Raw genomic sequence first — 53,387 nt, 5'->3', positions numbered from 1 at the left:
TTATGAAGAAATTCTTTCCTGTGAGGATGGTGATGTGCATTAAAACTCTGTATTAATGCGTGTGAGGACACAGCGGGTTCATCAAAATAGTCAAAGAATCATGGAATGGCTGGGGTTGGAAGGGTCCTTAAAGCCCATCCAGTTCCACTCCCCAGCCATGGCCAGGGACCCCTTCCACTATCCCAGGTTGCTCAGAGCCTCATCCAGCCTGGCCCTGGACACTGCCAGGGATGGGGCAACCACAGCTTCTCTGGGCACCCTGTGCCTCACCACCCTCACAGGGATAGTGACTCCACCACCTTCCTGTGCTGCCCATTCCAATGTCCAATCACCCTTTCTGTGAAGAAATTCTTCCTGAAAACTGGTCAATTGCTGCATATTTTCAATATAGAGAAGCACCATAGCATTCTAAGTTCTTGGGGAGTTCCCTTTCTGCCTCTGTCTTCTGGGGTCTCTGTAGCTCTCCTAACTTTGTTGTCCTGAATGCATCCTTTTTCCTCACTTAGATATGCTGTGGAAGATCAAGGAATCCCAGAAAAAAACATAAGGCTGGAAGGAACCAGTGAGTCATCTTGACCCACCTCCCTGCTCCAGCAGGGCCATGCCAGAGCACAGGGCACAGGATTGTGTCCAGATGGTTCTGGAATATCCCCAGTGAGGAGACTCCACACTCTCTCTGGACAATCTGTTCAGTGCTCAGTCACTGCCCAGGACAGAAGTTCTGCCTCGTGCCCAGGTGGAACCTCCTGGGCTCAGTCCCTGCCCGTTCCTCTGGTGCCATTGCTGGGCCCTGGGGCAGAGCCTGGGCCCTGCTCGGAGCCCTCCCTGCACACAGGGACACCCAGGGCTGAGGGCCCCTCTCAGCTGGGACTCCTCTCCAGGCTGGACAGCCCCAGCTCCCTCAGCCTTTCCCTGCCACAGATGCTCCAGGCCCTGAATCATCTCTGCAGCTCCACTGGCCCCAATCCAGGAGCTCCCTGTCCCTGCTGTGCTGAGGAGCCCAGGACTGGACACAGCACTGCAGATGTGCCTCCCAGGGCTGGGTAAGACTTGCCCATTCTTACATTTTTGACTTACAGGCAGCTCTGCTCCTTATGAAATCATGACAGAGACTTAGAGGCAGCTGTGAACCCCACTCACAAATTGCATCAACATGACTTTAACCCAGGGAAGGGCTAATTTATGCTCAAGGAAAAATATAACAAACATCTGGAGAAGAACTGTATGTTAAGCTTATAACTGAATTAAATAATGCAAGAAATACCTAACATTATAAGTCACTGATCTGTGAAAATGCATCAGAGTGAGGCTGTGTTGTTGATAATACTTGACAAGTTAAGATGGTTAAGGCTTATTAAATTCCTAAATTTGTTTTTCTGTTCTTGATATTTTGCTCACTTGTCATCTGACCCTCTGACATGCAAACACTGCAAATACAAGTGATAGTCACATAGCTCCACTGCACTGGAATGATAACTTGATGTTATTATGCCCTCTAATGTTGAGTTCCTACATAGTTACAGACTTTGAACATTCTAAAAAATATGCACCTATCTACTAACCTTTATGCTGGGATGGGGTTCACAAGGTATTTCTGAAAGAACTGCCTGATTATAACCCTTTAGAATCTTCAGCTTAATGAATCCTGCAAATATAATAAAATGAAAGCAAGACTTACACAGACTTACTGGAAGTAAAAAATGTGTAACATATCTCTCATCTGTTCAAGGAGGAAAACAGAAAGAGAATCTGTCATATTTGGCTCTACAAGATGGTCTATCACCAAGCAGATAAATATCATCTGGGTTTCAATCAGTTCTATTTCTTGTGATTTCTTTGTACATAGGAGTATTGTAAATGTCTCCAAGGGCTGTCAGTATGAAAAAGAATTTGGTGAAGGAATTGAAATACCTGAGCATTAAACAGAGCTTTAATACACTAAGGACCATGTAGATTCTTTTACACTTGAGGCCAGTTAAGTCCTTCCATGCTCTTATTCAGCTGAGGTTGGGAAAAATTAACCTTTAAATTCTGAGTTACATTCAAAAACAATTTCAAAAAAAACAAACAACGGGGGAAAATACAAAAGGCAAGAAAATGAAATTTCAGTTTGTTAATATCCAAAATGTACAAGAAAAACTCATGGTCCAAGTCTTCATTTAAATGTACACAAGTGTTATAAATATTGGGGGTGTGAAGACAGATTCAGCAGAGCAGAAACAGCCTCAACCCAAAAAAGTTCTTTTTTTTTCATCACATCTTTTTGGATTCTTCTCAAGAGAATACTGTCACACCTGAGTGGAGACAGAACAGAAATTCTTTGTAAGCAGCAGGACAGAGTGTTTTAAATGCAAAGAGCAGGGTTTTGTTCAGAGGGTCACCAGAAGTGGTTACATCCTGTTTTCATCTTTGTGGTTTGCACTGAAACGCTTCGAGTCTGTTGAGTTAACGAAAGTTGGACCAACAAAAGTGATTTGACATGAAAGGCAGAATAAATTTATCTGCTCAGAGCAAATGACACCAAATCCCTCTGCTAAAAATTAAAGAGCAGTTTATGGAATTCCTGATGCACTTGATCTCAGGAAATGGCATTTGGGCAATTTTGTTTCTATAAGGAAAATAATGGGAAAAGATTTGTTTCCCTAATTAAATCCCATGTCTCTGAATGAGGATTAAGATATATCTCTATTATTTAACCACTTTAAAGATACAGGTTTTCATATTAACAGACTATCTGAGAACAACCAATACAGACCTGGGAAATTAAAGTTTTGGATCTTTTTAATTACAGAAGGTAATAGTCACACACTTAAGAGGTTCTGAATCAAAACAAAATTCTGGTTTTTTTCAGAAATAATGAAAGCTGGAACGGTGATCTTTGCCTTACAATAACCTGATTCATAATGCATCAGGAGCAGACAAGCAATCTGCAAGGAATCACTGAAACCATTAGCAGAAGGCTTTGCAAAGGCATGGATTACACCTGAAGGATGAGATGTGGTCCCCAGGTACCTGGACACTGCAGAAGTGGCCCGTGGGAATCTCATGGGGCTAAACAGGACCAAGTGCTGGTGCTGTACTGGGGATCAATCCAGGCTGGGGATGAGCAGAGGGAGCAGCCCTGGCAGAAGGACCTGGGGGCTGTGGGTGAGAGCTGGCCCTGCCCCAACCCAGAGCCCCCCTGTGCTGGGCTGCACCCAGAGCCCCAGGGCAGCAGGGCAGGGGGGATTCTGCCCCTGTGCCCCTCTCTGCTGAACCCCCCTGCAGGGCTGCATCCAGCCCTCGGCCCAGCACAGCAAGGACAGGGAGCTGCTGGAGCCAGGCCAGAGCAGGGACACCAAGGGGAGCAGAGGGATGGAGCAGCTCTGCTGGGAGGAAAGGCTGAGGGAATTGGGATTGTTCAGCCTGGAGAGGAGAAGGCTTTGGGGTGACCTCACTGTGGCCTTGCAGTGCCTGAAGGAAGCCCACAGGAAAGATGGAGAGAGACTCTGGACAAGGGCCTGGAGTGACAGGACAAGGGGGAATGGCTTCACACTGACACAGGGTAGGTTTAGATTGGGTATTGAGGAAAAATTGTTCCCTGCAAGGGTGGTGAGGCCCTGGCATAGGTTGCCCAGAGAAGCTGTGGCTGCCCATCCCTGGAAGTGTCCAAGGCCAGGCTGGATGAGGCTTGGAGCAACCTGGGATAGTGGAAGGTGGCCCTGCCCATGGTGGGGTTTGGAACTGGATGATCTTTAAGGTCCCTTCCAACTCAAGCCATTCCATGACTCTATTATATTCCTTTGGTAATGCAATTCCCTGAGTCACAAGTAATACATGGAGAAATGGATCTGCTGCCATGAATGCAATTTTACATAGGAGAGAATTAAGGTGCTGTGTTGGTAAGGATGTAATTGCCAGAACCTTTTGAGATAATTCCCAACATCTGAGTAAGTGTCCTTGACTGAATTCAAATAGAATTTGTGGACATGGGAAACATCCACTGTAATCCATAGGCTTACATAGGAAATTACTGACACTGTGGATTAGTAAAAGCTCAGTTTCATTAATCAGTAGCAATCACTTCACTGCTTTACAAAACCCCTACCTTAGCAAGGTATCATGATCCTCAATGAAACCCCAGGAGCTCCAAGGAAATTCCTCATTGTCTGAGCCTGACTAATGCTGCTGACTTCCAGTAAGAGCATACACAGGCAAAAATATCTGCCAGACTGCAACCAACATTTAAAGTGACCTTCAAAATTAATACATTCAAGGAATACAGTTAGACATTATAAAATATTTTATTTTAGTTTTTTTTAAAAATACAACATTCTAAAAAACATTTCCCTATCATCATACTGCCATAGTGCTGTCTAGACTACATTAATGCCAAGACTTTAGGTACTAAAGAATTAAAATTATCACAAACCAACATCTCTGAATATAATACATCAAAAAGCTGGTGGCCAGATATCATTTTGATTAAACATTATTATTCAGTAGCACTTAAAAGATGCCTAGCAATTTGCAGAATAAAAACTCATCTTAACATGAGACACATCTGTAATAAGAGTCCTCCAAAATGGATGATTCCAGGATGCTGCCCACCCTGTGCTTATCAGCAAAACCCCTTCCACAGTCTTTTCCTCTGTGTGGCACTTTGTCACTGACCATTAACTGCTGGTAGCACTGGGATGGAGAGGTTTGACTCTTGCCAGTCTGGAGAGGCCAAGTCTTAGGCAGTGAGTAGGTGACTTAACAGGAACACATTTCACAGAGGCATTACTGCTTCCTGAGGGAGCTGGAGATGATTTTGAAACAAAAAGAAGGTATTAGAGGTTTAAAGGAGGAAAAAAGTATCATATGACTGCTATCTTTTAATTGTTTTCCTAGCAGGACAAAAGAAGCATTCTGAAAAGGGTGCAAAAAGGTCCAAACCACAGAGGCACATGGAAATCACTCACCAGGGATTCCTCCCTCTGGGAGCCAGTGCAGCAGGAATGGTGCACAGGTTAATTACCCAGCCACACACCGCAGCAACACTGGGCAACTGCTCCCAGTGTCCTGGGCATTTTCAGGCACTCCAGAGAAATACTGAACACAACTCCATGGGGAAACGAGGACTTGAGAGAAAGGAGCCAAACAGAAAGAACCATGTACAGAAAAGAAGAGCAAATATGAAGAAAAATCAAAGAATCAGGAGTCAGCAGTAGCATGCTCAAACACCTTGAGAATATAAAGCTTTTAAGCATTTGCTTTATTACTGCAGCTAAAATACTCCAGTATTTTTAAAATATTCTTTGTTTAGAACAGATAATAATTTAGCACATGCCAGAAATAAAGAAAGCTCTAAATAAGAGAGAAATGGACATGAAAGGATCTTTTGATTAAGGTCTGATCCACAGTTTGGAAAACATTTTGTAAATCCCATGCAGATAAAGCAGTAAAGGATAATGCTGCAAATGAAACATAGATATAGCTTTTCTTCCTTTCTCTCTTCTTTGTTTTAAAGAAAATCTCTATAAAATGTATACAGAGGGCAGGCATTTTCCTGGAATAGCTTTTTTTTTGTCTTATTTTTTTTAGGAGAGATTGCCAAAAGCTAAAGTCAACTCATGTACATGTCTATAGCTGCAGCCTCACCCATACCTGGTGGTGTCCATTTAGGCTTTTTGTCTGTGACAGGACTTGATGCATGTAGAGGCCTCCCAGCTGCTTCCAAGGGACTGGACATCACCTTCTGCCTTAGCTCAGAGTTGTGCTCCATTATCCAGGAAGGAGAAAGTATAGGTGATGCTGGGATGGAAAAGAATTACTTTAGAAAGATGCTTTTTAGCAGAGAAATCATCACTTAAGATGACAGACCACTGCACAGCAGAAATAATGAGGATGGTACTAGACTGTCCCATCCTGAAGCAGTAAATATTAACACAGACACCTTGCCTGTTAGGGAATGACACAGACATGGATGCAGCTTGCTCTTCCAAAAGATGACAGTCACAGGAAGGAAAGAAGGGAGGCTATCTGCTTTTTAAAATAAGCTTAAACAAACCCAACAGTGAAAGCTCCAACACCCGATACTACCCCAGAATCACTGTTTTGACACAAACTCCAGAAAACAACTGCAAAAATGAACAGAGGATCTTTAAAGAGATGAAACTTTCCTGGACAAGGAGGGCAGAAGGAATTTCTCCTGACATAAAAATGCAGAGAAGCAGTGACATTTTGCTGGTCTGGGAGTGAATAAGCTCCAGTGAGTAAATTTAGTGTGAAAGTGCAAATGAGATGTCAGGAGTATGAGGGATGATGCTTCAGTAAGGAGGGAGTAAGGAAAAATGCAGTCAAAACAGCATGAATTTCACTAAAAATCCAAACTAAATGTAATGCATCACAACCAAAGCACATGTAAGGAGAGGATTTGGTGGAGAAGAACTTACTGGGTACAGACTCTGGGTCAGAATCATCAGGATCATGGGCTCTGTCATCACTGTCAACCACCAGTGACTTGTGATGTGCTGGAACTTTGGTTGCTGCTGTCCTTTGCCTCCCATCACCCTCAGGTGCATCCTCATCCATAACCCGATTGAGACCTACAAACCAGAAAGTGATTCAATCAGCTTAAATTCACAATAAATTTATTTTCTTCCCCTACAATAATTTGGTATCTGAGCCCAGAATTTATTTTGGTGATATGAAGCTATACTGTTCAGAAACATATCACTGACACCTGTTTTCATGTGCTTCTCATTTTATTTTCTCATTGTCAAATTTATCAACATTTATCTGTAATCAGGCAAACAAAACAAAGACCAAAATTTCACCAGTCCACAGGTTTGCTCATTTTAAGACTGGGGCCAAATTTTTAATGAAAGAATTGACACATCCTTCAACTTTTATTTAAGATAAAGACCCTTTTTTCCACATCAACAACAACAACAACAACAAAATAAACCAATGGAAACAAAGAAGACATAAGGTATTTAAATGTTTTTTGTGAAAAGAGTGTGAGAACAACTTACCTAAAAGTTCACTGTCTACACTGCAATTGGAAAAAGGGGGTCTCCTCTGTGTATTTTCTGTTTCAATATTTTTACCTGTTTTAAGATCCAGGGGAAAAAAATTCAAACACTGTACAAAAACACATTATAAAAAGTAAAATGAGCAAGAAATTAAAATAGCTGAAGTTTTTATCTGTCTCTAATCCAAGTATATATTAGGAAAACCTTATAGAAGAGTTACTTCTTCTCACTGAAAAAAAAATCTCAAGAACATAAGAAAACAGACAATACCTAGAAACTCTCTCTTGTCACGACATCATGAAATAAAATATAATTTTCAATCTATTTCAGTGTAAAATAAATTCCCATGTTCAAATTCACTGCATATAAATAAAGAGTGTTGCATGGAACTACAAAATAACCTTGCTCTTCTGAATTTTGCACTTCGTGGGGATATGAAGATTTTTCTTTGACAGATAAGGCTAAGGCAACTTCCAAATCTCTTTTATAAAGTTTCTCATCCAAGGATAACCTAGGGAAAGAATGACAACATGTTAAATAATAAAACAATTACATGAGTGTTATAAAACTATTTTTGCTCAGTGAACTCTTTAAATTCAGATACTTGTGAAGAGATTCATATTTCAATACATTTTATAGCATGTTTTGTTTTGTTCCAAATATCACGTTTTAAAATTATTTAGACAAAATACACACTAACTTTTAAAGCACTCTATACTTTAAAGCATTATGACTGTAAAACAGTGTATGTGTGCATATATATACATATATATAAATATATGAACTATTAACTGGCATTACTACAGAAAAAAAAAGTGATTGCCTTTGTTTGAAATGCCACATCAAAATGTAATATTTAAACATAACTCTACTAACAAAAATTAGATTTCTCTTTTTCATTGACACAGACTTTGAATCTTCCTTTAAATATGTTCTTTTAGAAGAAATCAAATTTGTCTTTATATTTCTCTGGTTTAGGAGCCCCTAAGAAACTCAGAATTTTTAGAGTTATCTGAAGGTGCATTAATACAGCAAAAATATTTATTACAGTGATGTATTACTTGTTTGTTCTCAGCTGTTTAAAACTCTAGGGAAAAGAAACCAAACCCAAATATTCTTATTAAAATCCAATTTTACATAGAGTTGACCACATTTCTTACCTCTTAGTAAGTGTCTGTGTCTGTGATGGAGTCACTTCTTTGGGCTTTTTTGACTTCTCTTTTTTCTCCTTCTTTGATTCCTTGAGCTGTGTTCTGGACTTTTTGCTTGAAGGTGCAAAGTCTTCATCTGTTGGAAAACAGCAACAAGCTCTCATGAGTTTTCCTATATTTTTAAATTTCATCATTTTCATTGCACACTGAAAATATGTCAAGATAACTTTATCTGGAAATTAATCCTATTTTAAAAGAACACCATTACTATAACTGCACTATCCTTGAGTATTTAAAATGAAAATTCAACAGACTCTCTCTTACATGTGCTTTCATGTAAGAGGCAATTTCAAATTCTTGCTGTACAAGAACATCTCACTTACCATCATCTTCCAAATCCCCAAACTGAGAATAATCAACAACTTTCTTGTTCCTGTGGCCAAAAAAAAAAAAAAAAAAAAAAAAAAAAAAAAAAAAAAAAAGTTATCAATCCTTTTTGACTGAGCATCTTGATTTTTTAACACTATTAACACTATTGGGTAGATCATGTTTTACAAAGTAAAAAAAGCAATACATGTTCAGAGAACAGAATCACAGAATCATGGATGATCCATGAGTTGGAAGGGACTCACATGGATCATCCAGTCCAGCTCCTGGCCCTGCTCAGGACACCCCAGCAGTTCTACCCTGTGCATCCCTGAGTGCTGTCCAAACACTCCTGGAGCTCTGGCAGCCTTGGGGCCGTGACCATTCCATGTTGCAGTGCTCCACCAGCACCCTCTGGGGAAAGAACATTTTCCTGATATCCACCCAAACCCTCTCCTGGCAAAGCTCCAGCTGTTCCCTGGGCAGAGAGAGCAGAGATAAATCTACAACCAATGCAACTGTACACAATGGTTCATTAGGAATAGCTTGTAGATGTTTTTAAAATACTCCACACCTTCTCCGGACAATCTGCTCAGCACAGGACAGAAGTTCTGCCTCGTGCCCAGGTGGAACCTCCTGGGCTCAGTCCCTGCCCGTTCCTCTGGTGCCATTGCTGGGCCCTGGGGCAGAGCCTGGGCCCTGCTCGGAGCCCTCCCTGCACACAGGGACACCCAGGGCTGAGGGCCCCTCTCAGCTGGGGCTCCTCTCCAGGCTGGACAGCCCCAGCTCCCTCAGCCTTTCCCTGCCACAGATGCTCCAGGCCCTGAATCATCTCTGCAGCTCCACTGGCCCCACTCCAGGAGCTCCCTGTCCCTGCTGTGCTGAGGAGCCCAGGACTGGACACAGCACTGCAGATTTGCCTCCCAGGGCTGGGCAGAGGGGCAGGATCACTCCCTGAGCTGCTGGCACTGCTCTTCCCAGTGCACCCCAGGATTCCATTGGCCTTCTTGTCCCCCTGGCTCGTGGACAGCCTGTTGTCCACCAGGACCCCCAGGTCCTTCTCAGCAGAGCTGCTGGCCAGCAGGTCACCCCCAGCCTGTGCTGGTGCATGGAGCTGTTTCTCCTCAGGTGCAGAATCCTGCAGTTGCCTTTGTTGAATTTTAGACGCTTCTCTGCAACCTGTCCAGGTCCCTCTCAAGGCCTGCACAGCACTCTGGGGTATCACCCACTCCTCTCAGCTTTGTGTCCTCTGTGAACTGCTGAGGGGACATCAAACCCTTCTTCCAAATCATGGATGAGCAATTTAAACAATTCTGAGCCCAGTACTATCCCCCCTGCAGGGCTGCATCCAGCCCTGGGCCCAGCACAGCAAGGACAGGGAGCTGCTGGAGCCAGGCCAGAGCAGGGACACCAAGGGGAGCAGAGGGATGGAGCAGCTCTGCTGGGAGGAAAGGCTGAGGGAATTGGGATTGTTCAGCCTGGAGAGGAGAAGGCTTTGGGGTGACCTCACTGTGGCCCTGCAGTGCCTGAAGGGAGCCCACAGAAAGATGGAGAGAAACTCTTGACAAGGGCCTGGCGTGACAGGACAAGGGGCAATGGCTTTACACTGACAGAGAGGAGATTTAGATAGGGTACATGGAAAAATTTTTTCCTGTGAGAGCTGGTGAGGCCCTGGCACAGGTTGCCCAGAGCAGCTGTGGCTGCCCCATCCCTGGCAGTGTCCAAGGCCAGGCTGGATGAGGTTTGGAGGAACCTGGGATAGTGGAGGCTGTCCCTGCCATGGCGGGGGATTAGAACTGGATGGTTGTTAAGGTCCCTTCCAACCCAAACCATTCTACGAGAGAACCGAGGGGGACATCACTAATACCAGGCCTTCAACACGACCCTGTGCCACTGATCCCGACCGCTCCGCTGGAAGAGAAAGGTGCCACCCTGGAATCCCGCAGAGGCCCCGAGGGGATCGGGCGAGCCCCCGGTCCCTCAGCCCGGCACACGCACCTCCTGGCCGGCCGCGCCATCCCCGCCGCCGCCGGCGCCGCTTGGCGCCTTCGCCACAGGCGCAGCGCCGAAAGTGCCGCTGCGGACGCGCAGCTGCGATGACGGGAGCGGGGAGGCGGAACATCCCGGCTCGCCCTTCCCCGCGGCCCGGTTAACCCGCGACTGGCCGCCCGGAGCCAGGTGAGCCGGGACGGGACGGACCGGGCACGGCCGCGAGGCTCCCGGTGCCCGCGGGCGCTGCCGCTTGCAGCGGAGGGAATGCGGGCACCGGGAGCTGCCGCGGCGGGGAGGGCGCGGAGGGGCTCCCGCAGGCCGTGTCCTGCCGGCTTGGAGCCTGCGATTTCCGATCCTCTTCGGAACACTCCCTGTGTAACAGCTCCCTCCCCACCTCCTCGCTGCATCGGGGAGCAGCAGAAGAGCGTGGTCGGGTTTGTGTTTCCCAGGATTTCCCTTTGAATCCGCTCCCAGACAGGCCGGGACACCGCCTCGCATCAATACTGGTTGCCCTGAGATGTTTTTGAAACTGGTTTGTTTCGTCTGTGTCTAGCACATAGGTTTGTTCACTAAAAAACCCACCCCCCCAAAAAAAAAACAAAACAAACAACCGAACCCTAAACCCGTGAATTCTGCTGTGGAATTTTTTATTTTTATTGGTTTTTTTCTTTTCCTCGGGGTGTGGTTTTTAGCACTGGGGAGGGTTCATCTGAATCAATGTGTCCAGCTTTGTAGGGGATGTTAAATACGGAGGCATGTGAATGAGCAGAGGAACCCTGTGGAGGGTAAAAATACCAGCACGCTTATCTCAGCCTGTATTTTCACTCTACACAGCCCCCTTTGCATCTCTTTTGGCTTATTTTTAATGCAGGTTATAGAAAGACAAAATCAGCTCTTTCTAAAAATCGTTGCAAACATCCGCTCCCCCACTCCCCCGGCCTTGCACCTGCAGAAAGGAGGAAATAAAATCTCAGTGCACTCTGCAGGATTTCAGCTTTTGAGGCATCCATGACAGAAGTTTAGGTGTTTTCTTTATTTTTCTATTTATCAGGATTCCCATCTGCCTTGCTTCTGCTTTTAAGTCAGGAAATTTTGCAGTGTAATTTTTAAGAGCAATTACCCAAGTTTATATATTGACACACTCAAATACATTTTAGAAGCATTTGATATTTTGGAAACTGGTATTTATGCTTCAGTTCCAGATGCATGTATTTGGAAGTCAAAAGTGAGTATCTATGAAAATTTGGGGAGTTAAGTATTTTTGGCAGTTAATTATTAGCAAAGCCATGGCTTTTCATTACCATTTTTTACTTATGAGTTTACGAAAATGTAATTCTTGTTAATTCCATTTTTGTTGCAGGAAACAAACTCAAGAGGATGAAACCTAATAAAGGAAAGACTATAACTAGAGAGAGAGACTATGTGTACGAATTCAGTGCTGGAAATGAACATTTTGTGCTTACTGTGCCTCTCAAATTCCCTGTGCAAGAGAATATCAGTCATTTGCATGGACGGCTGATGGTTCTGCACAACCTGCCTTGCTTTATAGAAAATGGTATGAATTGGTTTCTTAAATTAATCTCATGTATCCTTGTCCACAAGCATCTTACAGCTTGCTCTAAGAAACCAAAAGAACAGTGTTTTACTAGAACAGTGTTTACAAAATTGGTTTTTAAACAGCAGAACATCAGAGAAAATTACTGTCAGTGCTAGCAAGGAAAAGGTTTTCAGGTGAAAAACTGTTCTTACAGGTTTCCTGGGTGATTGTTGATGTGTTCTGTTGATGGACCATTTTCTTCTTGTAACAGACCTGAAGCAATCTCTTAGTAAATTTGTAGAAGAGGAAACCATAAAAGATTATGACAGAGAAGCTGAAGTGGCTCTGGAAGCAGTGAAATCAGGAAAAGTAGACATCAACCAGCTGGCAGATACCTGGGCTAAAGCTTATAAAGAGGTAAGATTAAGGCTGGAAAGTTAGTATTCAAGGCTTGCTTTGTGAGAGTATGTGTGTGTGTGCAATCACAGTTGTGAGGATTAATTATTACACTAAAATTCACTGCAATTCTTGCAGTTTTTTCTCTTTTTCTGAAAGTGAGCATCAAGTCTTCATCCTACAAGTTCTTCTTAAATTTAATAGAGTAGAAAGATAGAAAATGGAGAGCCAAAAAATGGTGGTTTGTTCATTCAACAGTTGATACTCAAACAAATATAGGCACAAGGCTCATAGTGGCTTAGAATTAAAGCAAGAGGTAATGAAGTGACACTCCTATCCTAAAACTCAGTAACAGTAATTAAGGTTAGAAGGAGAAAGTGTATAGTTGAGAGAGACTTTTCAGTTCATTTTTTGGGTTCATATTATTTAGGAAGGATTATTTAGGAGGCTTTAGTTGGAATAATGTCTCCAGTTTCACATGGGATCTTAAAAATAGTGGAATGTAAAAGAACTGGAGGAGTCCTAGTGAAAAGAAAAAATTTATGACAAGCCTGCAGTGTTTAAAGAGAAGTTTATAGGAATTGAATTTGCTTCTCATGAAATATAGAAAAAGGTGAAAAATCCCATTAAAAGCTTGCAAAACTGGCATTCTTGGGCTGTTCTTTGTTCAATAAAAATAACTTTTCTTGAATCAGTGTTGTTGATGGAATTCTTAGTGACATCAGCAGTTAGTCATCCTCACTAGCAAAGCATTTTTGTTTGCACAGCTGGTGTTCTGGGCCTTATCTAAAATTCACCAGGTGCAAATATTATTGTGGATATTGCTGTTCTTTCCAAGCTGGTGTTGTGTGAAAATTGGTAATTCCTTACTGTAGTCCAAGCCTTAATGATTCTGCCTTTAGTTGCTTTGAAAGATAAAGAATGGGAGAGGAGAAAATTGAAATCTAAAGTAGAATGCCAGGAAGCTTAAATTAGGGAAGATAATTTAAGTATGGTACAGGCTGTGTGTGGGCCCCCATGGTTTTGCCCCACCATTATGAGGGATCTTTATATGTCCTAAGAGGAATCTTATCCATTAAAATCTCTTACCTTTTCTTTAGACAACATTAGAACATGCCAAACCTGAAGAAACCAGCTGGGATGAAGATTTTGCAGATGTTTATCATGATCTGATCCATTCTCCAGCTTCTGAAATGCTGTTAAACCTGGAACACAATTATTTTGTTAGCATTTCAGAATTAATAAGTGAAAGGGACGTGGAGCTGAAAAAGCTACGTGAAAGGTATTACTTTTTTTATTATTTAGGTTTTCCTTTCTTTTATTAGATAGGGGTACATGCCACTGGGTGTGTAAAGTCATAGGACAATGTGTGTAGCTGGTATTTGTCTGTGCAAACCCCGAGTCAGACAACACTTGGCTGGCACAAGAGTATTTAGAGCAAGGGGGAATGGCTTCAAACTGAAAGAGTGAAAATTTACATTGGGTATTAGGAAAAACTTCTTTACTTGGGGTGTGGTGAGGCCCTGGCACAGGTTGCCCAGAGAAGCTGTGGTTGCCTCATCCCTAGAGGTATCCAAGGCCAGGTTGGATGGGGCTCTGAGCAACCTGGTCAGGCAGAAGGTGTCCCTGCCCATGGCAGGAGTTGGCATGAAATGAGCATTCATGTCCTTTCCAGCCCAAACCATTCCATGATTCCATGATGTCATTAGGGTCAGCTACCTTATATTACTTTGGTGACCTTCTGTTATTTTCAGTGACTGAAGAGAATGTAAGTTTTGATTTCCAGAAAGTGTTGAGTCTGTGTGGTAATTGGGAATGGGGCTGTGGCTGAGCCTCATCCCCGATGGCTGCAGGGGATGTGCAGGACAGGGCAACAGCAGTGAAGGCAGCGAGCCATGGAGTGCCCAGGTGTGCTGATCACCAAAGGGAACAGAGGGCACACAGGTGCAGTGCATGTAAGGTGAGGGGTGTCAAAGGTTAGGCTGAAGGCCAAGATGAGCTGATGTTTGTAGATTTCTGAAGTGATGTTACTCTGTATGGGTAGAAGCTTTCTGAAATGGCATGGTGGCACTCTGTGTGTCATGGTCCTCTCGACAGCAATGTATTCCATGACAAGTTTGAGGCTGGAGTTCTGGAATAAGCTTCCACAGCTGCAAGCTGCAAGTGACTCCTTTATCCACAAGAGGGAACACGTTGAGTGTGGATTATTCAAAGTAATTCCAGTAGGTCTGGTTTAGCATTCTGAGTAGCAATATTCCTCTTGAGCTGTGTGTGTTTGAGCTCACACTAGACAGTGCAAAATCACTTCATGCTATGGTTACTAATGGACTGAACTGTATGTATTTCTGGTTTGAGGGTCAATGTTGCCAGTAGGGTGTTAGCAAATCTTTTTGCTGCTATTGTCTCTTCTCAAGCATGCATACAGAAGAAACAGCAGTATTGTTGTAGAGCTCAGGTGTAATGTAGCTGTGAATTGACTCTGTTGGAATTTATCACATCCCTATGTTGGTGGCAGCTGAGACTGTCCCAAATGAGGGTAAATGATGTTCTGTTTACACAGGGGCTGACTGACCTGACCCTTAAGGCCAGTTTGTTTTGTGGATTTATATTGCTAAATCTGTGACTGTTCATTCTGTCAGTAACAAACAACCAAGTTTGTTGTTTTATCACAGCAAAAGGTGTTCTGCTGCCAGTCTTCTGAATTCTGTGTTTGCTTCCCTTTCAGGCAAGGAGCTGAAATGGATAAGGTGATGCAGGAGCTTGGGAAGTCACTGACTGACCAGGATGTGAATTCCTTAGCAGCTCAGCATTTTGAGTCTCAGCAGGTAACTAGAATATGCCATGCACATAATCTCCTTAAAAAGAACACTCACATCACTCAAACTATCACTGCTCTCCTGTCAGGATTTGGAGAACAAATGGACCAATGAATTAAAACAGACTACTGCTATCCAGAAGCAGGAATATCAGGAGTGGGTGATAAAGCTTCATCAAGACCTAAAGAATCCCAACAACAGCTCAGTCAGGTATTTAATTCCTCTGTGATGCTGAATTTCAGCTGAAATAGTTCAAAGTATTTGTGTTTGCATAATCTCCTAAATAGAGTACTATAGTCCTATTTATTATGATATGATAATATCTATAAATAATTTGCTTAGGATAATCAAAGGCAAATAGACCATCATAAAGAAATATGTATAATTTCAGGAGTTTCTTCATTGTGTGATGTTACAACATCTCTGTACCAGAAAGTGTTGTAATGCACTAAAGTGCAGCTTAACATGAGTGGAATTTCCTCCTGTTTCGCCTTCCTCTCCTATATCTGTCTTTAACACTGTTTCACAAAGCTTTCTGTTACCACCTAAGCATGTTCTGGAGAATAATGGTACTTTAAAAAAATGGTAACAGTGGTTTGAATTAACAATCCTCTTTTTTCTTTCTGTATGTATGCCACTGGACAGCTAAAAATGGAATTTTTTAGCGTGAACACTTGTGGAGAGAGTTGAATGAGAAGCTTTCCTCTGTTTAAGGAAATGGCAGAGAAATTAGAATTTGTAAATTGGGTGGGATCCTTATTCTTTATCACTAGGACACTGCTGCTTGGCGTTTGAAATCAGTAGAATTGCTTGCAAGTTTATAAGAGATCTTTGGAAGTGAGGCACTTTGAAAACAGAAACTTCTCACTAATGCAGTGACAAATTGAATGCTGTTCTTTCATGTATTAGGAACAGTATTTGTTGTATCACTACCAGACAGTTGAATTTAGGGAAAATATTAAAACTGATATCTGAAATGTTTCCTGGGAGTTTGAACACTGTGGAACATTTGAGAAGGTGGTTTTTAATTTCCCGTTTTGTGTGGAAAGAAGAAAAGAAATGCTTTATTAAATAACTTCATAAATAAGGTTTTGGCTGCTGTGAATAGGTTGAAGAGAATTCTTTTTGTTTTCCTTTTATTCCTGCATTCTTATACTATGTTATAACTAGGTATTGTGACTTATTTTTAATTCTTAGTCTTGGAATGCTTTACAAATGGGCTAAATAATGTAATCTAACAGTGAAGTTTCCTCCTTCTGCTGCCAGGAAGGCAAAGGTGAAACCTCATGAATGGAGCTCATGCTCATAGGTTTGATCTCCTGGTTTCCACAGGTCAGCTGAGAAAACTTGGGATAACTTTCCCAATGTTGTTGGTCTTGAATCAAAATTAGGATTAACTTTTTGGTACTTCTCTGATTATTTCAGTGATGAAATTAAAGTTCAGCCCAGCCAGCTGAGGGAATCTGTGGAAGGAAATGGGAGAATCTATGAAGAGCAAAGGCTGTTGGAAGAAAGCTTTACTATTCATTTAGGTAAGTGGAGTAAACCCAAGTAAAGCTGGTAATTAATAATGTATCCAAAGCAAGTATTATTTACACTATTTAACTCTCAATGTGCATTATCCATAGTTTGGAGTTGTTTTGTGTTTGTTCTTTACATGTGTAAGAGAACAGCATAAACTGTATCAAGCAATGTCTGAAATAGGTGGAAATCTTAATGGAAAATATTCTAGAAGTAAATTTTTGTCTGTTTTGGTTGGGTGACTCATGTGAAAAAGCACAGCAACAGCAAAGTATATTGCCTAAAAGTGATGCTTTGACTTTTCTTACTTGTGGTAGAAAAATGTGTTTACGAAATTCACTTCCTGAGATCAGTTGACAGTAGAATAGATACTTGCAATTTGTATTTTTGTTTGTGCAGTAAAGTCTTCTTGAGCTGTTTTCACCATGTTATGTTGTGCAGGAGTGGTTTAGGTCACTTAAAAAATCATCAGCAAAGGCATCAGACTGAGGAAGTTTGATACAAATTTGCAAAAGAGCAAAAAGGTTCAAAGTCAAGGTTCACTCTATTACTATGTAGGTAAAACACAGAGAGGAAAACTGGATTATAACAAAATCTAAAATGATTTAGGCAGAGATGGGCAGCAACAATCCTTCCCAGTATCACAAACTTGGGAATTTGCAAGCTCTGAGAGGCATGTCTGTCAGAGGGAGATGCTGGTGTGCCTGCTGTGGTGCAGGAAAGCTCCAAGGACATCCCTTAGGACCATGGTCCATAGGGTTGTGAGATGATTGCCTTGAGTCATTTGGAAAATGTTCATCCTCAGGTTGAATTGCTGGAGTTTCCAGAGCTCCAGCAGCAGTGGTGCTGTTCCCCTTGGGCCATGATCAGGTAGGGGATGTTTCCAGGCTGTCAGGGGCTGACTGATGATCTCTTCCCCTCCAAGCAGCTCCCACTTCAGCCACACAGCAGTTCCTGGGATGGCCCAGGGATGCCTCAGCACCCAGCTCATTGCACAAATGCTAAGGCCTAGCAGGAGTTCCTGAGCTTGTGGAGTGGTTCTGGGAAGGGTGGAAGGATACACCACCACATATCAGTATTTCATCCCCAGCCCTGCAGTACTCCTCAGGAGGAATTTCTTCACAGATAGGGTTGGAAGGGTCTGCCCAGGGAGGTTTGGAGTCCTCATCCCTGGAAGTGTCCAAGGAATGCCTGGACATGGTACTCAGTGGGCTGGTGACAGGGCGGGGATTGGGCACAGGTTGGACTTGGTTTTGAAAGTCTGTTCCAAGCTTAATAATTCTGTGATTCTGCAGTGGGAACAAGGCTCTTTTCAGGCATGGGCAAGCCTCACTTTGTGAGAACACCGCGTCTTTATTGCTGCTTTGTGAATTGCTGATGTGTCTGTAAAACTGCAAACTGAATGAGTGGCTGAGAACTTCCTCTGGGTGTTACTGGTTACAGCTCCCTTCCAGATTTTAGGGAAGCACTTTGTGCCCTTCTATTTCAATCTGAGTCCTGAGTTTATGTTGTACTGCACTAAGTTAGTCTTCCACTGGGATTGGGCCACATGTGCTCTGTGCAGGAGCTCAGCTGAAGACCATGCACAACCTGAGGCTGCTGAGAGCTGATATGTTGGATTTCTGCAAACACAAGCGCAATCAGCGCAGTGGGGTGAAGCTGCACAGGCTTCAGACTGCCATGTCCCTCTACTCAACTTCCCTCTGTGGCCTGGTGTTGCTGGTGGACAACAGGATCAGCTCATACAGTGGAATCAAAAGAGGTGAGTCTTCTAATGAGAGGCACTGTCAACAATGAGTAAAATAATAAATTAGAATAAAATAATAAATTAGAATAAAATCTGGCTGTCTTTTCTCACAGAAAAATATTCTTTGTAAAATTAAAATTCAGTGGAGGGCACTCATGTTTTGCATATGGTATGGAAAAAGGGCAACAAATGCAAAAAGAGATATGGATGAGGATGGAGGATAGTGTTGTGCTGTTATCTCTCATCTCTTCCCTACATTTTGTGTCTGAGTAACAGGCAATATTGAAGAGGACTCCTCAATATTGATTTAGACAAATTTATTATAGGAGTTTCTAACTCTTTCAATACCAGATTATCACAATGAAACCTATTTGCAAAAATGAAAAAGAAATATGCCCAGATTTTAAAGTGATAGGTAAATATATAAAAATACCATGTCCTTTTTATACTGTGAATTTTGTTAAAAATGAACAGTAGGAACATGACTTCCCTACTCCTGGAAAGTTTGATTAATTTGAGTGAGTGTCTTTTGAGTAAGTGGGCACTATGATGGTGTTTTCTATCAAGATGAACCAAAGGAACTTCTGTTTATTCCTGGTTGACTCTCCCACTTCTGTCTTGAAGTTTAATACCAAAATTGGGAGTGGGGCTGTGGAGCCTCATCCCCAGTGGGTTACAGGGGATGTGCAGGACAGGGAACAGCATTGAAGGCAGTGAGCCATGGAGTGCCAGGTGTGCTGACCAGTCACCAAAGGGAGCAGAGGGCACACAGGTGCAGTGCATGAACGTGAGGGGTGTGAAAGGCTGGGCTAAAGAGCAAGAAGGGAGGATGCTTGCAGCCCTCTGAAGTGATCTGATGTTACTCTCTATGGGCTGATGCTTAAAGCCTTGGGAAATTGTATGGTGGTACTCTGTGTATGGTGGCTGTCTCAGCTGTGACATCAGCTGCTACAAATACACTTGGAATGTCTTTTTTTGACTATTACTTGTCATTATTCTTGCATGATGTAAAAAAAATGCACAATGGTGCTTGATATTTCCTGGAAACAGTTGGAATCAGGCTTGTAGCAAGAAGGAGAGGGAAGTGAACCAGGAAAACCTACAGTTGCATTTGTTGGTTGCTATTGATGGTTTCCAAGTAGTTTAATTGTAACAATATTATTTTGTACTTGTTTTGCAGGTACTGTAACTGTTTAAGTATTTAAATGAATAACAAAAGGAGAGTATCTGGTTTTATGCTATATTTTAGGCAATGAGAGAAGACAGAAATTTAAATAATGCCATTAAACACAAAATTGCATCTTGTAGCCACCAACTAGATCCTGTAGCCACAGTAGAGGGGAAAGTATTGAGACCATGTCACAATCTGTCAAATAAAATCCTCAATAAATTTTGGAAGAGGAGTCCAGTAGGGCTTTATCTGCTTTTGGAGAGTTTGCCTTTATAGCTGCATTTACTTGATCAGTAGAGTAGAATTACATAAGGTTACTGAGCACCACCTCAGGACATGCATTTCAATCTTATTTTTTTCCTAGATTTCGCAACTGTTTGCCAAGAATGCACGGATTTCCATTTTCCTGGAATCCAAGAACAACTTGAAATTGTCCAGAAGGTTGTACTTAAGGCTAGAGCACAGCGTAGCAGCAAGACAAAAAGACACCACGGTCAGTGACAACCAAAATTACCCTCCTTGAAATAGAACAGTGGTCAGAGGGATGTTTGTGGGCAGGGCAGAGTCCCTGCCACTCTTCTGCAGTTATTTCATCTGTAAAATGGAATGTTTGGGTTCCTCAAGAAACTGTGTGAAATTCACAGAGAATGTGGTGTTCGGGTGTTGTCTTTGCTGCTCCTTTAAAATGAATCAACTTATAAAAGTTACATTTTAGCAGCATGGGAAGTACATCAGGCCATTCTGCTTTCCTGAACTTCCTGTAGCAGCACAAACTTTATCTGTCTTTATCTTTTTTTGCCACTTACATTTAAATCTCTGAAAATTGCAGAAAAAGAAGTTTATTACCTTTCCCCCCTTATTTTAAAGTGAATGCTGAAAACCAAATAAGAAATAGACTAAATGTGTATTTAGCTCTCTTGTGCTGGCCAAAGTTTTGGGAATGGTTTTCCTTACATTTGTGTTTGCAAGTGGCTGGGAAATGCTCTGACCACATGGTGTTTAGGCAGTGCAGTTGTACATCATGTAACTTTGGTTTCCCTCCAGAGAGCTACTTATGTGATCTAAATGCATCTAGAACATGAACAAATATGAGTACACAGAAAAACAAGTTCCCTTGAGAACCTGCATATTGCTGCATCTCAAGGGAAATGGTGAAAGCTGGTTTTATGCTGCTGATTTATGTAAATCTCTTAGGACCAATTTTGTTTTAATTTGTTGAAATTAAAAGAAAGCAATAGCAAGATAATATGTGATTGTGGGGGCAGCTTCCAAAGGTTCTTGTTATGTCTGAGAATACTGTTTGCTGTTGTCCAAATGAAGAAATATCATGGGATGGTAAGTAAGAAAGGCAGGGATTTGAGGTAGGATTCAGTTTGGGATGTGTTGAAGACAGCAAAAACTCTTCTACCCATCCCCCTTGCATTTTGAGGACTTCATGGTCAAAATTCAAGCCAGATATCAGTACATGAACCTTTTCATGCCCAAGTGTAATTAACAGAGGATATGATTAATACTTGTTCCATGTGTTCATGCGCAGAAAACAAAATCAGTGGGAATGAAGATAAATTAAAGAATATCGAACGAAACCAGTCGAACATTTTGCCAGGTGAGTTGTGTGGCATTGACCCCCTCTTCCTGAAGCAAATTGTTTTATACCATCCACATTTTTAGCTCTAAAGTCAGAACATAAATTATAAACTGAACCCAAGCTGACCTCAATCAGAGGAGAAGGATGTTCCTGTGGCTGAGGCAGAGAACTGGGTGTCAGGACATCTGGTTTCTATTCCCAGCTTTGCCACTGCATCACATGGCATGGGGCAAATCACTTCTCTTTGCCTAAAATTTCCTTTTGGAATTTGAGGGTGAAAAAAAATAAACCTCTGAGCATCTTGTAGGAAAGGTAAAACTTCAATACTATCAGCTAATTTTATTTTTGAAAATGGCTATATGTATATTACTGCTGTGGTACAGAAAAGCAGTTTTGAGTGGATTTTTTAACTTTCAGAAATCCCTCTCTCAGGGGAAGTATCTTCAATGTATATTGTGATGTTTAGTAAGGAAAGCTGCTGTTGAATTTAAGATGCAGGGGAAGGAGTTAAGTCTGTACAACCCATGGTTGAGTGAGGGCTTATTAAAATTGATTTCATGACTGTCATAAATATTTTTAGTGGGAGTGTATTGTAAATCAACTTGCACCAGATAAATCCAGGTGTCTTGTTGCAGTGGCCTGTGTTACTGCTCGTAGATGGTCACTGCTGGGGATTCCTGCCTGCTTTGCAGTCATCCAGAAGGAGTACAGACCCATTCTGCAGCTGTTCCAGTTCAAAGAAAAGATTTTAACTTCAGTGGCCAGTGGGAATAGGTTTGAAGGAAGATGTTTATTTGTTGACTGAAAAAGTGGGGGCATTGCACACCTGCTTTTCCCTTGACTGTACTGTAGACTTTGGATCTCCAGTGCAAAGGACCAGTGGAGAGACCTGGATTTCACTGCCTCTCACCTTTGATAAATGAATACTAAATCTAAAAATACCCCCAACAAGATGTCTTGGTTCCTTTTTTCAAGCAACTCTGTAACTCACCTTCCCACTACTCTGAATTATTTTAAATTCTAATGGTCACTGATCCCCTTGTGTTCCAGTGCCATATCTCAGTTGTTACATAACCCACTATCTTTTTCCACAGGCTCTGTGCATCCTCTATTTGAACCCATCCTTTTTTGGCCTTTCCGCCTCCCACATCTGTCTGCAATTCCGTGCTTGCATTGTGTATTTTGAGTATTGCACCTCCTCTGGGTTTGTTTTTCTGTTTTGTGCTATATAGAGATCATATCCTGTGCTGGCACTGTTATGGTTCATTACACCATGTGGCCATGATGCCAGTGGAACCCATCAAAGCAGGGGAGAGAGTGTGGGATGGATGTAAAACAGTGACAGTCCAAGAGATTTTTAGATCTCCTGTGTATGTCCTCATCTCTGCTGTATATTTGTATTTGCCTTTTATCTTTCTTACACTTCCAAACAATTGGATTTCAGTACACATCACTACTATGATTTCTTCCCTTCCTGCTTTGCCTTATTGTGCAGGAGAGTTCTACATCACAAGGCACTCAAACCTCTCAGAAATCCACGTTGCCTTTCACCTGTGCGTGGATGACAACGTCAGGTCTGTGAACGTGACCGCCCGAGACCCGGCCATCATGGGGCTCAGGAACATCCTCAAGGTGTGCTGCACACACGACATCACCACCATCAGCATTCCCCTCCTGCTAGTGCATGAAATGTCAGAAGTAAGTAAATGGAAATGTTTGGGCTGGTTTTATATCCTTGGATTTTTGCAAATGGTGTGTTTTGTGCTGATTTAGGCCAAATGGGATGGTTTCCTCACTCACAGGCCTCTGCCACACCACATGGTAGTTGTATATACATGGTGACCCAAATTAAGGAGCCATGTTTTTAATAGACCAATTAAAAACATCTCAGCCAGCTGAATGACTCAAAGTTTTTATTCCAACCCCTCCTTTTGTACAATTCACTTCCTAGATCCATCTCACTGCAGTGGTACAAGTATTAATAGAAGATGGGACTACACAACTGGTAGTTCTTGCTTAGAAACTGCACCTTCAGAGTTGCTGATGCAGTAGTGATACCAGATCCCTTCTTTTAATTATCTTTAGCTGCAAACATTAAAACTAACTTTTGGAAGCAGCAGAACTGGCAAAGCTTGGCTTAGAGTTCTGTAAATCTAAACACTACCTTCTGTAAATCTTCTACCACCTCAGCCCTACACAGGAGCAACCAAATTTCACCTTCACTTTGACCTGTCTCCTTTGCTGCCTAATTTCTGTCCCTGTTTCCTCTCTAAGTCCCCTCAAATACTGGTTGGGCAAGAGGTAGCATATTGCTGATGCTCTTTGTGTTCTTACTTACTGTGCTGAGTTTTGTATTTTCTTCTGTAGTGGGACTCTGGTGTAGGGCTTGTCTCTCAATCAGCTGTAACATTTCTCAGTGCACAGCAATTTAAAACTATTGGCAGCCTCTTTTCTCTGTCACACCTGGCTCACAGGGAAGAAAAGGGGTGGGAAGGCAGGGAAAGAAGTGATGGGCAGGGAGTACAGCCATATGCCTCCTATCCTGAAGAGCTGTAAACCTAAAGAAATGAGAAAAAGAAGATAATTCTGTCATCCATGCAAGGATATCAGTAATAATTTCAGTCTGTTGGAGAGGTTTCTATTTTAAATAACCCTTTGATTTTTCACTGTTAGACTCAATGTTGCCTTTCCTTTGTGGAAAGTGGCTGACTCAGAAAGATAAATGTTCACCAGTGGATTACCTTTAACAGTGACAGGTTTTATAATAGAATTTACTGGAACACAGAGTGAAAGTCGTCCTTTTTTCAGGATCAGGGTCTATCATAATGAAAAGGTAAAAAGACAATAATGAAGCTCCTAAAGGATGTGTTTCCCTACATAAAAGTAGGCTTTCAGGAACAGATTAGATTATTTATGAAATTTTTCATCTTTTGTACTGAGATCTTTCTTTGGGTGCAAATACAAGTAATCAACATGCAGGACAGCAGCCTGGGTCACTCATGGGACCCAGTTGCTGTGTTTCAGACATTTATTAAATATATCAACCTTTTTCTTAATCAAGGTGCCACCTGATTATGTTCTTCTGGTTTTTGTTTCCTTTAAACCTGGCTAGTTTTAGCTTCTGCTTGCATATCTGTATTTTAAACTATAAATAAAGCACCACGACCAAGTGTTCAACATGCCTTGAGATGTGTGAAACTGAAGAAACTGTCTTGTCTAGTGCTGGATTCTTAAAAGATCCTGGTAAAACGATTTACCTTTTGTATTAAGATTTTAAGTCTTAGCAGAGTAAGCAGAAGGTGAGCTGGATGGTAACTGTGTGTTTAGGCACAAGTGCTTTGTATGACTTGCATTAGCAGCTTGCTTATTACAGTGCTTGGCAGCTGGCTGACCTGCTTTGAAACACACAAATCTGTAACTCCTTGTTGAGTGAGAAGTGAGTAATGACAGATTTCTGAAAGTTGCCCTGAACTCGGTGCCTTTGGCAGCCGCAGTTCTGACTCTGCATTTACCACCCACAGAAGAACATTTTTGTGAGGTGGTTAACCAGGAGCCCAGCTGCAGAGATGTTTCCATGCCTCCCTGGGACAGGCATTCATTAGCAGTGTTCTCTGTGCTTTTTCCAAAGGTTTTCTCCTAATGTAGATGGATGAGTGGTGTTTATAGCCTCACAAAAGTAATTACGGTATCACAGACTGCTTTGGGTTGGAAGAGACCTTAAGCTCATCTGTCCCATCACCTACCATGAGTAGGGACACCTTCCACTCTCCCAGGTTGCTCCAAACTCCATCCAAGCTTTCCTGGAACCTGTGCCAGGACCTCACCACCCTCCAATCTAAACCTGCTCTCTGTCAGTTTGACTGTATTGATCTCAAAGAAGCTGTTAGATTTCATTATTTCTATGAAAAAAAAAATATCAAGAGTTCTGTTTTCCTTTGTTTTTCTTATGGCAAGAACAACCAAAACAGATCTCTCTTAAATTAAATGAAGGAAGGAAACTGGATTTGATACCTGAGAAAGGCAAAAGCAGGCAAGTTTGATTTCAGGCCAAGTGAGGTGTTACTGATCACTGGAATCTGCTATAAACTGGAAAATGAAGTGGCTCTAACAGCAAGGCATAGCTAAAAATGCCAGAGCTGGCACCCTCCCTTGGTAGCTTCAACATTGCTGTTGTCCACACAGCAGCAGTGACAAAAATGTGACTCTTCAGTGACCTCAGTGCAGTTGTCTCTATTACCATAAATTAAGACAACTTTTTTTTAAAGTAGAAATGAAAGAAGTGTAAGCTGTGTAACAAATATTTATGAACATGGTTTATGTCCATAGAGAGGTTATGATGGGTGTATTGATCTCAGATTTCTCATCTGAGTTTCATGGCTTTAAATTTTTATCTGCTCATCCAGTGTTTAGGATTTGCACAGATGCACCAAGTTAAACACCTTGCTAATTCTAACTGAAATTGCCCACTGAAGTTCAGTTTGAAATATTTTTCCACATGATGTATGTGGACTTTACTGTTTTACTTACTTGATTACAGCATGGTTCTGCAAAGACCCAAGCCCTAAGCAGCCCTATGTAGTGAGCCTATAATAAATTAAATTAAAATAAAATCAAAAGGATTGTATCTTTCTCACTTTGAAAAATATGTGAAAGACCAGTGAAGCTGGTCTCTCCTCCCCCTCTTCTTTTGGTTTTTTTTTTTTGTTAATGAGTCAAAGAAATCCTAATTGGACAAAATGATTGCATCTTAAAAAGGGTTGAAGTGTCTCTGCTAGTGAAAAACACCCAAAGTTCCAGGTGTTTTTTTTTTAACTTTCTTGAAAGCTGTTATCCAAAACTCCCTCTAAGAGGTTGGCTGTTTGCTTTTTTGCTTCTGATGTCCTTCTCTGTATTTTGCATTGTTGCTTAGCTGATTCTTCATTTCCACACCAGAGAAAACTCATGGTGATGTGGTGAATTCATGAGAACTTTGGTGTATGAAGATGGATTAGAATTGAATCACTGCTATGTCATTTTCAGTTCTTTTGGCTTGCATGGAGCAACATTCTGTTATCTCCCTGGATGCCCACAAACCTTAATCTCTGTTCCTCTCAAATAGTCCAAGGAATGGTGTCATATCCTGCTGTGTTGATCAGTCTGTTTAAGGCTCAGTTCCCATCACTGATTGCTCGAAGTGCTCCTGAGAGAGACTGTTCTTCTTAGTTACTTGTTTTTTACTAAGCCAAAGCAGTGATCAAAACCAGCTATAAAACTTACTTGTGACAGAAAGCACACAGGAGCAGATGAGTTATAATAAACACCAAGTGTTGCTTCCAGAATCCTTAAAAATTAAAAAAGTCAAAAGGCAACCACAACAAAAGTACAAATCCAAACTTGTCCATCACTGTTCTGATTACTGTGGTGTATACCCTAAAAGCAGCATGTGATTATATAATGAAAGATTTATGAAAATATATTTCAAACTTACCCAGTTTTTAACATACAATGTATTTTGGGGGATTGCCGGAGATCTTCCCACCTGAGGAGGAACTTTGGCTTTCAGTAGTTGTTTAATGAAGCCACACATCCAGTTTATCAGTTGTGTTATCATTGAGCATTCTTAGATAACCTTGCCTCTCAAATAACTTTGTTTAATCCTAAAATTAAGCTTTCTGATAACAACAGATTGCACTGTGTGTTTGACATTGCAAAATAGAGACTGGCTTTAGTGAAAAAATGTAAAGCTTAAGTGAAAAATTTGTAAAGCTTAAGTTTGAAAAGTTTCTTGGAATGATAAATCAGTTTCCACATCTGTATTCCTGTATTCAGAGTAGGAAGTGCTCATCTTCATGTTGAAGAGTACAGCAGAAACAAACAGCTATTGTTTTCTTCTTCCTGAGCAGTGTTTGCAGTGAGTCATTCTGTCTCTGATGGAATTACATCATCATGGTGTAATTTGCTTTCTAGCATACAGCCAAAAAATGTTTCATGAACTTTAATCTTAAATAATTTTACCCCAGGGCTTGTAGCCCTATCTTAAACCACTGTGGTTTTCATGTCATGTTTTGCTATTTAAGTTTAGGTAAGGATTTGCTGGCTGTTGCTATCTGAAACTCCTTCATCAGATGCAGATGATTTGTTTGTTCTCACTCTTACCATAAATGCATCTTAAGGAGGAAGGGCTTCTTCCAGTTCCAGTATTAGAGAGAAGGTTTTACTGAAGGTTGTGGGTATGCCAAGAAATATTAAACAAAATCAAGAACAGTTAGAAGTTATCATTGTGCTTTTAAGATGTAGTCAGGAGCCTGCCTTTGATTTGCTGAAGCATGAACCTGTCAATTATCAGTTGAACATTAGACTTTTTCTGGAGCTCCACAGGGGAATGGAACAGCACAGTTTCCAGTGGGTTTGGCAGCATTTTTATTCAACACCTCAGTTTAAAAATGTTTAATATTGTTCTGACACTGGCTGTCCTAGCAGTAAGGAGTGGTGGTGCTTTTATGGTCATCTGTAAGGTGTGTACACCTGCCTAGAATGTTCTGAAAACTAGGTCCCAAATCCTGCTTCAAAATTATGTTCTAGGGAAAAAAATGTATCGCTTTCAATAATTTCCCTGCTATTCTTGCTGTTAAGATTTGTGGGGCATTGAGGTTTTTCATTTCTTCATTTAGGAGATGACCATTCCATGGTGCCTGAAGAGGGCAGAGCTCGTGTTCAAGTGCGTCAAAGGTAGGGGAGTGGAGCCCCAGTGGGATCTGGGGAGCCAGGCCAGAGCAGGGACATGAACTCATTAAAGGGCTGGAGCAGCTCTGCTGGGAGGAAAGGCTGAGGGAATTGGGATTGTGCAGCCTGGAGAAGAGAAGGCTTTGGGGTGACCTCACTGTGGCCTTGCAGTGCCTGAAGGGAGCCCACAGGAAAGATGGAGAGAGACTCTGGGCAAGGGCCTGGAGTGACAGGACAAGGGGCAGTGGCTTCACACTGACAGAGAGCAGGTTTAGATTAGATATTAGGAAAAAATAGTCCTCATGACCCAGTATGGTTTTCTCTCTTTCCAAGTGTTGTTTTTACTTTCTGCATTTTTAGAGCTGCACTTAAATAGTTGAACCAGTCACTTTATTTCAACAACCTGCTTGAGGAACCTCTTCCTGTAGTAACTGACCTTTAGTAGTTCACAATGGATATATTATCTATACCATCCACTTCTATTAAACAAGTGTTTTTCTGAGTGTCTTTACGTGCCATGAGAGGATTCCTGTGGCCTTTGGTAGTTCATTACTTGAGCAATAAATTAGTGTGGAGCTTTTTCCCTATAGAATCATCAAAGAATCATAGAATTGTTTGGGTTGGAAGGCACCTTAAAGATTTCAACCCTCTGCCAAGGGCAGGGACTCCTGTCACTATCCCAGGTTGGTCAGAGCCCCATCCAGCCTGGCCTTGGACACTGCCAGGGATCCAGGGGCAGCCACAGCTGCTCTGGGCACCCTGTGCCAGGGCCTCAGCACCCTCACAGGGAAGAATTTCTTCCTCTTATCTAATCTGAACCTTCTCTGTCAGTGTGAAGCCACTGCCCCTTGTCCTGTCACTGCAGGCCCTTGTCCAGAGTCTCTCTCCATCTTTCCTGTGGGCTCCCTTCAGGCACTGCAAGGCCACAATGAGGTCACCCCTGTTTCTCAGTGAAAGGAAGCCATGGCACACTGTTTGGAGAAACCCTCACTTCTGTGCATCACTGTGCTGCACAGGAGGACTGATAATTGTGTCCTCAGTGTAGGTATTCTGCAGAACTCATCATTAGATTTTTCTACGTTTCATTCAGATTGCCCAGGTCTGATTTAAAGGTAGTTGAGGACATCCCTAATTAAGGCAGTTCCCACCCTACTTGTGTGTGAAAGCTCCCTCACTGCCTGCTCATGCTGTAACTGCTGGGAAGTATTGCACAGGTTACCCAGACTCTGTCACTGCTGGTGTTTTAGGTTTCATGATGGAAATGGCCTCGTGGGATGGAGGAATTTCTCGGACTGTACAATTCCTGGTACCACAGGTAGGTGAAACCAAAGTCATATCCAACCCAAGAGCCTGCTGGTAACAAGTCACATGTCAGCAGATCTAGTTGTAATTTTTTTGCTTTTGCCTGCCTTTTTTGAGTGAGTTTAATTTAATCTGTCTGGTTTTGTTTCCTTGCCTTTATAGGCAAGGAGTAAGTAAGAGGAGTAAGGGTGAGTTTATAGTTTTGAATACCCAGTAATATTTTCTGAGATTATGCTAAAATTTCAAACTTTCAAACAAAATTCACCTTTACAAGTAGTGAATGCATCACCTTTGAAAAAGGTACTTTTTTCTGTTAATTACTTAATTATATTTTTCTGTTAATTACTCCAATGGTCTAACCTTGTGTTACATAACTTGAGTTGTTTATTAGTCATATTGTCTAACAGCATAGAAAGCTGCAATGCAGAAAGTTCAGTCATGCTTTCACAAAAAAAAGAAATTACTCCAGGTATTTGAAGTTAGTTCTGATTTAGATTCTGAAATTATTTAATTTGGAGTTCTAGCTGATCTTCAGAAACAGGAAGATATCCAAAGATGCCCAGCATGAGGTTTGTTCTAAAAAGCAGTAAAAGTAGAGTTAATGTTAGGAAAGGAGTAACATGTATTTCTTGACAAATTAAAAGCTGCTGAGCAAGGAAGAAGCCACAAATAAATTCCAAATTTGAAGCTAGTCTTGAAATGCAGAGAGCAGGAGTCCTGTAGATAACAAGCAGCACTGTCCTGCTTATGTTTGGCAGAAGTAATCAATCCCTGGAACAAGAAATCTACTGGAAATGGTTATGTGGGTGTCACATAAATATACACCCAGTTTTTTTAGGTCAGTCTTTTAACTGAATTCAGTCTGATTGTAACACAGTTTGAAAATTATTTTTGTTGTCTTCTGAATAGCAGCGATTCTCTTAAATACCAAGAAACAAAATTGAGAGAGACTTAATTCTTCCAAACTACAAAAAGACAAAGCTTACCTGCTTGTTTTTTTTTTTTTTTCCAGACAATTTCAGAGGAAATGTTTTACCAGCTGAGTAACATGCTGCCACAGATCTTCAGAGTGTCCTCCACACTGACTCTGACCTCCAAGCACTGATTTCTGTGAGGCACTAACCTGTATCCTGTTGGCAGAGGAAGAGATTTAGGAAATTCTGGACTAGGATGTCTCTTTCCTATGGACTCATGACCCCAAAGTGGCATTTGTTGCAATTTCAAGAATTGTGTTGTAATAAAAGATAAATGTTGTCTGTTCTTGGCTGTTAGCAGCTGATTTTGGCCTCTTGTTTTGTTTCAGCACAGGATTGATGATAAATTTCTCACCTTTTCTGAAAGACATTCATTATAACTTGTAAGAAATCTACAGAAATATATAGGTGATTCTCAAAAATAGGTACTAGCAATAAGAGCTTATGCTAGGACTGGGGTCTTCTGCCTTCTACAAACATTTGCTGAATTTTCTTAGTGACTTTTAAAAGAATATGGAGCACGTCACAATAACCTTTGGAATTTGTCATAGTGACCATGGAATAAAGTTTATTACTGCCTCATTTTACTGCTGCAAAATGAAAGACTTGAATCAAACATTTACCCTGTTGCATTTTGTAGATGGTGGAAGTGTTTAAAAACTTAATATATACTTGTGACAACAATTAGAAATTTTGAAGTTTAGGTCTTCCTTTTTTTACACTTTTTGCTTTATTTCCAGACTTTGCATTCAAAAGTTTATCATATGAACAACTTTATAGAAACACTAAAGTGTTCTGGACACTGTTATACAGATAAAATTTGCTGCTTATTCATTAACATTTTATGACTAATCAAAAATGCCAGGGAGACAGCTCAAGATGCAGGTATGAAATTTCTTGGGACAAACTTGAATCCAATCAAAAAAAACCCAATCAGACACCCCCTGCATCCCACTGATGGGGGATAAGGGGGACCCTGGAGCTGCTTTTCCCCCATCATGGACAATCTTGGCACTCAGCTGTGCCAGGAGCTGGAAGCAGTTTTTCCATGGACACAGGGATTGGGATTCTTGGGATTGCCAGAAGCACTGGGAATTCTGAATTCTGTCAGGAATTGGGATTCTTGGGATTGCCAGAAGCACTGGGCTCTCAGCACAGCAGCTGTGGGTGAGGGTTCCATGTGGTGGGATTTCCAAATCCACAGTCCTGCTCTGTGGGAATCATGGGAATCCTGGCAGACCCTACTTTGAATCAGAAATTTCTTCCTATGTACTGCTGAAATTCTGCACTAGAAACTAGAGAATCTGGAAGCCAATTACTACCCAAATAATTTTCTGTCTTCACAGTTTGTTTTTTTAATGTTATTTAGCTTAATAAAGGCAAATATTGAAAAGCTCTGTTTTGGGGAAGCTGCATTTAAATTTAAAATTCTCACAGAGTACCAAAGGAATATTCACCATTTCATGATGATTGTAAAGTCACTGTGTAATTAACAGACTCAGCTTAGTATTTTTATCAAGTCTTGCATGCTGCAGGAAGCCATGTAAGTGACCCAGCAAACATCTCTTGCTGAACTGTCAAATACTTTCTTTTCCTCTGCCAGCAGCTTCTAAAGAAGAATCATGCAAGTAACGTGACCTAATTTGGTGTTCTAGAAAAGAAGGATGTAAATTCCTCTAGAAGGAGCTGGATTAATCCTGTTACAGCTCATTTTACATTGCTGGCCTTAAACTGAAATCAAACTCTGGTCTCAGAAAAGCAAGTGCTCTAACACTATTCTGTCTGGGAAAGGTGTGGTGGCAGAGCTATTCCTTTTTAGAAGTTGTAATGCTTATCTGTGTGTGAAAAAAAAAATCTGTGTTACCTACCTATACTAGTTTTATATTTTCCTTTAGTCAAGTAAATCTACCAACAAGGAACACCAACAGTTCTTGAGCAAGCATTTTGCATATACTTTGAGATTTTTTGGTGATAAAAATTATGCCTTGTATTTTTGCCAAAGCATGAAGACTCCATTTAATATAGTAGCACTTGGGTGAAACTGCCACTAATTTCTAGGAAAATAACTCAGCTTTTTGCTTTTTATTTTTGAAATGTTTGTTTTCAGTCTTCAGAGGATTGCATCTAAACTTGTCATCAGAAGAACCAATTTTCTTTGATACTGAAATGAACCAACAAGCTCTAGTGATGAGGTTTTGGAAAGCCAAAATGGAAGGAATGTATGGGAAAACTATTAATTCTGCTTGCTGAAGTGTGACCCTTGTAAATGTTGAATAAGAGAATCTTTGGAGGATCTGTGACAGAGCATTTGATATTCCCATTTTTCTTAATCTGTTCTCAAGGAAGTGGTGCTAAGAGCAGAATTTTAGCTGTCTTTGGAGAAAAGCAGAATATAGAGATGGGCTGACCTAAGCTGTACCTTCTCTTTGGTCTGTGCCTGGCCGCTGTAGAATACAGGCTGCAGTTTATGGTGAAAAGCCACCCTATAAATTCTGTTTCAGTCATGAAAAGCTATTCAAGATTAAGAGGAAAATGACTTAATAGGCATGAGGTTTTCTATTTGTATATGCAGTGCAGATTCCTTGGAAGGGTGGCAGTATTGAATGCCTTGAAAATGTGTAAAATTATACTCGTGGCTTGAACTGAATAAAGTATTCTTGCTATGGGGAGAGGTGAGGAGCAAATGCCATTGTTCAGCTTCTTTACCTTGCTCATGGTGACCACTGTAAACTGCAGGTGCCCTTTACAGAGTCTGAACTGAGGTTATTGCAAGAAAAAAATGCCAAGAGTGTGGATCTGTCAAGGATATCACTTAGTGCCCTTTGCTTCTTGTCACCAGCTCTGCAGCCTGTGTCTGTTTGCTTCAGTGGGAGCTGCTGACAAACAGGAGGAGAATGCAGGCAGTCACACACATGCACAGGCCTTGCCCTGGCCAGGTGCTTCTCCTCTGCTGCAATGCCAGAAATGTCACTGTTAGAAGGTGGCACTGCCCAGACAGGTGGGAGTCCTACCTGAGATCCTTTCTTCTGCAATAATTCACTCTGGACAGTGAAATCTTAATGATGAAGGAGTTGTTTTATAATTTTTCCTGTTGTATGAGAGGTGATTGAAGCCACAGAAGGTGATTATGCAGAGGGGATATAATGTAAGGGAGGAAATTATCATGGAATGGTTTGGGTTGAAAGGGGCTTTGAAGAACAACCAGTTCCATCTGAGACGATTGAGATTGCCCATTCTAACCCCATTCTGGTATTTCTGTGAGCTTAAAAATTAATCAGTTTGTTGTATCTGTACCTCATTTTCCCCTCATTAGAGGAAAGTTTAATTTATACTTGTGTAGTATTTTGAGCATTAGTCTTTCATGCCTCATTTACTGGGGTTTTTTTGCCAGTGCTATACCCAAAAATACAGAGCTATCCCCTGGTATTCACACCAGGTCAGCTGAGTAAAGAGATGCCTGTCCTCTTCTTGTATCTTTGCCTCATGGAGCTCTCAGGACACACCATCAGTGCTGCATAAAAATAAATTTATTACTTCATGCTATATACTGGATGTGATAGAGGTCAGTAGCAATCACAGGACTGTTGTCCTATGGGACCACAGAATTAGAAGAATATGTTGTTGTTATTATTATATTTAAGGACAAACAGTTTTATTTCAAGTTGCATAAGCTGAAGAGCTTGATTTTATGATATAACAGCAATTAAACACTAAGGTGTAATCTTACCCCAATATTTAGAAGCAAGTTGTTTTGAAGGATATTCCTTGGAGGTTAGGCCAGATTCTGGGTAAAGAATGGTGGTTCATAGTTCTCTATTTCCTTTCCCACTTCTGTCAGAATAACCTGCAAAGGGAGAAAAACAACATTCACCCTTTATAATAAAGGCTGCAAAAGAGAAAAGCCATGGAAATGAGTCAACTGAGGATGTGAAGTTAGTGTTGCAAGCTCTGCCAAGTGCAGCTTGGAGAAGATGAGACAGCTTGAGCAAATACTTCCTCTGGGCATGCACTTTCCCAATTAAAAAAATATGACATATTTTTTTAATTGGGAAATGGACTGTGGACTTCAGTTTGTGATTCTCAGTTCTGGTCTCATTGGCCAGTTTCTCCACTTTCAGAACAGATATAGAACAGTATTTTCAACCAGCCCTATGAAGGGCTGAGAAAAGGTGGAGAAATGTTCTCTGCTGGAGTAATTATCAGTACCCATAGGGAAAAAAGTCACTGAACAAAACAAGGTTCTTGTGTCATGCTTTTTAACATAGAGAGAAATATGAAGTATCTAGTATCAAATATTCTATGTAACATAGAAAACCTCTTATAAAATCAATGTTAAATCATGCAAGCACTCTGCATGGACCAGCACACAATTATGTGCTGTATCTCACTGCTCAGAGGAACCATGGTAGGTGCTGGCATCTCCCTCATGGCCATTGCAGTTCACACCAGCTTTTAAATCTTCACTCTAGTCACTGAGAATGCAGCAAAAAATGCCATGATAGAAAAGGCACCAACCTTGTGCAGTCTGTGGCCTATAGGATGTGATGTTAGCTTTGATTGACATCCTGTTTTATATTTTGGCATTCACCTTCTGCTCTGTGTGTTGCTTGTGTCAATTCAATGTCTATCAAGTTTGCTGAGTTACTCCAAAATTACAGAGATGTAACTGAGAGCAGGATTTGGCCTTGTGTGCCCTTCCCAGGGTGCTGAGTTTGAAGAGACACACACAGAGCAACACTGGCTAAATGGCAACTGAAGGGGAATATGAAAACCATCTGTAAATATTTAAAGGATGCAAAGACTAAAGAAGAGGCGGGTTTGGACTGCATGTTCCAGTAAGAGTTTCAACTCAACTAACAGCGATAAAACTAATAAAGGAAAATAGGGAAGTTTTAGAGAAGCAATATGTCTGGAAACTTAGAAATCAGTGTCATACTGTACACATATTTCTCTGAGAATGGAATGATAGCCACTGTGTCATTTCCAAGAAAACAGGAGGATACAGCTATACCTTTTTGATATAAAGTACTCTTAAGTTGTCTGGGAGATGGCAAGACAAGACTTCATGTCTGCCTTTCTGTTTGGTCAGCAGAAAAGGATTGATTTCTCCCTCTCTCTGTTCCATCTTTAGGAAGCACGTGGATGATGATCAGGGTCCAGACACATGTGCTTCATCTCCAGTTGGCTTAATAAGGTGATTGATTTTAAATCTGCAGAAAGGAGGATCCCATGGAGAAAAGCTCTACATTCCTCCAAAAGGTACCTTCCATGAAAGACAAAGCCTTGGGGGGAGAAATCCTTAAATTAAATTAATTCAGGTTTAGATGAAGGGTAAAGAGAATCATATGCTCCAAGGCACTATCAGCTCTTTCCTAATGGGCATTGGCTCACTCAACAGTGCCAAATATCATCAGAGCATCTTTGAGATCCAGTGTTTTCAACAGGAGTTCAAAGCCCTTGGCCCCAGGCAGGAACAGACCCTGTACATATCAATTTAGGAGTATCTTGAACTGAGGAGTTACCAGAGTTGAAGCTGGTTTGGTTGTCTCCCAAAAGTCTTATTTTAAGCTCCTTAAACTGAACCATAACAGCTTCTGCCTGGCATAAATTATAATCCTCCAAAATGGTCTGTACTCTTTCATGCAAGTCATTTATAGTGACTGTTTCAGCCCTGTTCCAAGGAGCAGTTTCAAATCCCAGCAGAAATAGCCTGACCCCACAAACAGGGGCTGCTTCCTTCCGTCCCTCCTGGTGTGTGCAGCACCCAAGTTATCAGCGTGCTCCGTGCCTATTCCCACAGCGGAAATCCCACCAGCACAGGCCAGCCAAGCCTCCCTTTCTGAGAAGCGAATCTCTCTCCCTGCTCATCAATCAAAGATGGAAATTGCAGTGGGTCACTGGCAGGAGCTTGGCCCCAGGCTTGACCAGCTACACAAGAGGATGTGAGTGCTTCTGTTGAGTAGTTGTTTGGAAACCACTGCCTGACCACCAGTTGTTATCTTGGATGTGTTTTTAGCCATTTTGGGCACTTCTCCCTGCCCATTGGAAGTGGTTCTTCCTTTCAAGCAGTCCATCAATTATGAGCAAGGCATGCCAACTGATGTTGCTACATGCAAAATGGCACACACCACATTTATATCCTACTTTTGCTTACAGTGGGAAATCTTTTGCTGCAAGAGGGCAACAGCATTTTCTAATTTTTCTTCTCCTGATGATTATTTTACAGCATGTAGGTATTTATGGATGAGGAGAGTCAGCCCCTTTGCCTGGGTGTGGGACCCAGCAGGTGAGTCAGCCCCTCCTGATGGCTGAGAAGTGATGTCCCCCAGGGGCCTGTAATGGGACTGAGTAATTTTTGATGTCTTCATCTATGACATGGACATTGGGATTGATTGCACACTCAGCAAGTTTGCAGATGGCACCAAGCTGAGGGTGCAGTGTCACACCTGAAGGACAGCGTGCCATCCAGAGGGACCTGGACAAGCTGGAGTAGTGGCCCAGCTCTGGGGGCCCAGCAGAGGAAGGACATGGAGCTGCTGGAGGCAGTGCAGAGGAGGGACACCAAGGTGATCAGAGGTTGCCCAGAGAGGTGGAGGATGCCCCATCTCTGGAGACAGTCAAGGTCAGGCTAGACAGGGCTCTGAGCAACCTGATCTGTTGAAGCTCTCCCTGCTCATTGCAGGGGGGTTGGGCTATGTGGCCTTTAAAGGTCACTTCTAGCCCAAATGATTTTATGATTCCATGAAAAAGGCATCAAATATTTGGAAGGGCAGGCTCTGTACAATACATGGTGCAGTCAAGTCTTTTTTGTATTTTCTTCTTTTTACTGATGCTGTCATGAGTAGCTCTTTAGAGAAACATTGTGCCCACTAATAACTGGCCTGCTGGATCACCTACTTCTGCCTAATCCATCTTCATTTTTATTGTGGAGTCATACAGAGTCAGACCTGCCAGACACTTAGAGAAACAAACGGTGGAAAACATAAAGCAGTCAAAGAGAAGTAAGGATGGGCCAAGCTGGAGTGGTGTAAGAGCCTTTAACTTCCTGTTTGTGTCAGGAAGACTTTAATATAAAGTACAGCAACCCAGGAACTATTAATGTGCACTTCTGTGGCCAGTCCTTAAACTGACTCTTCAAGGTGGAGATTATTGTGTCATGAGCACCATTAATTTTCACAACATTATTTCCATGAGAGGCTATTACACATTGAATTACAACATTCCCATGCATCCAGGCTTCTTGTAACAGTAGGAGAAATGGTGGGCTGGAGAAGACAGCTGGGTTTGCACGTGGTCTATGTCAGTTTACTTAAGCAGAACCATTTTACTGCTGCTGGAGGAATGCAGCAAAAGGTCAGTGCTGAAACTCCACTAAAGTAAGCTGAGCACACATTCCATCTGCCAACATATGCTCACTCCTTGCTTGATCAAAAAGGAAATTTCAGAGCTCTGCTGCATGCTTGCCTTGACCCTGCTCCACACCTCCTGTCCAGTGGGCATCAGACAATCCATTCTCTAATCCTGCGTGGAATACACATTCTGCTGGAAGGATGCTTGGAATTGCTGCACAGCAGCAGCAGCATCCTAAACTGGGCCTGTGCACAGGGAGAAGTGCAGGACAGCCTGGAGAAGGATGTCAGGAGAAGAGTTACATGAATGCATGAAATGTATGGGTTTATTTCCCAGTCCTGTGCACCCATCACAACCTGACCCTGTCCAAATGAGACTCAGGGGAAAAATAAACGCAAATTGTCATTCAGCTCTTGTATTTTCTTTGCCTGTCTTCTTCAAATGTTTCACCTTCTGAAGATCTGGTCAGTGTCAGAGGAGGAATTCTGTACTAACAACATGCACAAGGAGCTGCACCAACTTAACTGGGCTGTTAAAAATTGCAGAAGTGAAGCTCTTGTAGCTACAAGAGCTTTTGGCTGATTTAGAACATGCCCTCATAACATCACTTGATAAAAATAAGACTTGAGCTTTTTAATAGAACAAATTACTTAGGTTTTATATTTAACCACGGTCACTGTTAAAGCTATAACTGGTTTTCAGAATATTTTAGGAATCTGATCTTGATCTTCCATATGTTAAAAACCATCACAACAAATACCTCACACTGTGGTTCTTGATGAAGAAATGACAAGGTGGCTGCAGCCTTAAACACAAAAAGTTTCCTTTGGACTCAGATTTGCTACTCTTCAGAGTGACTACTGGAAATTACCATTTCAAGGCAAAGAAGAAGACAGCCTTGAACCAGAGAAACTTACAAACCTGCATGATTTTTGTAGAGAGGGTAGTGATGTTCTGGTTACTCACAGCTCTTCAACAGATCCCAGACTCCAGTGGGGAAAATGGCACCAATATTGAGGTCTCCTTGATGCACTGAAAACAGAGGATATTTGGACAAAGAGAGACAGGCTCCCTTCTGAAAACAGGACTTACAGTCTTCAAAAATAATATTGAGTGACCACTGTAATCAACCAGATTAGAACTGCATTTACTCATCTCACATTGTCTTTAGGCTGTGCCTTGGGGATTCAAGTCCATTTAAGTGTATTGTATAGTCATGGATTATGAGGAGAACATCTAAAATCACACACAGAAAAACATGAATGTAAAAAAATTAAGCTAAAGAATGAGGTCTTTGCTGGCAGAAACCAAATTAATTTTTTTAATGTTGTATTTTTCTATGTGTGATGACCACATAGGACCAAATCACAATGAACAATAATTTGGAGAGTGGAAAAAACATCCTGCATGAATGTGGCAGGCATTTGAGGAAGAATCCATCACTACTCCCAGATAAGTTTATTTCCCTAACCTGCAAGTCTGCAGTTGGCAACAATAAATTGTAGGAAAAGAATATATAATGAGGGTAGGGCTGGCATCCAGCTGGCCCCTGAAAAGCTGGAACAATGGATTGACAGGATTCTTGTGCAGCCTGGCATTAAGAAATGCAGAGCCTTGACCCTGGGAATACATTATTCCTGGCAATAGTCCAGGCTGGGCACTGATTGACTGGGGAGCAGCTTTGCTTTGAGAAGAAGCTGGGGATTGTAGTGCAGAGAGCTGAACCCAAATCCATAGTTGTGGTGAGGCAGGACAGCCACAGACTGGGCTGGTTTAGCCCAAAGGTGGCCAGGAGGCCAAGGGGTGAGGGAAGGGATTATTTCCCATCCCTGGCACATCTGGCGTGCTATGGTCAGTTTAGGGCATCCTAGCACAGGAGAGAAGTCAACAGATTGGAGGAAGTTCAGTAGACAGCCCCAGGGATGCACAGGAAGCATGCTAAAGGTGTTCAAAGGAGAGGCTGAAGGTGTTCAAAGGAGAGGCTGAAGGTGATCTCAGCAGCTTCTGAGGGATCAAGAGACTGCTAAGCTGTTTGGAGCATTTTTGACCGAAGGGAAAAAAGCTTCTGTTTGCCTTGGAAAGATGCCTTATGAATAAGGTTCTGGCTATCATCAGGGATGTAATTCTGTCATCCTTCTTTGGAGAATTCAGAACATTGTGCCATAAATGCATCCCTTCTTCAAGCACAGAAGATGCCAGCAGTGTGCAACCCTAACAGCTCTCTGCAGAACTGTGCAGGTAGAATGAGCAGAGTGCAGTGGGAATGGGAGCAGGGTGGCAGAAGAGGAAAGGAGGAGATGTCAAAACCAGGATCCTTTCTATGGAAATTAAACAATGAATCACAGCTGTTAGAATAATGAATTATAAGTTTTAGACCTTCAGGTGTTGCCTCACATGCAGGGAAAAAAAACAACGCAAACACTTGAAAAACCCAGGAAAAAATTCAGATGACTACACAAAAGGTTTCAGAATTCTCCTCTGAAATATTAGAGAGGATCCAGACCAATGGACGAAGAATAGGCATGCAAGAGAAAGTCCTCAACTGAGCTAATGGTGCACAACACAAGGAAGACATGATAACCTGGCAAATGACAGAAATTGCCTTTAACCTTCTATGATCATTACATAATTTATTCTGAATAGTTCTGTGGTCAGGAATCACACAGAGGTTAGCTGGGCTACTAGACAGAATCTCATCACCAACAACAATAAAAACCAAGGAGCTTTTTTGCTTTCCTACTCAAAATGTAACTTAAATGTGGCATTTATCATCCCTGTTCCTGCAGCGTCCCTGTTCCTGCTGCAATGAGCAAACTGTGCACAAAGCAAACAAACCAAATTAACTATGTCTCTTGTCATTCATCTCTTCTAATAAATAACTCCAGGCTGATCCCTCTGGGGGTGGTGGCTGTCGCTTCTGTTTTCTTCAGCTCGGCCTTTTACCCTTGGACTGCCTGTCCTTGTGGGGTGGGAACAGCTGAGAGGTGATGAGAGAAGCAGTGTGGGCTGGTGGGCACAGCACCAGGTGGGAAGCCACAGGTCCACTGTAGAGTCACTGCTCTCTTTTCTCACAGCCATTCCCATTTCTGTGGGACATGGAGAGGGACACCTGGCCAGCTCAGGAGAACAAAGCTGGGCATATCTGACTGTCCCTGTGCTTGACATACCCTCTGCAGAGAATGAGTTCAGCATGAATAAACCGAGATCTTTTTCCAAGCAAGCTAGCATCCACCTAGTCCTAAATCCTCCAGAGTTTCTTGTGGGAGTAGATAATTTTTCCCATTTCCCTCCAAAAAGAAAACAGAAGGAAGCTGGTTTGTGATTTGGGCTTGCCTGTAAGAAATTGGCATGTGAAACTTCAGTGAGAGATTTCCCTGCAGAGAAATGGGAAGATAATTATTTGAGCTGACTCTAAGTTGTTAAATTTGCACACTCTCCTGCCCAGGTGTGTCTGAGTGTCCTCACCAGGACCTCTATGTGTGTGACAAAATGGAGGGTCCCTGTTAATATCTTGGCTTCCTCGTGACTGGTGATGACAAACCATGTTTGAGTAGGTCTTGTACATGCTTTGGGAGTCAGCAGCTGCAATGAGGGGATAGTTTTGGGTCAGAAGTTTGCTCACTTCAGCCTCCAAGAGTTCATCAGCTGCCAAGGCTCTTAGGCAAGGTTGCTGTCTGTTATCCGGCTTATTCATTTTGGGGATCAGTGTGACAACAAATCTGCCTCTCTGTTGGGTAGTGGGAGGAGAAATAACAAATACAGTGTGCTACAACCCTTTCTGTTATCGTCCTGCTACCATAGCTCAGGTCTTCTGCTGATTAATCATCTCTTCTGTGGTCCTATCCAAATCAGCCTTGAAGCCAACAACATCAGTGTTCCCTGATCAAGGGAACAACACCCAATTCAGTGTTACCAGTTCTACAGTTTTTGGGGTCTTTGGTTGTCAATACAGCTCTGCAACCCTTGCTCTGTTATTTTTTTATGCTGCTTTCAGATTGTGATTAATATGTAATTCATAACATTCCTGGTATGTGTATTACAAATCTCTCCACACTGGTCAGCAAACCCCATTAACCTAAAGATCATCAGATGGGGCTCCATGGTCATACTCGGGCTTACAGATTTTTATGCAACTTATCCAGAGTCTGCAACACCTGCCCTGCCACAACAGGCAGATTTGTCACCTGGAAATCTCCCTTCTCCACTGTCCACCATCAGCTTGGATCTTCGCAGGCAAGGTGAGCAATTTTAGTCCATCCTTCTGTGCTTGAATGAGGGATTGCTCTTTCCAGGCCTTAAAATAGGGAGAGAATTTTAACAGATTTGAAAATGGAACTTAGGACCCTAAGTCATCACACATTTTTTGAAAGACGTGCTCTGCATCCATATCATGTTACTGCTCAGCTGCAGGACTTTTCTTAGACTATCTGAAAGTGGATCTGAACTGCTGTGCTCCAAAGAGGGGTTATTTTAATGTTGTGCTGAAATACTGACAATGAAAACTTGTTGCTTTAGTTAGGCAGTGAGCACTCTCACCCCAGGTCTTAAGAGTTCAAGTAAGCAGAGTTTGATTGCTGAAGTAAATTTTTACTATTTTGGAGTTCACAGGGTTTATTTTACTGCAAATGCTACTGGTGTCTCCCTCCCAAATTTCACTGGGCACATGAAGCCAGGACAACATGCTACCCGAAAGTCAGAAGGTTACAGTGTATTTTCTGGAAACAGTCACTTCATGGGCCAAGAGGACAAGTTTAAGCAGAATGAGACATTTTTTAGAGCAAACAAGGCTTGCCTAATTGAATCAGAAACTCAAGACTTTACATGGCAGTTCAAATGCTAATACACAGAAACTCAGCAACCTGCTGGCCACAGATCCAGCTGGAGAATGGTTCAAGACTCATTTCAGCTCTGATGCAGAATTGCTGAGCAGTACAAGACTGCAGAATGCACTTCATCTCCCAGCTGCACACACTTGGGGCCAGACACCAGGACTCCTGGTCTTAAGAGGACCAGGTGTCCCAGTGAAATCACAAATTTTAGCTCTTTGGTTTGGTTTACAGACCAGGCAAGAGAAGTCTGGAATTTTTGCAAGCAAGTAATCTGTGCACCCTTTCCATACAGAACACTGTCAGATTGCTCAGCTGGAAACCGCTGGATCAAGGCTGTCTCCTGGGTCACCACAGCCCTCAGCAGCCACTTTCCAGCTGGACTGACTAAAATACAAACCAATGCCATCCCATAGACTTGTCAGAAATTATCTTTGTTTGTTTTGTGTCTGACCATTTGGTTTTAATTCTAGGATCAAGGGTACTGGGATGAGACATGGTGCATCCTACAAAGTGCTCCTTTAACTTGGGCCATCAGGACACCTTAAGGGGAATCCACAGTGGCAGATGTGCCAGCAAAAGTTAGAGGAGCTCAATTAGCCCATGGTTTATCTTTGCTCTGATGAATGAGACAAAGATGCAAAGGTGATTAAAGCTGAGGATGGAAATCCAGCTCTGCACCCATTACACTTGAAAAGTTCTCTAGGGGGGGAAATAAACAGGAAAGAAAATCTTACAATGCATGTTTTTACAGACAGTGATGGCTCTGAGACCAGGCAGTGTTGGCAGGAGTCACATGCATTGGGAATGGGCAGGTTTCAGACTGCAGCATAAGAACAACTGGGAAATCAGTGCTCCATGCTTGGAACAGGGACCCTGGGCTTTGTTTCCCAGTGATGCTGGCCTCTCATGAAGACTGCAGCTATGATAAGAGGGTGTAAAATACTGGTATTATTCCTTTCTAAAAATGATATATGTACTTTATATAGATGAAAAAATCATCAGATAAAGTAGAAAGCAGGAGAGAAAAGGATCTGAAGATATTCTTTGTCACCAAAAGATATCCTTCCTTTGGCCACCACCCCAAGCCTGCCAGAGTTCAGGGGGTGTTTGGACAAGGTTCTCAGGCACAGGGTGAGATTGCTGGGGTGTCCTGTGCAGAGCCAGGCATTGGACTTGCACGATCCTAGTGGGTCCATTCTAGCTCATTATATTCTGTGATTCTGTGATAGTCAAGTTCAGCTTCAGGAAAGGCATGGAGACCTTGAAATGTCACCTGGAACAAGCCAGGGCCTAGCCCTGTGGTTCCCAATTATTTTATAGCTGAGCCTGTCTCCTGAGAGCAATCAATATTCACATACATCACTGACTCTGATCTCCTGCCTCAAGGCTGCCAGGGGCTCCCCTTCACCTCACAGGGCTCCTGCTGGGGAGTCTGCAGTGCCCCAGGCCTTGTATTGCACCTCTGCTGCTTAATGTGAAACTGTCACACTGGTGTGCTCAGTTTAATTGTGCTTCCAGGTACTCCCCTCATTAGCAGGCTTCTCAAATGACACAGAAGATGCAAGGCCTGTGCTATGAGAAGCTGACAGACACATTGACAAAAGTATTTGTATAAATCTCAGCCATTTTCCTCTGTCTCATGTCTTGATAAGTTCTGTGAAACTAATTGAGATAAAAGTCTAATCTGTCCAACTCCAAAGGAGCTGAATCAGCTTTAGTGGAAAATGAGGGGAAACAAGACAGTCTGAGCAGGAGAGGCAAATTAAGATGGTCATAAGTTATAAAAATAGTGAGTATTTGGGCTTGAGAAAAGGAGACAGTGAAACACTGGGAAACTGTGGCCATCTCACTTTTTCCTCATATTTAACACACCACCTAAATCCTTGTCTTGCTCCTACAAATACTATTGCCCCCCTGCAGGAGGAACATACTCTCCCCAGGTAAATGTGATCACCTGGAAGTAAATGTGATAATCTGGAAGTCACCTCAGTGAAAAACAGGAAGACCTAATGTTCCCATCTATGTGTCACTGCAAGATCAATGTTGCAGCCTGTGTTTCCTGCTCAGCAGAATTCCCACTGGGATAAAACCTGCAGGAGCTGGGGTTTCTGTCCCTGCTGCATGGCTTACCTCTCCTTTAGCCAGCCAGGAGCACTCCCTGCAGAGGCACAGACAGAGGTTAGCACGTGGGTAGCTCAGTAAGAGGCGCCTTGGCTTTGCAGGGTGTGCACAAAAAGAGCTGTGGCCACCTCAAGCCGATTGTCCCCGAGTATCGAGGTGCCCCGACAAGCACCTGCTGATCGTGCCACCAAGGAAGTGGCTGCAAACCTCTCATTGCTCACTGATGAGGTCCAGAACTGTTTTTACACCTTCCTCTCTAAATAAGGAAGCTGCCTGTGAGGCCTCTGATTCCCTGAACAATTTGACTCCTTTGCTTCCCACAGCCAATGAAATCCCACTCCTGCCTCCAGTCTTGGCTGACAGCACTCCAAGCTCAGCAGGCAGGGAGGACGCAGGTTTGTGTTACAGCCCTGGCAGCCTCACCTTGGGCAGGCTGTTGATGTCAGAGTGATGATGTGGGCAGGGACAGCCCCTGCACTATAAAGATGGCTCAATCAAATATAACGGAGGCTGCCCAGCGGGAAGCAGGATCTACAAACCATGGTCCCCACCAGTTGCAGTCCTGCTGGCCTGTCTCTGCTCCCAACCCAACTGCTATCGGGCTTTAGTTTCAGGTCAGCAAGCTCTATTTGCTTTCCAAAAATAAGCCTCTGCCACCATGCTGAAGGGAGAAAAACAAGAAGGGCGGTATTTTTAGGGCCATTAATTCTGACCACGTGCCCAGGAGGTGAACGGGATGGCCACGGCACAAAGACCTCTCATCACTATGTCCTGCGACGCCGGCGCTCACCGGACGCTGCCTGCCTTCCTTCTCCTGGGCCTGCTGGCCGGGATTGCTGCCACACACCCAGCTGTAAGCAGAACTAATGGCACATTGCTGGAGAGAGGATGGCAATCTCTGCTGTCCAGGTCCATGGCTGGGATGTCAGGGGAGAAGGCAGATGTGAACTGGGAGAGTGACTATTTGCTAGGAATCAAGAGGCAGCGGAGGCTTTACTGCAACGTGGGCATCGGGTTTCACCTTCAAATCCTCCCAGACGGAAGGATAAGCGGAGTTCACAATGAAAACCAATACAGTGAGTTGCATCCAGAAATGAAATAGAATAGATGTCACTTAATTGCTGTGAACTCTAGTAATTACCCTTCACAGAGTGCAAATGTTGTGACTTGATATTATTAATCTGTGCTACATCTGTTGCCTTTTAAAGTCCCTGGGATCAATAAACATGAGAACTTTTCGGGCGGAAACATGGCACAAAATGCTTAGACGAATTTAGATGGAATTAATTTTTACCTGCTTTGCTGCACAGATGAGAAAAGACAAACCAGGTCAAAACCTGACCCTCTGCTGCATTTTCTTGCTCCTCATCTTCTCATTTGCCTTTTGAATCTGGGAGGTTTTTGCTGAGTCTGGAGTGCCAAAGCATGATTCTTGAATCCCAGCTGACCAGTATTTTTGGGACACTCAGTGTGTCCCATGGAAGGGGTTTGCTGGTCCTGGTTTGTTCATTCTTGTGGGTGCTGTTCTGTTACCCTAAGAATTAAGGAAAGCATTAGTCATATGGATTTGAATTTCCTGTAGAGGGCAGTTGCTGAAATCTTTTGCAGCAATGTCCTGTGGGACTTCAAAATGCAAGCCACACTTCTTTAAGGCTCAGCAAAAAACCTTTTGTAAGTATAGCATATTACATTAAAATTTGTACAGATCTTATTTTCTTATTTAAAAGGTCCAGAGGTTGACAGATCAAAAGAGTTTGATAGAGCAAAAGGCTTATACAGAATGTAACTACAGTTCTAGAATAATTATTTTCAAATCCTGTGACATTTAGAAAAACACAAGATCTCTGTGTATATTTATTTTGCTGAATTAGGGAGTTAATTCTTATTAAAAATATATTACAAGTTCATTAGGGTGTAAAAAAAACCAAATTATATCAAAATTGCTTCCCATTAGCTATAGTTTCTGTGATAACACTCTATTAAACTTCGTGTTTTTCAGGCCTCTTTGAAATATCCACTGTAGAAAGAGGTGTTGTAAGTCTGCTTGGTGTGAAAAGTGCTCTCTTCATTGCAATGAACAGCAAAGGCAGGTTGTATGGGACGGTAAGTACAAGTGCAAGTAGCTTTTCACAGTTTATACAAAAAGGTTTTGAAGTGGTTTGGTTCAGTTTAGTGTTTTGCTTTGTTTGTTTGGGTTTAGTTTGTTTTGGTTTTGTTTGTTTCAATCTTTTCCTTATGGAAATCTCTGATTACAAGCAGAGAAAATAGCCCTCCTGTTAGAGGGAGCCTGCCCAGCCTGCTGTCATCAGTGCTATTTAATGCAACAAGCAGCACGGCTGTTACAGGACTGGGATTTTAAAGCTTTAAGACTGTACAGAGAACACCTTAGGAAAATGAACATATTCTGCAAATAGTACAGATTAATTAGATGGCTTCTTCTAAGGTCACAGGGCTGCAAACACATTGTAGCAAAGCTGAGCCCCATTGATTCCATCCTGCATTGCACTGTGTGTAGGAGAGGCACAATTATAGCTATTTCCAACAGCTACCCTTAGTAAAGTAATGACCACATGCTCCTTCCTACCAAAAACAGCCACACCATCTAGAATAAATAGGAAGTCTACCCTACAAGGTCAACATGTGTGGCTGGGGTTATTTTAATGATCAGTTTTGTGAGATCAGTTGCAAAGGGTGAGAAAATAATAATAACTATTAACAATGGTATGCAAATCATACTAAAACACCATCCTCCTCATCTAGATGATTTGCTATCTAAATGCAGTTTAACCTCTGAGATGTGAGCAACACATCTCCAGTGTCCATACCCAGCAGAAAAAGTGATTGTTAGGAGGTACATTTGAAAGAGGCTGGCCCTGGGCACTAGGCAAAAGCAGCTCATCCCAAAGTAATGAATGGCACTGGTTGTAGCAATCTCTTTTGTCAAGGAACAGCAGTCCTTTCCTTTGGAAGAGCTGTAATTTCAACAAAGCATTGCAGTGGTTTAAAATAATGCCAAATGCTGTGAGGGACCTGTGACCATCACTAACCCGATTCCTTCTCACACTCATAATGACAGGGCACACTTTAAGGTCCCACTTCAGGAATATTCTCTCAATCACAAGTGATCACAAGCACCCGAAAAGTGCCACAAGTCCAACTGCTTTACTTACCTGGGTCTTTCTAAAAAAGCACAGGGTCCGGCTTCAGAAATCCCTTTGATTTTTTTCCCCCTCCACCTTCAATACAGTTTTGTTTATTTTCAAATACACTTTCAAAAACTGTAAGAGATTTGCATTTTCCCTGCATAGCACAATGCCTTAAGTCAAACTCTTACAGGCTTTGGATGGTGTTATCACACAGATGCCCAAATAGAGCTGCATTGGTAGCATCTCATGTGCCAGACATTTGAAGTCAGAGAATTATTCTGCTTTCTCTTTTAATTTCCTCTGCATTTGTCTCCTGCTTGTCCTCTTGCACCTCCTCTCCCAGATAACTCCCCCTCCTTAGATTTTCATGTTTTGACATGGAGGATATTAAAACTGTTTTCCCAGATTAGAACTAGCTGCATAGTTAAATATAACTAATGGTTTAAGAAAGAAATTATTTCTTGCAAATCAAATCTCTTATTAAAGCAAGCAGTTGTCCCTGGACACTGCTGTTTGGAAAAGCTCTGAAGGTTTCAACAGCCAGCATATAATTTTTTATAAATGATGGAACTTCTGGCAGAGGGGAGGTCTTAAATAAAGCTGTTGTTTGGGAGAGAGGGTGCGATGCTGACAGAAATTATTACTTGCAAATAAAATGAAGAAATCCATGATTTATAATGAATTAACTCGATCTGCCACAGGAAATACACAGTCCATTATCTGGACAGGTGGCATCTGAGTTCATCTGACTCCAAATTAGCACCGAGGAGGGAGATTTATTGTTGGCCGCAGTGGCTGCGGCACCACCTGTCGCACACTGCAATGAGCCCTGGTGTAAAAACACAAGGGAGAAAAATGACCTGGGCCTTGGTGGAAAATTGATTGCACCTGATTTGAATCCCTACCCCTCCCCTTGTTATTCCTTAGGCTGTTTTCCAAGATGAATGCAAGTTCAAGGAAACCTTGCTGCCCAATAACTACAATGCATATGAATCCAAGGTTCACCGCGGCGCTTACATAGCCCTGAGCAAACACGGCAGGGTGAAGAGAGGGAACAAGGTTTCTCCTGCCATGACAGTGACCCACTTCTTACCAAGAATATGACCACCAGCAAAACAGAAGATTAAATCCCAGGACAAACTGTTTCATTTTGCACATGGGGAATAACCTCCCAGGTAAAGTATTTATACTGGTCATTGCAGAAAAAAAAAAAAAGATATCTCTATATGTATGTGTATATTTGGATAAAAATATTTGTACTAGATTCATCACATAGCATATGTAATACAATGCTGCTTCTCTCCTACTCTGTACAAATTTTACATGGCTGTGTGCCTCCTTTGGTGCTGTACAGAGAAAAATGCAAGCTGGAGTGCAAAGGAAGTTTTTGGAAGATGCAGAATGGCTGTGGACAACCATCTAATCAATCATAGGTGATTTACTAGATATTATTTACCTCACATAATAACCTCTTGTACTGAACTGTTTACATATCATGGGCCAAATCACCAGATGATTTTGCTTCACCAGAGCTTCAGGCAGTTCACTCCATCTGAATATCTGCCTGCATCCCCCTCTACAGACTGTGTCCTGTCCTCTAAAGTCCTCAACCTGCTTTGATCACTAAGGTGCCAATTCCATAAGTGTTTCTACACAAGAAAACTGTCTGTTCCCAGAGCCTCTCTGCCTCTGAAGGGATTCCCCAGGGTCTCCTCACATGGACTGGTTGGCAAAATGAAGACCTACAATCAATTTCCCATGGGAAGGGCCACAGGATAAATCATACGTGACTCCCAAATGCAAAACTGAGTTGGAGCTGAGGATTCTGAATGGCATTTTGTGAGCTTAGTTTAGACTTACCTCCAGTATAGATGCGTACATCTTTAATATTAATATTTGTATAAATATAGACATGGGACGGATGAGTGTGCATCTATGTAAGTACATACTTTTAATGAATCAATCATGCCAGTCTCCTGATGCCCATGTGACTCTATATAAAAGAAAAGAAATATTTAAAGGCACTGAATCTCATTTAGCCTGAATGTTGTTGATCTCTAAGAACTAGAACTGGTGTGTGGGATGCATTTTATAAAAGATAAGAAATTCATGGAAGCTTCCAGCAAAGGGTTATTTTAGAAAACTCTGTTGAATTTTCACTGTCTTAAGTATATTTGGTTCTTCTCTATCATACCTCCCTAAGGTATGAAGGACAGAGAAAGGAGGCTACACAAGCATACCTTCCCATGTTGGGACAGAGGAACTCGTGCCATAATTCCAATTTATGTCACTTGCAAAGCATCTGTTTCAAAGACAACATAGCAAGCTGTATGAAGCACTCTTCAAAGCTCTCCTAGAAGCTGTACAAATGACACATAACCTTGCTTTGCTATTTTGACAATCCTTTTCCAGATCACCAATGAAGCTGCATTCTCTGTGCCTTTGAAAGAGTATTTTAAGAGGCCCAAAGTCAATAGTTGCTATAAATGTCAGTTACCAGAAGCCTTGGGATTCCTGCATTGGTGGCATGCTCCTAAATTTGAAACTAGATTCAATGTAATGTCAGAGCATGAGCATTTTCAGCATAGATGGACCATGCTGCTGCAGAAGTGGATATCTGAGTGCAAGATTATCTCCCACGTCCAGCCAAAAGGGGGCTATGTCCAGCCTTGACATGCCATTCTATTTGCAGGGGCTGTCTATTCGTGATGAATTTGAGCCTTCTGACATGCATGAGAGACACTGTCAGGGCCAGATCCTCAGCTGGAGTAAATCAGTCCAGGAAAATTATCAGTTTATAGCTACAGAAGATTTGGCCCAAAGGACATACCCACAAGGATATACCCACCACCTCCATTCCCAAGAAACTGTCAATGCAATTGTTTTGTGAACAAGATACAGTTTTCCAGCATCTCTAATGTGACTTATACTTGGATTTATCTAGTTCAAATGTAAGTGATGATCACAATGTAAATGAAGAGAAAAAAAGAGTGGAATCCTACTCACAGTACAGGAATGGGATACTTTGGAGGATGCTTTGGAAGGAAAGGAGTTGAAAGGAATTGCTCTTTATTTTCTGGTCTTGCAGTATTTCAGAAAGAAGCCAAGATGACACACTTTGTTCACCCACAACCTGTGCCGCAGTTCGCTTTGGAGAAATGTGCATTTGAAGTGAAAAATCAGAATGTTTTGAGTGGGGAGAGAGTGGGTCAAAGAAAAGTTTGGAGGATATCAGAGTCCCTAGAGGTACAGAGAGCTGTGCAACATTAGCTGGCAACCTGTATCCTGGGGTTATATTCCTAATTGTCTTTGAAATGAAGTTTGAAGAAGTATGGAAGAGTCCAGGGATGTAGAAGGAAACAGAGTTCAAATGCTGGTGCACAAATTTGTTTCTGATCACAGCTTAATCCAGCATCCTTATGACAGGATGAAGTCTGTTCCCTCTTAAACCAGGGCAGCCTAGAGAAAATGATTGTTGTCAGGACTGGTAAGCATTGGGAGAGCTGGCACAAAAGGTGGGAATCAGACTCACTGGCTCCATTTTGCACACACTGGTCAAGCGAGGACAACCTGTAGACCAGGTCACAAGGAGTCAGGACAAGAGGGAAACGGCCTCAAGCTGTGCCAGGGGAGGTTCAGGTTGGACATCAGGAAGAATTTCTTCACTGAAGGGGTGGTCAGGCATTGGAACAGGCTCCCCAGAGAAGTGGTGGAGTCACCATCCCTGGAAGTGTCCAGGATATTACTGGATGTGGCTCTGGTCTGGTTGACAAGGTGGGGATTTGTCAAAAGTTGGACTTGATGATCTTGGAGGTGTTTTCCAACCTCAATCATTCTGTGTATCTATAAATCTGTTATTCACAGCCTGAGACTGCTCTTAGGAACTGCAGACCCTTTTGGATGCAGTTTTGGTGGGCATTTGGAGAGCCCCATCAGTCACTCTGCTGAGTTACTCTTTACATCACTGTTTTTATCCTCATTACACCCCAATGCCAGCCAGATCAACATGGAAATCACAGCTGAAATCAAAGAAGGGTATGTGACTATATAAAGAAAACTCATGAAACTAAAGGAATTTCCCACATCAGGGCCAAATTAGGAACTTCAAAACATATCTCAAGTGTGCATTAACAGGGGTCATGCCATGGGCTGAGCTTTGAAAGCATTGCTGTGAATGCTCCACACCAGCCTGGCATGCCCACATTTTGCACATGGGATTCTCCTGTGGAGTTAATGCCTATATTTACAGTTTCTCCTTCCTCAGGCAAACCCCATAACATTCTAAGATTTAATTCACCCTGTTAGAAAGCAGATTTGGCTGGAACTGAATCATGTTCTTAAATAAATGTATTTTTCCCAGACATGCAGAGACACAGATATACACACAGTGGAAAAGCAGAGTAATATTTGTATACCTCACTATTTCAATTCCAAGATTTTATTTTGCACAGTAAAATGGTGCCAAAGTTCTCAGATTACTCTTTTTTCACTAAAATATACCTCATGTTCTGACTCAATATGGACTCACAATTGAGACTGTAAATTTGCAAGAAACATAAAACTGTCCAATCAATTGTTTGTGAAATTGCTTCTATTTTTATATGTATGTGCTGCGCACAATAGTTTAATGTATTCATAAAATAAAATTTTATACATTTTTGGTAGTGTTTTGACTCTAAATCCCTCTTAACACTTGGTTTTTCCCTTGATTCAGAAATGCTGTGTTAACTCTTCCTCCAAATCTAGTTTTTATTCACCTCTAGAACCAGAGTATGCATTGGTACGCTTCAAATTTTTGTAGACCTTTGCGTAATTCAGATTTCTTGCCTGGGAAGTGCCCAGGTGTCCTGGGAGGCATGGGCATTTCCCATGCTCCCTTCCCACTCTGTGCTCTCAGTTTGGGGGATGAAAAATCTCCCAGGAATTTTGGGGACAAGAGATGGTGGATAAGCCTCACACCTCTATGAAGAATAGGAAACATTTTTTTAAGTTTACCTCATTTTCTGCTTCCTCACAGGTAATTTGAAACTTAATAATATCTCTGTTTCTATGGAGACATTTATAAGGGAAAGGACTGTTGGAAGGCTTGAATCCAACCTCTTAGATGAGTGCTGGACCAACTTCAAAGCTAGGGGAAGATGTATCAGGAAGAATCCCATCTACTCATCTCCTGCAACAGCTTCATGATTCATTAAGCTCTGGTTGAAACTCTGGATAGCAACTCAAAGGGAATCAAATAGAGAAATATCTCAAAAGGGTCACCAGAGCAGCCCATGCTTTGCTGATATCCTAAGTCTAAAAGGGGCTGGCATCTTCTTTACAGTCTTGACACAGGATACATTAGTCCTGTGCATTGACAGAAAGTGTCTGTTAGCTCCAGCTGGAGCTAACTCTTACCAACACAAATGGCTGCAGAAATCAACTGAAGGATTCAGTACCATGAAGGGAAAGAAAAAAAAAGGAAAAAGAAGGCTTTCTGGTAATTGGCACGTACAGGATAAGCTCAGCTGCAGGTGCACAAAGCTCAGGTCCATGAACTGTGTGGCTTCTGCTGAGAGCACGTTCAGAGCAAGGGGCAGTGTCAGCGCCAGTGCTGGGATCCAGAACCCCCCCCTGTGCTGGGCTGAGCCCCCAGTGTGGGCAGCAGGGCAGGGGGGATTCTGCCCCTGTGCCCCTC

The 53,387-nt window shown here is 42.2% G+C and overlaps 3 protein-coding genes across 4 annotated transcripts; 2 read left to right on the top strand and 1 right to left on the bottom strand.

The window, feature by feature from the left end:
* Positions 1 to 4,324: 4,324 nt before the first annotated feature.
* On the bottom strand, positions 4,325 to 10,589 carry RAD51AP1 (RAD51 associated protein 1). Its single transcript, XM_058805809.1, has 8 exons — positions 10,517 to 10,589; positions 8,536 to 8,585; positions 8,162 to 8,288; positions 7,403 to 7,512; positions 7,002 to 7,076; positions 6,420 to 6,572; positions 5,632 to 5,778; positions 4,325 to 4,783 (listed from the first exon to the last, which is right to left on the bottom strand). The coding sequence occupies exons 1-8, from the start codon at positions 10,534 to 10,536 to the stop codon at positions 4,656 to 4,658; spliced, it is 810 nt and encodes a 269-aa protein (XP_058661792.1). The 5' UTR covers positions 10,537 to 10,589; the 3' UTR covers positions 4,325 to 4,655.
* Positions 10,590 to 10,633: 44 nt separating this feature from the next.
* On the top strand, positions 10,634 to 30,550 carry C5H12orf4 (chromosome 5 C12orf4 homolog). 2 transcript variants are annotated; one of them, XM_058805451.1, is made up of 14 exons: positions 10,634 to 10,696; positions 11,871 to 12,065; positions 12,319 to 12,464; positions 13,544 to 13,725; positions 15,169 to 15,268; positions 15,348 to 15,469; positions 16,685 to 16,791; positions 18,345 to 18,542; positions 20,063 to 20,191; positions 21,236 to 21,304; positions 22,782 to 22,984; positions 27,937 to 27,994; positions 29,236 to 29,303; positions 30,303 to 30,550. In XM_058805451.1, exons 2-14 carry the CDS (start codon positions 11,888 to 11,890, stop codon positions 30,393 to 30,395), a joined length of 1,653 nt encoding a protein of 550 aa, XP_058661434.1. In that variant the 5' UTR covers positions 10,634 to 10,696; positions 11,871 to 11,887; the 3' UTR covers positions 30,396 to 30,550. The 2 variants fall into 2 exon arrangements, with proteins under 2 accessions (XP_058661434.1, XP_058661435.1); XM_058805452.1 differs by lacking the exon at positions 10,634 to 10,696 and adding an exon at positions 10,858 to 11,070.
* Positions 30,551 to 45,300: 14,750 nt separating this feature from the next.
* Positions 45,301 to 48,814, top strand: FGF6 (fibroblast growth factor 6). The gene is made up of 3 exons (XM_058805869.1): positions 45,301 to 45,640; positions 46,564 to 46,667; positions 48,638 to 48,814. The coding sequence occupies exons 1-3, from the start codon at positions 45,301 to 45,303 to the stop codon at positions 48,812 to 48,814; spliced, it is 621 nt and encodes a 206-aa protein (XP_058661852.1).
* The last annotated feature ends 4,573 nt before the right edge of the window (positions 48,815 to 53,387 follow it).

Source organism: Ammospiza caudacuta, chromosome 5 (assembly GCF_027887145.1).
Source record: "Ammospiza caudacuta isolate bAmmCau1 chromosome 5, bAmmCau1.pri, whole genome shotgun sequence".
Taxonomy (NCBI): Eukaryota; Metazoa; Chordata; class Aves; order Passeriformes; family Passerellidae; genus Ammospiza; species Ammospiza caudacuta.
This window is presented reverse-complemented; position numbering and strand designations above follow the sequence as displayed.

What these genes read in the sequence shown, in the direction of transcription:
- RAD51AP1 (XM_058805809.1), bottom strand. Translation starts at nt 10,536, where the DNA reads ATGGCGCGGCCGGCCAGGAG. An exon ending in GCAAAATTCAGAAGAGCAAG is followed by an intron (nt 7,077 to 7,402) that starts GTTATTTTGTAG and finishes ATCTTAAAACAG; the next exon opens with GTAAAAATATTGAAACAGAA. An exon ending in TGTAGACAGTGAACTTTTAG is followed by an intron (nt 6,573 to 7,001) that starts GTAAGTTGTTCT and finishes TCTGGTTTGTAG; the next exon opens with GTCTCAATCGGGTTATGGAT.
- C5H12orf4 (XM_058805451.1), top strand. Translation starts at nt 11,888, where the DNA reads ATGAAACCTAATAAAGGAAAGACTATAACTAGAGAGAGAGACTATGTG. An exon ending in GGGCTAAAGCTTATAAAGAG is followed by an intron (nt 12,465 to 13,543) that starts GTAAGATTAAGG and finishes CCTTTTCTTTAG; the next exon opens with ACAACATTAGAACATGCCAA. An exon ending in CGTGTTCAAGTGCGTCAAAG is followed by an intron (nt 27,995 to 29,235) that starts GTAGGGGAGTGG and finishes CTGGTGTTTTAG; the next exon opens with GTTTCATGATGGAAATGGCC.
- FGF6 (XM_058805869.1), top strand. Translation starts at nt 45,301, where the DNA reads ATGGCCACGGCACAAAGACCTCTCATCACTATGTCCTGCGACGCCGGC. An exon ending in TCACAATGAAAACCAATACA is followed by an intron (nt 45,641 to 46,563) that starts GTGAGTTGCATC and finishes CGTGTTTTTCAG; the next exon opens with GCCTCTTTGAAATATCCACT. An exon ending in AAGGCAGGTTGTATGGGACG is followed by an intron (nt 46,668 to 48,637) that starts GTAAGTACAAGT and finishes GTTATTCCTTAG; the next exon opens with GCTGTTTTCCAAGATGAATG.